Source organism: Desmodus rotundus, chromosome 5, assembly GCF_022682495.2.
Source record: "Desmodus rotundus isolate HL8 chromosome 5, HLdesRot8A.1, whole genome shotgun sequence".
Classification (NCBI taxonomy): Eukaryota; Metazoa; Chordata; class Mammalia; order Chiroptera; family Phyllostomidae; genus Desmodus; species Desmodus rotundus.
The window spans coordinates 135,757,653-135,829,741 of NC_071391.1; the positions used below are offsets into that span (position 1 = coordinate 135,757,653).

At 42.9% G+C, this 72,089-nt stretch overlaps 1 long non-coding RNA gene across 2 annotated transcripts; it reads right to left on the reverse strand.

Moving 5' to 3' along the window:
• Positions 1 to 946: 946 nt before the first annotated feature.
• Positions 947 to 38,755, reverse strand: LOC123478942 (uncharacterized). Of its 2 annotated transcripts, none has more exons than XR_008426971.1 (3): positions 38,565 to 38,755; positions 19,708 to 19,789; positions 947 to 5,352 (listed from the first exon to the last, which is right to left on the reverse strand). It is a non-coding gene; the product is annotated as an uncharacterized lncRNA (long non-coding RNA). The 2 variants fall into 2 exon arrangements; XR_008426970.1 differs by having other exon boundaries at positions 947 to 5,384.
• Positions 38,756 to 72,089: the final 33,334 nt, after the last annotated feature.

A 72,089-nucleotide genomic window follows, 5' to 3' on the forward strand; every position in this document is an offset into this window, starting at 1 on the left:
TACACAGAAATTGGTCTAACCACTGTTTTATGAAAAACACAGGATTTCCATATCTTTAGAGAGACTTCTAGAAGAAATTTGAATTAGGAAACAAAGTAATTGAATTTTTCTGTCTTTCTTGGCATTTTTAGCTACTGATTAATGTAGAGTCCTGGGTGTTGGAAAGACTGAGGGGGATCAATAATAATATTAACCCTTGTGAAAAGGTTTGCTGTGAGAAGGGATGGTAGCTCAGGTCAGGGTCTTTGATGGAAAACAGTCAAAGGTTATATAGTTCACGGGAGCCATCTCCATTGGCAGGGGGTGGGGGTCAGGCAAACTCTATTGCTGCTGTCACCTTTAACATTTCCGCAGAACCCTAGCTCTCTCCTTGTCTGAGGGACATAGGAATCCCCTCCTGTAACATGTTGAGATTGGGAGGGGAGAAGAAAGAGTAGGGCTGGCAGCCACAGGCAGGCGACAATATCGGGTATAAACGGCGCCCCCCGCCCCCCACCCCGTCACCCTCCCAGCCAGGCAGATCGTCAGCCCCCCAGCTCTGTCCTATTAAGAACGTCCCTTGTCTCTCAGGACACAGTCAGTCATGAGGATTAACCCCTCCCACACCCTCACCCCCAACCCTGGCATTCTCCCTCCTTCCAACAGCGCTTTGGGCAGACATGACTGACAAGAGTACCACAGGCGATGATGTCACAAAGAGAGGGGGCAGTGTGCCCTCTTAGACCATCTTTCACTCCAGTGGACTCGCCTTCACAGACAAATTGATTTGCAAAGGTTCAGGCTGCCAGCCCGGCCTGCTTTGCATACAGAACGCTCCCTGGTGACACAATAAAAAGTGGCCAGGCTAACAGAGGAGCCCAGCGGGGTCTGGCCGGTTCAAAGTCCAAACTCCACACCCCCTCACCTCAGTCTGGTTTGAAAGGTCACTGTGTGTCTGGGAAAGTAGTCGCAGGATACAATCCTTTATTAAAGGTCACTATTTTTCAACAGCATTTAACACATACACACAAATTGAGACTGGAGGGCGGGGGGAGCTGGGGGCTGCATAGTATTGTATATTGTACTTGCAAGATTTATGTCTTGTGGTCACCAGCAATAAACACGCACTGCTTCAGTATTAAAGTTCACATTAATCCACTGCTTCTCCCTCCCCTGGAAATCAGCCTCTTCTTTGCCAGGCAGACGAGGGCAACTGAGACTTTTGTGCATCTCTTTTGTCCCTTCCCCATCTTTTCCTTCCCTGGTTGCAAGTTCTTCTGGTTTGGTTTTGGTTTTTGAATTACGGTAGGGGGTGTTGTTGATGTGCGGCCACAGAACTTCACTCGGGGCAGGTCCTCCTGCGCAGTGCATGACGTGCGCTTAGCACTTGGACCCAAGACCCTCCGTACTCACCACTCCCGAGACGTGAAGTGTGCGTCTGTGAGTCTGTATGTGCCACAGATAGAGAAGCCAAAGTCAAGTTCTTTTCTGTGCTGCTTGTGAAAATCCAGCGGAGCCCCGTAGCCAAGCCAGTGGCCATAAAGCCATCAAGGAGACTGCCCGGCCCGCTTATCCACCGTGTTGTATATTATATTTGAGTAAATACTTCTAATATGAGCAAAAATAGCAATTGTGTTTTCCTCCAGTGACAGCCAGTTCATGTCTGGTTCCCAAAGAATGTTAACAATAGCAACCCCTGCATTAATAACAAAAGGGATTACCAGAGAAGTCAGCCCAAGCTATTAGATTAATTTAGGCAAGAATTGCAGATGAAAAATATTTGGGGGAATTCTATGAATTTCAAATAGCCAGCCAAATATATAATGGTGAGGATTCCACTCTGCTCTGCCGCACATTCTTGCAAAGCTTTTGCCAGTAATAGATTTATGAACTATCAAAAGTACATTATTTTTTTTTCCGATTAAAACAGCTGTGAAAATATACAAGTGTAACTGTGAAAAATCCGGGGCTTATTGTAATACTTTAAGCAAAACAAGGATAAAAGATTTTTAAATACGAACTTGCCAAAAGTGAAATATCTAACACGGGAAGAACTAATTTTGCGTGGGCTTCCAATATTTTGGCATAAATAGTTTAATCCTCTTGTCCATCCCATTGGCGCCTCGTCCGCAGCTGACTTGTTAAGGGCTAGTTCCTTGGTCATGTGGTCAGCACCTCTCCATAGTTATTGACTGCACTCTCGCTGAAACAGCAAGATCACAAACTGGCAGAAGTGAGAAGAGGTGGGGAGGAAGCTGGCTCCTCACGCCAAAGGTATTCAGAAAGGCAAAAGAACCTAAAGGAGAAATGAGAAAACATGACAGAAGCGAAACTGCCTGAGAAGGAGGAGGGAGGAGAAAAGAGACGGGGCGGGGGGAGGAGGAGGAAGGAGAAGAAAGATGAGAAGAAGGCTTCTGGAGGTGGGGCTGAAGTCTGACTATTCTGTTTTCATGTATCTGTTTATGATAAAAATACACAAGGAAATCACAAAGTCCAAGTTCAAGTTGCTTATCATTTTTACCCAGTTATGCCATCACATGGCACATGAATGAAACACATACACACATTCACACCACAGATGGCTTGTCTTCTCAAAAATAATTTTTTTTGGAGGAAGAGGTCAACTTCCCTTGGTTGCACCCCTGATTTGGGCTTGGCTGGTAACGACCTCACTGTGGACCTAGACTCTTCATTCCTTAACCTACTGCCTTGAAACGGGAGGCTTCGTGAATAAAGTCATTGTGTGATTCAAAATCGTGGGATGGGGGCAGTGCATAACCAAAACAAGATGTTTTTGAGGAAAACCACCCAAAATTCAGCCCCCCAAACACTGAAGACAGCATGAAGATTGAAAACAAGAAAAAAAGAGAAAAGAAACCCTCTTGCCTCTCCCCCGGGCTGCAGATGGAAACTTGGGGTTTTGAAGTGCTCCCCTGACCTCCACGACTCCCATTCAGACAGTTCTGGGGTCAGGGCTCCAGGGTCAGACAGTGAGGTTGCCAAGTGCTACCATTCCTAACAGAGAGCCCCTGCCTCCAAGAAAATGGTCACAAAGACCACAGCCCCTCAAAGTGGTTAGGAGAGAACTCTGGTCCCACCATAAATGTAAGCATACGGGGTTCCATTCTAGAGCCCCCAGAGTGTTCAAAGACAGCACACTAATGCGTAAGATGTCAGGGCTCAGCCAAGGAATCACATCAGTCTCCGCAAATGAGGTTTTTAGGGCAGCAGTGGGTAAGAAGTTTGGGGATCCCCCAGCCAGGATTGTCCCTCTCTCCCCTTTTCTAGATTCTCTCTCCCTCCCAGCCTTTGCCACCCCACCAATCTCCTCAGCCAGGCAATTAATTCCAGGCTCCAAGAGAGTCTCTAAAAGGAGCCACATTCACTGCAGTGACACCCAGTGCTAAAGGAGAGAGGAACAAGCAGAGGCTCTTCTGTTGCCAGATGTGGCCAAAAGCCAGTGAGTGTCCTTTGGCTAGGAGGAGTGTGCCCTGGTCCCTGGGCAACTGGGCACTCTGCCTTGCTCAGGCTGTGCACAGTCCAGGGCTTTAAAGATGCCCTGCATGTCAGAAGGGCTCCCAGAGCCTTTTGCACAGCACCGTGCCAGCCCACAAGCCCTGTCCTCTTCTTCTGCATCCTGGTTCAGCCTCCTGTCCGGGACCACACCATGCACCCATTACTGCATTTCTTCCCACTCTCCCCACTCTATCCCAGGACACCGGTGGTCAGGTACCTGCAGGCACTGCCCATCCAAGTACCTTCCAGGGAAATGTCCCCTGTCACTTACTGTAAGATGTGTTTGGACTTTCCCAGGCACAACAAGCCCTGGAGATTGTCCTTTTGAATGGAGAGAGTCAGGCTAATGCAAAGGCCTTCCATGGCACAGTGGGCCTTCAGGGCTGAAAAACTAGCATCACTTTTCTTCAAGGCTCCAGGGTTTGGGGCATTTTAGTTTTTCCTATTTTTGCAGGTTGCAAAGAGAAGTGTCCCCAGTCTCTTGTTGGCCTTGCATTATTTAAACCTATCATAATTATACGGCAGTGTGTGCATGTTTGTGTGTTTGTGCAAATCACACTGGGGAAATGCCGATGCCATCATCCTCTGGTCACCGGGAGGTCTCAGTTGCTCAAAACTCCGAAGACACACAGCTTGTGTCAATGTGTCTAGACTGCCAGCTCCATGAGGACAGGGACTTTTGTCTCTTTTGTCTACTGCTCAGCCCCAGCACCTAGCATAGTGCTGGCTCACCAGGCCACGCTCAATGAATATTGTTTGAAAATTTTCACATGCTGCAGAATGAAAGTGCGTGACTCAATGCTTTCTGGCATTTCTTTTCTTTTTCACTGATTAGAAGAAAAATTACCTGAGTAGGGGATCAACAAGCTCCTTTTCACTCACTGGGCCTTTCCTTCAAGGGGAAGACAAGGCAAGTGAATACATGCATCTGTGTGCGTGCACATGTGTTGGGGGCAGTTAATACTATATGTGTTTGTCTTTTCCCATGTGTCTAGTCCAATCCCTCTACTTCTTTGCTGCCTGGGTCATGCACCTGAGCTCTGTTATAGTAGTAATTACAATGGTTTTGACAGCCTTATGAGTACGATTCAGAAAGGAGCTGTCACAGAAATTAGCAAGTTTTGCCAACAGCTCAGCTCAGAGGTGAAGGGAGCCCAGGCTGGGATAGCAAGAGTTAATCGAGATGAGTGGGGTGTTATGCAAAGCACCAAATCCCTAAACTCCTGCAAAGATCTTTGATGGCCATGATCAATAGATTCTCAGACCACGCTGACATAACCTTGTCATGCCTCAGCAAGGGTACTGTGGCTAAAAAGGCATGGGGAGGTACAGAGGTAGGAGGAGGTGGTGGGGAGAGAGAAGAGTGGAGGAGATAAAGATATCACAGGCCTTCCCCTCTCCTGCCCCCAGCACCCCTCCTTTCCACACCCACCCCCTCTTCAACAGGCATCACACAGCAAGTGACTGGTAATGGTTCTTTGGCCTTGTATAGCTTTTAAAATCCTTCAGCTGAAGCATCTCAGCTCCAATCGCCAGCAAAGCTTGAGCACCCTTGAGACCCTGGTGCAGATAATCATCATCCACTCAGTGACAAGAAGCTGAGCGCCGCTTCGGTACCAAGGAGACGGAATGTGGCAGGGCACCAAGGTGCCATCTTAGACGCATGCAAGCAGCCACAGCAGCAGCACATGGGAACATGTCTGTGTGTGCAAGTTCTTTTTCTTCCTTTTCTTCTTCTTCTTCTTCATCTTCTTCTTCATCTTCTCCCCCTTTCCTCGCCCCCTCCTCGGAGAATCCTTTCTCAAGAGGGATGCTGTTAACACAGCTGCTCTTAGCAGGCTTCCCGTTACCCAGCACCTGCTGGACCAAATTGAATCCTGTAGTCAATACTGTTGGAAAGGAAAATGACATTAATTTGTGTAAAAGTGTAATCAAAAGGTGGTTGGGTGATTTTTCTTGCTTTCAGAGAAATTCGGGTTTGAGTTTATGATTATATAAAAGAGAGCCAGCCGGTCAGCAGCTTCCTGCCTTCCTCCCAGCACCTCCCAGCGCTCTTTCTGCCGTGTGACAGCATTACAGCTAATGGTGTTGCATTATGTATACAGTACGCTGTGGATGGTTCAGCTGGCTGGGATGGTCCTGCAGACCGGGGTGCTGATGGGTATTTACATGCCAGCTGAAAGGTGGAAGAGAGAATATCAAGAAATAAAGGAAGAGCCATTTCTAACATACACAGAACTCAAACCCCCCAGCATCTTGGAACAACGGGTAAATTTCCAGATTGCAAGGGCCCCTGCGTTTATATTCCCTTTCCACCTTAGGCCTTTGGCTCACATTTTCCATTCACAGAGCTCCCTGGCAAATTGAAGATGGTCTAAACAAGGAATGCCACATCCCTTGCACGTATTAAAAATAGCTCTCCAAACAGCCTGAAATATTTTCATTCTATTGTCAACTTTCCATCTCTCACCTTAACAAGGCACAGTCCTCAGAGAGGGACAGCTCCGGGCAATTGTCCTTTGCAGACATGACTATAAGACCAAGTCACCAGGCCTGAACCCTGTCTCCAGAAGCAGATCAAGGGAGGTGCAGGGAGAGGCAGGTAAGGGAGAGGCAGGCACTGGAGGTGTGCAAAAGGGAAGACACTGTTCCATTCCGACTCCGTGAGGACAGCGGTGGGCACATGCAGCGATGCTCTCCCCTGGGGGCGAATGAGTGCTAGGCGCTGACCACTGTGCTAGGAGAGGTCACAGTAATGAAGCTGGGGGCCTGGGAGAGTGGGAAAGAAAACCATCCTTGTCCTGAGTACGGAAAGTTTGCCTGGAACCAAAGCAGAGGATTTTAGGGTCCCAGAGAGCCTAACGAAAAAAAGCTACATCTTTAAAAAGTTATGGCAGGACTGACCTTATGCGGGGGGCCGAGGAGGTGGGAGCCTGTATGAGAAACTCCAGAGTCAGCAAGAGCAGTCTCAGTGCCTCTCTATCCGCACCCCCCACACAAAGAAAGCTGTCTAATGTGTTGCCCAAAATCTGGATTTGCATAGTTGATTCAGTCATTCAATAAAATGTAGTGACCATCTACCATAGGCCAGGCATTGTGCTAGGTGCTGGCGATACAATGGTGAATGAAACTGACAAAATTATCTGTCCCCATGGAACTCACATTATATCCTTCCATGAAGGATGAAGCCTTTCATAAGAGAATGGGAGCTGCAGACAGCTAACTAAGATATGACTGAGATTGTTGTTTTCCACAGAATTTTTAGTGAGAGGAGGAAAGGAGCACAGGACCCCTAGCTGAGAGGGAATGAGGAAATGAGGGGCTGGGCGAGGAAGGAGAGGACAGTTTGAAGCTGAAGGCACTGAAGCAAGACTCACCTGCTTTGCAATTTTTCTGAGGATTCTCACTGGCAATGAAGAGGTGATCACGCAAGTATCTCTGGAGTTAAATGTTACGGTTCTGAGTTACTATTATATTTATATGAGGCATGAAGCTCAGCTCAGCTGCCTGTAAGTCTGCATGCTAGGGCCAGGTCTAAAGGCAAAACTCCAGGGCTCTCCAATATTCAGACCACTACAGAAACTTGTCCCTGAGCTCTAGACCAGAGGGCCTCTCCTTCTTCCCCCAGGTTGCCCACAAATCTCTGTGATGCCTAGGAGCCCAACATTGGCAACCTACTCACTAAAAAAGATCCATCTAGGTGTAAATAATAACTCCCTAAATTTCTGGTGTGCTGTTTAAACTTATTGAAAAACTTGACCTTCATCTTCAATGATTGCAGTACCCAGAAAGCCACAGACTTCCACTCAAGCCACATGCCATGCTTTGCCCTGGTGTTCAGATTCACAGAGTCCTCAGTCATAGAAAAGCCTGCTTTATGTCTGAATCATCCTGGAGCTTTTGTCCAGCGACCTCCTTGCCCTCATGCTATTTCTAGGCCTCACACGGAGGTGCCGTCCCTTCACTCAGCCCTGATTCTTTCGGCGATCTACCTGCATTATGACACACTACGGGCACTAAGCGCTGTCTGGAAAGGTCTTTTCCTCAGTAGCTCAAATCAATGCCAATCTCCTTCTCTGACAAAAAGAAAAAAAACTTTAAAATTACTTCATGGGAATCAAATAGCATCCCCAAAATAAATAAGCCCCTTTGCAGCATCGTGTGTGTGTGCACACATACACGGACACACACACTCACTCGATCACATGCAAACATCCCAAAACTGTTGGCCTGAAAACACGGCTATGCCACAGATGCCCCTTCGACATCGCTGCGTGAAAGGAGGTCAGGTCTCGGTCTGCAGCCTGAGCTCCGTCTGTGGTCTGCCCAGGGTCACTAAAATAAAAGATTATCCAAAGAGCTGAAAGAACCAAAGTTACTCAGCGTGCACACCACCCAGGGGTGCTGAAACAAGGTTGAAAATACAACCCAGTGGGCGACGGCTGTGTGGGATGTTAGACGGTGGCTGGCCCAGGGAGCTGAAGGGCACGCTGATCTATTAGGCACAGTTTGGTTATACAGAGAAATGAGCTGAAGAGAAAGGCCCAAATACACACACACACACACAGATGGGGAGAGAGATCTCAAATGAGACCCAGTGATCGGGAGAGACAGAATGAGTGACAATGGGACAAAGAGGCGGGGGAAGACAAAGGAGGTGCCTTCTTTTCCTCACTGCTCCCAGAGATTAGAAATGAAATCAAAATGAATAAATCGCCACCCTTGCTGGTAATATTGGAAACTTTTTATTTTCCTTGAGGAGTGGGAAACCAAATGATATCTTCTCTTTATCCAACTTGTAAATAGTCTGCAGGGAGCTGGGGGACAGAGGGAGGCAGACCAGACAAACAGCAACAGGAGGAAGAACAGACGGTGAAAGCGCTGGGAACTGACTGGGAAAGCTGTGTGGCCGTCCAATGGTTGTGGTTTTATGACTCTGAAGTCTCCTTGACAATATTTTTGTCTTTTCTCCCCCAAACTTGTTCCCTAAGGCCCTGCTTTATGGAACCCCACACAATAGTGACCTCTACATAGACAAAACCATCCAGGCAGCTTCAGCCTGAGGCAGGACACCAGCACGCCAAGGGCAAAGGTTTTACCCCAAGAGAAATTTCTCATGGGGTCGGATCACATTGCCTGGGCAGAGGGACTTTTTTTTCCCTCCTGATATTGTTTTCTCTCCTCAAGTGACTGATTTTCCCAGCCAAGTCTTTAACTCCCGTGCAAGAGGAGTGATGTTTGCCTCCTCTGGCTTTGGGGGTAGATACTGGTCTCCTGCCACTTCCCATTAAGGCCATGATAATTTTTAAGCTGTCACTTCTCCAAGTCTCATCCTGGTGGCCTGGGCAATGCAGGTAGGGCCAGACTGCCCCAGCTCCCACCTCCTACCCCTCACCCCTCGCCCTGTGCCCCCTCAGGGACCCCAGCATCTCAGCTGGTTATTTGTGGGTCAATGGGAAAGCATTTGTTAGTTGCAAATGTTCAAATTAATACTTGTTCCTGTCTCTTGAGTCTGCAGGGAAAACCAAGGGTGACTACTAGCTTTTGGGGGTAAAAATAAATGGGAACATGGCAAGCGGGGGCCTTGAGGCAGAAGAAAAATGTCTTCATTTGGTTGCAGCATTTGATATTTGAGGGCCAAGAGCTGTAGAGAGGACCCTGGGTCAGGAAGCAGCCTTACCCCACTCCCTCAGGGAGAGGCACAGCATCTTCAGATACATCCTGGGCATCAGAGACCCAGGACTGCCTCACTCATCTTTGTCAGTTTTTTGATAGTGGCAGAGTTGGGGCGGAAGCTGTCCAAGGGGTCAGTGGAAGATCAGTGAAAGGTACAAGGGCACCGTCGTGGCTGCAGAACACAGCTGGTCCTTTTTTGCCCTCTAAGCCCCGAATTCCCTCCACTGTACCAGGCCTAGCAGAATATTCCAGACTTGCTGCCACCACCTGTGAAGAGTTTTCAGACTACTCCAGCACCCTTGCAATCTCTTCATTTTCTTGAAGTACTTTTTCCACCCCTTTCTGTCAATGTGACTTCTTTGTAGAGTTGACTAAAGTTCAGTTACACTGCTCAGCCCTAATAAGATTTTCAATCTGGGAAATATTAATACTATCTTTAGTCTTGGGAAATTCTCAGCTATTACACCCTCAAATATTGCTTCTGCATGTTTTTTTTCTATTTTCTCTTCTTGGGACCCCTCTATGCTGAAGATTTTTGATCTATCCTCCAGATTTCTTAACTTTCTTTTCATGCTCTCCATCCCATTATCTCTTCTGCCTCATTTTGGGACACTTCCTTAGCTCAGTCTTCCACTTTTATACCCTCATTTGTTATTGTGGGCAATATGCTATTTGGTCTATTGTGTGGCTTAAGACACACCTGCAAATACTGATAGTCCTTCCTCCATGAGGGGGCATCTAGCTCCTCTCCCCTTGAGTTAGGGCTAGTTTTAATGACTCTCATCTAATGCACAGAATATGGTGAAAGTAACAGTGTGTACCTTCCAAGATTTGGTCACAAAAAGCATTGTGGTTTCCTTATTCCGTGTTGTATAATCACTTTCTCTAGGGGATGCCAGCTGCCAAGTTATGAAGACACATCAAGATACACTTTGGAGAAGCCCACGTGAGGAGGAACAGAGGTCGTCTGCCACCTTCCCTATGTGGGAGTCACCTTAGAAGCATGTCCTCCAGCCCCAGACATGCCTTCTGAGTTCCTGACACAAAGAAACTATGAGATAATAAATGTTTATTATTGTAAGCTACTAATATTTTGCAGGATTTGTTAACTAATACACCCATAGACTCCATTTTATTTTGCATTCCAGTAGCTATTTGTTCATTTCTGACATTTCTAATTTTTTCTAAACACCTGTTTTTTTCATTGCCTTCTGTTCACATTTCATTGTTTCTATTCTCCCTTTATCTTTGAAAACATTTAAATTATTTCTTTTCAAGCTTTTTTTTTATTGTTCTAATATCTCTTTTCCTTGGATGTTGGTTCATCCTTTTGCTGAATGTGTTATTTGTCTTCTGTGATGTTTGACTTCCTGGGTGCTTTGTAATTTTTTTATGTGTGAAATTATCTTTTATGAAAATGTCCTCCTATAAATACCCAGAAAACCCAGGGAAGTCGTAAGGAGGCCTTGATACTCAGTTCAAGCTTCTTACATCAAAATAATCTGGTTCCTGACCCGGGCCTTAAGCATGTAGCATGGTCCTGAGATCCTGAGTGGAGCTTCATAGCAGCTCAGCCACAGCCCCGGGCAGGAAAGCAGGGTTTTACTGCTGCCGTTCCAACATTTAATAAGGAGAGTATGTTTCCAGGCCTTAGCTTTATATAAGCTGCACATAACTTTAAGCCCCAGCTTTCAGAGTAATGGGGTCCCAGCCCGAGTACATTGATTCGCCACTTCTATTCCTAGGACTCACAAGTCTAACAGCTAAGGCCTCCAAATTTCAGTGTGGCCCATGTGTTAAATTATTTTATGGAAATCAGTCCATGTATAACTGCTAGAAATTTCCTGTCTTAAGCACAACTGTGTGCTTGTCAAATGTGTGTCCCCATCAAGGGAACGGGGAAGCATCAGCCTGTGGCCAATGTGTTCTCCATGTACCAGAAATCTTATTTGCTAACTTTCCACATTTATTTTTCCTCTCTCCCCAGTCACACCATAAGCTTCTAAAAGTCAGAGACAGGATCATGCCCTTTTTATTTCTCTTCATTGGGGGAGCAGAACACCTTCAACATGGGAGCTGCTCTATAAATATTTGATTGACTGACAGGTGAGGAGATGATGTGATGAAGAAGTCTGGGAGAAAAAGGAAATAAAACTTCCGTATTTCATCAGGATTTCTAATCAGATGCACTCTGCAGAATATATATATATATATATATATATATATATATATATACACACACACGCACACAATACACACACAGAGACACAAAATTCTGTGTTCAATTTCAGAGAAATAAGTAAATTTAAAAATTAATCCTAAAATATAAAAATGTTCCTTCTTTGTGCCCCTTAATAAAATTTATTTTGGTGTTGTGAGGGGTTTTTTGGGTTTTGGGGTTGTTGGGTTTTGGGAGGAAATTTTTTTGCCACTTACCAAGATCTTGTTTTTAAAAGCAAACTAATTATTTTTTTCTTTCTTTCTATTTTGCTTTTTGAAAGAAGGGAAGGGAGCGAGAAAGAGATGTAGAAAAACATTGATGTGCGAGAAAAACATTGATCAGTTGCCTCTCACATGTCCCCAACTAGGGACCTGGCCCATAACCCAATATGTGCCCTGACAGGGAATCAAAATGGCAACCTTTGGGTTTGTGGGACAATGCCCAACCCACTGAGCCACATCATTCAGGGCCAAAGACCTGTTTCTTAGTCACTAGAAATAATCTTGTCCAGTGTCCTCTGTTGACAGACGTGGAAATTGAGATCTGAGGGCCTATGTGACTTGCCCAAGCAAACCACGGTCTGATCTCTGGCTAGATGCAACTCCAGGACCAGATGTTCTCCACTACCTAGACTGCTTCTCCTCATAATTTGGGGTCAAGGTATACTCTTACTAGTAGCACCACAGAAGAGTTAGGATTAACTCTAATCCTGTCAATAAATGACACTAAATTTTTACCAATATGGAACCCATACTTCACCTTGCTTTACAAATACCACCTTGTTCCTGGCCTTTTGCTGTGGGTCAGTAAAATCAACTGATACATCTAAATGTGGAACCTTTAATCTCAGCCCCCTTGGCCAATTGAGTGTACATTATGCTCCCATCTTTCATTCAAGATCATTTCAGTCAACATTTATTGATGCCTGGTGTTTACCAGGCACTGCTCTCAACAAAGAAAATACAGAAACAACCAAGGTTGCCCAGGGCTCATTAGTTAATTGAATGATAGACATGTGGACACATAACTATAATAAAATTTCTGTGCTGAATTAGGGATATCAAAGTGGAAGACCCTTCTAAGAAGAAAATTACAAATAATTTGGAAAAATGGGGCTTCCAGCCAAGATGGAAGTGTAGGTAGATACTCTTTGTTTCCTCACAAAATCAAAAGAAGGACAACAACCAATGTAAAAACAAAAAACAACCAGAACTCATGGAAAATTGAACTGTATGGAAGTCCAACAACCAAGGAGTTAAAGAAGAAACATTCATCCAGACTGGCAGAAGGGGCAGAGACAGGCAGCCATGATGGGAAGGATGTGCAACAAAGTGGCAGCTGGCAGACTGGGCAGACAAGGCAGTGGCTGGTGGACCGGATGGTCCCACATTTACATGTGGATAAACTGGGAGGAACAACTGTGGAGTGAGACAGACTGCACAACTCAGGGTTCCAGTGTGGGGAAATAAAGCCTCAAAACCTTTGACTAAAAAAACCTGTGGGGGTTGCAGCAGTAGGAGAAACTCCTTGTCCCACAGGAGAATCCACTAGAGAGACCCACAGGGTCCCAGAATGTACACAAACCCACCCACCCAGGAATCCACACCAGAAGAGCGCAATTTACTTGTGGGTAGTGGGGGAAGTGACTGAAAGCAGTCAAGACTGAGCAAGTGGCATTGTTTTCTCTCTGACCCCTCCCCCACATACAGTGCCACAATGCAGTGAAGTTGGTTGCCCCACCCTGGCAAATACTTAAGGCTCCATCCCTTACAATGTAACAGGGGCATCCAGACAAAGAAATATGGCCCAAATAAAAGAACAGATGAAAACTCCAGAAAAAGAACCAAGCAATGAGGAAATGGCCAACCTATCAGATGCAGAGTTCAAAACACTGGTAATCAGCATGCTCACAGAAATGATTGAGTACAGATGCAAAAGAGAAGAAGTGAAGGCTAATCAAAGTGAAATAAAGAAAGATATATAGGGAACCAACAGTGAAGGGAAGGAAACTGGGACACAAATCAACAATTTGGAACAGAAGGAAAAAATAAACATTCAACCAGAACAGAATGAAGAAATAAAAATTCCAAAAAATGAGGAGAGGCTTAGGAACTTCTGGGACAACTTTAAATGTTCCAATATCTGATTCATAGGGGTGCCAGAAGGAGAAGAAGGAGAAGGAGCAAGAAATTGAAAACTTATTTAAACAAATAGTGAAGGAAAATTTCCCCAATCTGGCAAAGAAAATGGACATGCAAGTCCAGGAAGCTCAGAGAGTCCCAAAGAAGTTGGACCCAAAGGGGAACACATGAAGGCACATCATCATTACATTACCCAAGATTAAATATAAGGAAATAATCTTAAAAGCAGCAAGATAAAAGGAGACAGTTAACTACAAAGGAGTTCTCATAAAGCTATCAGCTGATTTCTAAAAAAAAAAAAAAAAAAAAAAAACCCTTACAAGCAAGAAGGGGCTAGAAAGAAGTATTTAAAGTCATGAAAGTCAAAGACCTACATCCAAGATTATTACTCTATCCAGCAAAGCCATCATTTAGAATGGAAGGGCAGATAAAGTGCTTTCCAGATAAGGTCAAGTTAAAGGAGTTCATCGTCATCAAGCCCTTATTATATGAAATGTTAAAGGGACTTATCTAAGAAAAAGAAGATCAAAACTGAACAGTAAAATGACAACAAACTCACAACTATCAACAACTGAACCAAAAAAGCAAAAACAAAAGCAAACTAAGCAAACAACTAGAACAGGAACAGAATCACAGAAATGAAGATCACATAGAGGGTTATCAGCAGGGAGGAGGAGAGGGGAGAATGGGAGAAAAGGTACAGGGAATAAGAAACATAATTGGTAGGTACAGGGGGAGGTTAAGAATAGTATAGGAAATGGAGAAGCCAAAGAACTTATATGTACGACCCATGGACATGAGCTAAGGTGGGGGATACAGGGTGGAGGTGGATAAAGGGGAAGAAAAAATGGGACAACTGTAATAGCATAATCAATAAAATGTACTTCAAACAGAAATTGTTTAAAGCACACTCTCTCTTCACACTCTCTGTTCACCATAAAACAGATATAGAAATTATTAACAAAAGTGATAACCCCCCCAAAAAAAATACACTCAGCTCTTTGAAATTTTTTAAGTTTACTCATAAATAATTTTGGTTAAAGAGGGAAAAACAGTACATTTCAGAACTATACAGAAAATTATATACATGAGCTTCCGAGATGCTCTCAAATCTATAGCTTCCACCTCATCCACCGCCATCTTGGATCTGCTCTTTCAAATCTATAGTCAGAGGGCAACTATATGACCTTAAATGTTTTCATCAGGAATTTTTAAGAAGATAAAAAGAACTAAAATTTCAAATCAAATTATTTTTAAAAGGTAAAAATAAATCATTTTAAAAAGTAAAACAAATTTATGTGTTTTTAAAGGCTGCACTTATAAATATAGCTAAAAGAATAAAATATAAATCTTCAAAATCAGGAGTAAAAAAGAATATAATCCACTGACACAAAATACTTTTCGTTATAAAAGAATTTCATGTACCACACCACAACAAAAAAAGTTCTGCAAAATAGATAATTTCCTAGGAATATGCAGATTACCAGAATGTTATCCAAAAAAAAGTAGAAAATTTGAACAAACAAATGCTGTGGAAGAAATTGGAAAAGTCTGCCAAGGGATTAGATCCAGATGGTTTTATGGGCAAATTCTTTCAAACTTTCAAGAAATCAACTATTCTATTGCCATGTAAAATGTTCCAGACCATATAATTTTTTTTGAAAGCTCCCTTGTTTAATTTGTGAAGTTAGCATAATGCCTATACAAAAATCTGACAAAGACTAAAACAGCACAATAAACACTCTAAAAAAACTTTGGCCCATCTCACATTAGTATAAGTAAAAGATCAAAATATATCAAGGGTAGGTTAAGTATGCTCCTTATTCCCATGGCAGTTATTTTTTTTAAGACAGTTAGCCAACACAGTAAGACAAGATGAAATAAGAAATGCCAACATTGAAAAGGAGACCAAATTAACATTATTTACATAACTGATAGTTACCAACCCCAAAAATTCAAGGTAGTAAACCACTGAAACTAATTACCCAGTAAACTAGACAATTAAAAAATAAATATATATATAAAATAATATCTTCTTAAAATAGCAGCAATAACTACCCAGGACATATAATGCATAAAGGATTTCATTTTCAATAGCAACAAAAATACAAAGATCTTGGAATAAATTTAACCAGAAGTGTGCAGGACCCTTATAAAGAAAATGACACACTTTACAAAGATCCGTGAAGAATACTTGAGAATAGAAGTATACACATACATACATACATATGTATCGTCTGAAAGGTAAGATTTAATATCGCAAAGCTGTACATTCTTCCCGAGTTAATGGACTTTCCTTTGAATTAAAAATGGGAGTTTTAGGAGCCTGAAAAAAATGGTTTTGAATTTCAAAAATTGTCTTTGAAAAATCGAGAATAATGAAAAGAAGTCATACTTCAGCTGCCAAAACAAATTATAAACCTAGTAAATAAAATAATTCAGAACAGAAAGCACTAAAACAAGATCAAGCACATAAGAATTTATCCAGGCTAGGAAAAGTATGACATTTCAAATGTACAGGAAGAGATGAAATTTTTAAGAAGTGGTTCTAGGACAACTGAGTAACTATTTGAAATAAAATGTAAATTCAATTCTTACCAATTCAATTCTTGCCAAAATTTCAAATGGATTTTACAAATCAGGTGTTCAAAAAATAATAAAAGAACAAAAATGTAGATAAATACTGATCTCATGGTTAGTATAGAAAACTCTTCTATGAATAAAATTAGGAAGGAAGGGCCCTGGCTGGTGTGGCTCAGTTGGTTGGAGCATTGTTCCATAACCAAAAGGTTGTGGGGTTTGATTCCCAGTCAGGGCACATACCTAGGTTGCAGGTTCAATCCCCATTCCAGGCACGAATGATCCTGGTCCACATGCATAGGGAAAGCAACCAATCGGTGCTTCTCTTTCACATCAATGTTTCTCTCCCTTCCTCTCTCTCTAAAAGCAATGAAAAAGTGTCCCCAGGTAAGGATAAAAAAAAAATTAAGAAGGAAGGAAATACTAATATATTTAATGACAGTTAAGTTACTTCTAGAAATAAAAGATATTAACAAACACTGAATGCAAATATTAACTTGATAGAAATGTCTGCAACATGTAAAAGATAAAGAATTAAGATTCTTACAATAAGTTCTTATAAATCTATAAGAAAAATAAAATATTGTTAAAAATGAGCAAATGACATGAACAAGCAATTCAAAAAATGAAACACAGATAACATAGAAGTGTTTAAAATGTTTAACTTCACTAATAACCAAAGAAATTCAAGGTAAAACAAAGCACCACATTTTATTTAATTTCAAAAATTGAAATATTCCAGGCTAGTGAGGATGTAGGGGAATGGTTTTCTAGATGTTCTGTTGACAGAGCTGTAAGTCAATAGACTTCTGAGCAGCGATTTAGTATATGCATCAAATAACCACTCACATATTCACCACTTTCGCCCAGCCTTTCCACCTCTCAGATTTTACCCTAAGAAAATGATCAAAGCTGCTTACAGAGATATGCATATAAGAATATTATTTGCAGTTTTACTTCATTTGAGAAGAGTTTGCAATCTCTAAAATCTCTAATATCTGCCCTGATTAAATGACTTAGAGTATATCCACATGCAAACTCATTAAACTTTACCTATAGATTATCTAATGACACAAGAAAATGTCCAGGAGATATTGCTAAAGAAAATGTCACAAAACAGTACGTGAAATATAACCTTAACTGTATTTTAATTTTTTAATCATGAAATTTGTTATATAACATCTGTCCTGTTCACTCTCGTTCTTCTAGAATGTTCTCATCCTCGGCTGAACATTAGAATAGTATGGAACATTTATACAAAATGCTCCTGCCTTGGCCCCAACTCCCATCCCCCAGATTAAAACAGCATCTCTGTCAGTGGGTCGCTATCACATAGTTGTTTTTCAAATTTATCCAAGTGATTCTAATATGCAGCCAGTGTTAAAACATAAAACAAAACAAAACAAAAAAACTATTGCTGTGTAGAGCAGTGATGCCAAGAACTGGGCAATTTCGCCCCAGGGGACATTTGGCAATATCCGGAGACACTTTTGGTTGTCATCCAAACTTGGAGTGAGGAACACTTCCAATGTCTTGTGGGTGGGGTCCAGGTTTTCTGGACTGAATTTGTCCCTCCAAAATTTGTATGGTGAAGTCCCAAACTCCCAAACCTCAGGATGTAGCAGTAGTTGGAGGTAAGTTCATCAGGAAGTAATTAAGTTAAAATGAGGCTTTAGGGTGGGGCCCAAATCCAATGTAACCAATGACCTTATAAGAAGAAGAGAGACGTGAGGACACAGGGAGGAGGTGGCTATCTGTAAACCAAGGGGAGAGACCTCAGGAGAGACCAACCTTGATGTCACCTTGATGTTGGACTTCTACCTGCCAGAACTGTGAGAAAATCAGTTTCTGTTGTGTAAGCGCCGTCCCCCACCCCCACCCATGTGTGGCATTTTGTTACGGTGGCCCTGCTGAACGGGGATGTCACTAAATACTGTTGACCACTAATACCTTCATCAATGCACTGGACAGTCCCCACAACAAAGAGTTATGTGGCCCAAAATGTCAATAGTGCCAAGGCTGAGAAACTTTGCTCTGGAGTCTAGCTTGGTGCTATGTGTAGATAATCAATAAATATTTTCTTGACTAGGTGAATGAGACATTAGTAGGTAAAAATCAGCAGGAGTTAGTCACCTATTAAATGTACACACAGAGGGAGAGGGAAGAGTCAAGAATGATGACCAGATTTCTAGATGGGCTAAGCAGATGAATGGGGAAAGCAGGATTCAGTAGGGTGAACAGGTTGGAGAGTGAATTAGCTGGAAGCTGAGGGGGCACCCAATGAAGGTATTAATGGTCAATCAGAAACAGTCCTCTGGAAATACAAACAAGGCTATTACTGGTATGTAAGGAGAGACTCAGCCATTACATGGAGATAAGACTGTACCAGAGGAGAACTTAGAATCAGCAAGGTACCAACCATGGAACCTTGGAGATCCCCAATATTTAAAGAGCAGGCACATCAAATGAAGGATGAAGAAAAACCCTGAATGAGAAGTTTCCAAGGGCAGCCAAGGAAGCTGTGATGGTTACTCACTGTAGACTGGGCTAGTCTATAGTAGCCAATTATTCCGCCAAACCCTTATCTAAGTGTTGTGGCGGTACTCTGTAGATATGGGTAACATTCACAATCAGTTAACATTAAGGAAAGGATAATGTGAGTGGGCCTCGTCCAGTCAGTTGCAAGGCCTTAAGAGCAAAACTGAAGAAGTCCTGCCACCAGCAGCGTCAGCTCCTGCCTCAGCTTCCAGCCGGCCAACCAGCCCTACAGGTTGCAGACTTGGCAGTGCCCACAATTGCCTCAGTTTACACCTTCTGTTCCTCTAAAGACCCCTGACTGGCACAGAAGCTGAGGAGGGATGGGGAGAAGTCAGTTGACTGCTCCATTCTGCCCCCTTGCGCACTGGCTGTGGCATAGAGGAGTAGAAAAAAAAGAGAGGTTACTCCACACCCATGGCAAGAACTCAGGGGAGGAAAAAAGAGAAGAGAAAGGGGGCACAGGAAGATTTCAAAAATGTGTGCCTGCCTGTGGAAATGAGGAGGGGACAAGATAGAGGAACAGGGACAGATCAAGTGGAAACACAGGCGCCTGGGCTGTCCCACCAGAACCCTGCCATCATGTGCTGAGTGCTCCTCACACCTGAGTGCTGCTTCCATCTGTTTATTTTACAGAAGGAGCAACTGGCCCTGAGAGACACTAAGTAATTACACTAGGTGCTCCCCTAGTATGCAGGGGAGCCCAGACCCAAACACAGGCCTCTGCTTCCACACTCCTGCTTCACCCGCTTGATGGAAACGTCAGGAGTGGGGAAATGGAGTTCTAACACTGACTCTATCTCTATGGGCTACAGGGCTCTACAGGCAGGGGCTGAGGGGTGGGAGTTGTCTGCCGTGACAGAACAAACGGCCCAGGCTCTGGACTCAGACACCTGGTCTGGACCTCAAGTCTACCATTTACTGGTTGGGTGGCTTTGGGCACGTTTCTTACTTGCTCCTGATTCAGCCTTCCCATCTTTAAAACAGATAAATGATACCTACCTTCAAAAGACTAGATTTTCTGAGACAGCATACATAAAGCACATAAAAAGTACTCACGAAACGGGAGTTCCAGTGCCTTCTCAATCTCTCTCTGGTCTTCAGTTTTACTCCCCATTCCACCTCCTACAGGAGTGCTGGGCTGGGCCAATGAGACAGTACATGCAAATATCCTTAATAAATTCAGGGCGTCATTCTTATGGGAGGAGGATGCACATACTGCCCTTGATGCAAAATTCAGCCACCAGTTGTACAACCCTGGATAAGTCAAGTAAACACCCTGTGCCTGAGTTTCCCCTTCTGTAATGTATCTAGTGATAACTGTTCCACCTTCCTTTATACATAGTGTTCTGGGGACAAATGAGCATAATTTGTAATTATTGTCAATTGAATTTTAGGCCATATGGTTTTGTTGGACTTCTAAACAGCCAGATGACATCCCCAGGCCCCTTCGCAATACACACGCGTCCCACATCCTATAATGAAAGATCATCCCTCTCACATAAGCTCCTTTGTCTCCCCAAGGACACACTAGCTCTAACTTCATAGAATTTTCTTTTGTTCTTTCAACTCCTGACTCAACACACATCTCATGCCTTGCTCTCCCTGTCATCTTCTCTCCCAGAGTTGACATATGGCTGAACTGATATCCTTCCTCTGTTTCCTTTCTTGTTACTACATGTCCAGTAGTATTGCATAAAAGTGCTCAATGGGAAGGGTCAAGCTCAGTTTCAAGCCTGAGGTCTGGGATTACATCAAATCCGTAACGTTTATCTGCCCTCACCATCAGCCAAATACTTCCCAATTTAGGTCTCACTCACATCAAGAGAAGACTGAATCGTCTGGGCTCCAGCGTGCCCTGCTCTCGCCTCCATTTCTCTTATTTAATTCCAAGGGTACAGCTCCCAAACCCATTCAAGCCTGTGTGATGGTCGCAGACAGCGTGGCTATTCCGAGGCAGGCAGCATTTCTACCTAAAGTGACTGCAGGGCTCTCGTCAAAGTGAACAGACCACCATGGTTGGACTGGAGAGGGGAAGGCCCACACAAAGAGCTTTCTGTTTCAATTGAAAAAATAAGTCAACTTGAGCCCCAGTTCCAAAGCGCCTCGCTTTCCACATGCCTTACAGGGTACAGGGGGAATATTATTATTATATGATGGAACTGCCCCATGACACCATGCTTAGCCCTAACTTGGGAGGATATTGGCTCATCCGAACACTAGCATTTTTGTGGGATTTCACCTTAGGAGTTGTCTCCTGCCAGCAGATGGGGTGTGCCTCTCTGTCCTCTTTTATGCATAAATTCATTTTACTGCCATTAATGATTTACAATGAATCACTGGGTGCATCCCCAGCGTCTCAGGCAGTGTCTGACACCCAGGAAGCACTTTATAAATACTGGTGTGGTAAATAAACAAATGAATGATGCACAGATAAAAAGTTTCAGTGGGGGTTAGAAGGGAAAAGAGAGTTTGGGGTTTGGTTTTTGTTTGGTTTGGTTTTGTATTTAAATGAAAGAGGAGAAGACAGAACTGTTCATTTAGGTTCCAAATTAGAAGGCAACAAAGCCCAGGAAAAAGTAAGTCATTTGTTTGACCATTTGAGGGTATAGTGGTCCGCCAGCAGGTATCTGCTGGGGACAGCTCCAGGCACAGCTCTAGAAATCTTTCGGGTCCACGAGGTTTCATCCATCAGACTTAGGGGCGTCTCCCTTGCAGCCTCTGCTCCCCAATTCTGCCTTCTTTTGCTCATCCTGAATGCACACACCTGAATGAGGTTACTTAACCCTGACAGCTTTCTCTGGGGAGCAGTTAGAGCCTTTAAAACCATAACTCGGCTTCACAGAAGTTCTTCTCATTAAAGTTACTTAAAATGTTCCCAGGACCTAAAACATTCAGGTTTTAAGGAAACAATTGACTGCATTTTTCCACGCCAAATCAGCTCATTGTTTAACATGGTGAGAGCTACCACTGAGGTTACTGAAGGAGAAAATGGGGTCATATGTTGCTGGAGAACAGAAACTTAGCAGGGAAATTAAAACCAAGAGTGGCTCAGGGACCAAACTACTCAGTGTTATGTCTTTAGGAGTCAGGCTTTGTAGGGGTCCTGCAGCCCAAAGGTCACACTGAAACTGGCTTCTGGCTTCTGGCTCCGTTCTGCATCCCATCTCATAAAATAGTAAGACTGGAGCTGCTGGAAAGATGCAGTCAGGAAGGGAAGGCTTCGTGGAGGAGTAGGCTCATGGCCTGCCTTGAAGGATGGCAAGCTGGGCAGGGGTACCAGCAGAAAACAGGTCTGCACCCTGGTGGTGTGAACAAGGGGTGGGGGGAGAGACAACAGGGTGCAGCAGAGGCTGGAAGCTTGTTTTGAAGCAGGAGATGTTCTTTCTGACCATGCCCCACCCTGCCGAGAGAATGTCACCCTTCATGGGAAAGTGCTTTGCAGAACATCAAAGTCCTCTGCATCTGAGTTGTGTGGGTAGTGCATACTGAGTCATCTCGGAGTTCTGACTTGTGCATTGAAGTGTAAGATAGGGGTTCCAATTTATTCAAAAGTTATTCAAAATGCTATCTGATCAGATTAGAAAAATGGAAATGGATGTCATCTCCTTCAAAGCTGAAGTTTATTAACCCAGGACAGGAAGCAACCTTCTAAGTGGGCAGGGAATGATGAACACATCTGTTTGGTGTCCAGCTCAGGACAAATGGAAAACATCCCTGGGTTCCTCTAAGCATTTATGGGCTTCTGTTTACCAGAACTTTCTAAATAAAAAATCACTTCTGAGCTGTGAGTTTATGCAGGCATTGGTATAACTCAGTAATTAAGTCCCCACACAAACCAAACTCAGACGATTTATTTTTTTGCTTTCCCTGTCATTTCCCACAAAGGCATTGTTCTCTTTGCAGGGTGAGGTACTATCAGAAAGACCAAGCCCACATAAGCTTTCCTGGTCTCCTTCCATTCCCTGTGGCTGTTTGCATGCCTGCAAGGGCCCCATACCCAGCATGCCCCTCTGCCACACCTCATTGGACCTTGTGGTCCTGGGTGCCAGGGCCAAAAAAGTAATCTGGGCCTTTTGTTCTAAGATTTTAAATTTCAAAAAAGGACTTCTGTAGACATTGCCTATAGACAACACTGGTAATATCTTTACCAATCCTGTCTGTACTTGGGGAAACTCTCATGATATCAGTCCTGCTTTCTCATTGCAGTCACAGCTCAAACTCCTAGCTTCTTTTGCAACTAAGAAGCAGAGCTGTGACCTAGCTCTGTTATTATACACGCCCACCTACAATTTTGTCCTGGAAATGAGGAAATGAGCAACATGAGGAATCAGGCTCTGCCAAAGGAATCCATTTGGTTGGCCCTAGCAGCAGCAAAGGCATCAGGCCTTGGGGGACCAGTTCCAGCTCCAGACATAGAAGTGGGCCTCATGCTAGAGGCAGCAGTGCATGTGAGAGAGAGGATGTGTTCCTGGCCTTGAATTTCAGCTACAAGGGTGGTGTCATCTTCAGACCACTTCTACAGTGTGGTCGAAGTGTTTTTCCTAGAAACTCAGCCTTCAACCTTCTCCCCCAACTCCCAATGATTCTGAAGGGAACGCAATATCATTTAATAATTCCATTTCATCTTCACGTAGTCAGAGTAGTTTCTGTTGCTTGCAGTGAAAAATGCTGACAATGGGCATTTTGCAAGCAGAGGGGTCAGGAGCCTAGGGGCACAGAGCCCTTTGACACTTGTCTATGTTCTAGGGGCTCTCTCCTTCACTGCTGTTTAGTGACAGGGTAGGGGAGGGGTCATCTCTTCCTGGGATATAGGGAACTCATTCTTTCAATGCAAGACAATCTCATAAGTTATGAGCAATCCTTTCTTTGAAGCAATGATGCCTGTACATATAAGTTCCTTTGACACCCACCTAATGCTACAACACACAAGAGCTTCAGAATGTGACTTAAGCCAGGGTTAAGCTTCCATGATCTCCCTTTGCCCTCTCTTTCCTGGCCCTGGCTCCCCAATTTCTGGAAACCTAGTTACCTCCTGTCTCAAACCCTTCTCTCCTACTAACCTCAGTCAAACTTGCAACCAGCTCCTTTAAGGGATAATAACTAAAAATAGCTTAGAAGGTGATCCTTTGCCAGAAGTACTTTGATGAAGCAGGAATCGAAGCCTTGGTGAAATTCCAAGTCAATAAAGGAAATTCCTGTTTGATTCACCTCAATTTTTTTTTTAATTGTTTGTTTTTGGCAGTGAGGACTTCCTAGGGTGACTACAAAGCCATCGTATAGGAAGGAAGTACTCTAACATTTATTGAACAGTACTGTGTATTTTCCAACATTGTTACACTTATCCCTTGCCCTCATTGCTTCAGACACACCAACCACCTGGCTGTTCCTCCAACATATTACACATGCTCCAGCCTCAGGCCTTCGCATTTTCCAGTCCCTCTGCATAAAGTGCTCTCTGCCAAAATACCTTCATGGCTCATTCTCTTACTTACTTACCTCCAGGCCTATGTTCAAATATTCTTAAAGACACTTTCCCTGACCACCTGACCACTTGCCACTGACCCTTAACTCCTGGAATTTTCATTCTCCCTTACTGCTTTACTAGCTCTCCATGTGACTAATCACCATATGATATACTTATTTACTAATTCACTGTCCAGTCCTCTTGCCCACCACACCCCCCCATCACAAAATGTTCTATAAGGTCAGGGATTTTATCTCTGTTCCCATCTAGAGCAATCATCAGCATGCATGTAGTCAGTGCTCAATAAAATCTGTTGAATGAATTAAATTCATACAAAATGCTGTAAATATCACTGTCATTTTCAGGAAAGGAGTAATACTGAGGAAAATTAAATAAACCATCCAAGATGTCCCAGCTGATCTATGGTGAAGCTGCCACCCAAACCTGAATTTATGCAACAACAAAGACCAAGCTTGCTCACCCCTGCCACTCCAGGCAAGTTAATCATGGAGAGTATTAGAGCCAATTCCCTTACTGCCTCAGTCACCTTCCAGATGATAATACTTGTATTGTTTAAGGTAACATAAACCTGAACTCTAGGTCTAGGAGGTTCACCACTGATAAACCTTCAACTGGATTAACACAATAAAGGAGGCTGAGACAGGTGTTTTTGCTGGCAATGTTCTCCTCCAAATGGTGAGTGAGGGAGCCAGGCACTTTCTAATTTGTGGACCCACCATCTTTGACACGTGACTCACAAATTGCCTTGGGAACCACTTCCACTTCAGTCAGCCTGAAGTGGAAAAGAGCATGGAGATCACATTTATGTGTATGTGTGTGTAAAGGATAGGGGGTGTTAGTTCTGCTCACACTACAATGACTAGCATTCAGACACATAACTAACCCAATTGCAAAGGAGTCTGGGAAATATACTGTGGCTGTGAACCCAGGGAAAAGAGAAGAGACATGGTGATCAATAACCAGCCTTGAGAAGATCCGGATGTCGTCTCTAGTAGTAACTCAGGCTTTGGAGTGCCCCGACCCTTGAGTGGGAAGGCATCATGCAATGTGGTGAACCACCTAGACCTAGAATTCAGGCAGTCTTAGGTTCAAATTCCAGGCCCATCACCTATTACTTGCTTGACCTTAATCAAGTTTCTTACCTCCCTAAGTCTTAAATTTCTCAACTATAAAATAAGGACAGTAATAATATCTACTTCTCAGGTTGTAGAGAGGAAAACCTGAGATAATGCCAGTTGAATATGTAGCATAGTCCTGACATATGACTCTTATTAGGAAGAAGATATTCTGAAGAGGGGTCCCCAGCTTCTTCTCCTGGCACTCTTTCTTCCAAGCTGCCTAGTGGTCCAGAGAGTCACTCTGGATCTCAAAGCTTAAATAAGACAAGCTTTGTCCCCACTTAACAAGTGACCTATGAGTCCTCTCTGTTGCATCCTATTGATGGTTTCTGACAAATTCCCCAGTATCGGTTTGCATAAGTAAGTTTGAAGTGCCCCTTCCATTAACAGAGGAGCTCTGCTATTAACTAATTACACTTTGGCTTTTCCTGCGTTAGCTGCTGTGCCAGGGAGAGGAGGCTGAGTATGAGGTGGCCTCCGGCATGGAGAGAAGGCTTGTGGGGACTGGGGTGGGTGGGGAGCTGGGGTGGACATGGGGGTTGTTGTTTTCTCTCTTGTTTTTTCTTCAAATCCAGTAAATTGGAGAGAGGCTCATGAAGAAGCTGCTCCCAATTTCCCACAGGAATGTTTTCAAAGGATTTGGGCACCTCAGATTTTTTTCAGAAAAATAATGATATTCATTTTTTAAACAATTCAGTGAACTGCTCAAAGTCACTCAGCAAATACATGGTTTGATTATGGTAGGGTCCTGCTGAGGAGAGCTCTGGTCTCAGAAACTAGAGCCCCCACTGCTGGTGCCAACCCAATTGCCATCATATCTACAGGGTCAGCACCAGACCACACTGGCAAGCAGTGGTCTCCCCACTCCCATCTTCTGCTATACCTTCCTCTGAATTGGTCAGAAAAGAAATAAAATCCTTGGTTTTGGAGTGGGTCAGCTGAGAGTTCAAAGCCCAGCTCTGCTGCTTAGGCAAGTTATACAACCTCTCTGAGTCTTAGCTTCCTTACGTGTAAAGTGAGAAGATCCATCTCAAGGAGCTACCACAAGCATTAACTGTGAAAAGGGGTGACTCAAAGAAGATACTGTAAATGTTAGCAAGTAGGAGTTTCTTACTCCCTCCCCTTCTCTGAGACCTCTGCCATTACTTTTTTTAATACTTTTTTAAAAGATCTTATTTATTTCTCTTTAGAGAGAGGGAAAGAGAGGGAAAGAAACATCAGTGTGTGAGAGAAACATAGATCCGTTCGTTGCCTCTCACTCGCCCCCACCTGGGGACCTGGCCCTGCAACCCAGGCATGTGCCCTGACAGAGAATTAAACTGGTGACTTTTCAGTTTTCGTTTGATGCCAAAACCACTGAGCTACACCAGTCAGGTCCTCTACCATTTCTGCAGGCCTTGATGTCACCTAACAGAAAATTTTCTTAAGGTATGGCCCTCTTTGAGGTATTGTCATTTTAATGTGACACATTGTATAGCATTACTGTGATGTGATGTGTTATGAATAGGGAGATGCAGATATCTTTGTGATACTGATGGGGTGGGCCTAACAGAAACCCACTTAATGGGGTCTGAAGAGCCTCTTGGGGGACATCTCCTCCTGAGAGAAGGAGTCAGAAATTATGAGCTTCATCCTATAGAAAGTCTTTGGCACGGAAAGGGTAGGGGTTTTGAGTTGGAATCACTTAAACCTATCTCTATCCCAGCCACAGGGATAGGGGTCTAGATGCTGGACATAAAAAGTTAGTAAAAACAGAAAGAACTGAGTTCCACCTCCAGTTAGAATGCAAAACAATTTCAAGAAACTGTTGCTTCCACCTTAACAATAATAACAAGCCAAATAAGCTGCAAAATCACAATCGCAAAGAAGTAAAAATAAACTAAATTTCAAAAAATGATAATTCCTTCCTGGCAAGAAGAGACCAATGACACCTTCATTTCTGGCGAAGAGTAGAGAAAGAGGAATCTGCCTTGCATGGGGGTAAGCTGAAGGCTGCCAAACTTTGACAAACTGATAGCAGTGTGTGGGTTACCAGGACAGATTAGGACATGAGGAGCCCCAGCCAGACTGTGAATCTGCACCTACCCACCAACTCATTCCCATAGTTATCATCTAGGCCAGAGGTAGTATGCTGAGGGTTGGAGGTAGGGCAAGAGCACTTGGACAGATTCCCCTGAGGTGCCCAAGGCCTTCTTCAAGTGCAAGGCTGAGCTGGAAGTGGGGCAGGAGATATGAGAGAAATTACCCAGAGGCACTCTTGGCTTCCACCAAGTGCACTGCAGCCATTCTCCAAAAGATGTGGGCAGGACATCTGGAGACAGAGCAAACTCTCAAGATGTAGAAAGCAGAGGGAAATGTTGAAGAGCAAAGAGAATACTCTCCAGCATGTGCGTATGAGGGGGTGGGAAGTTGGCAGTCAGATTAACTATAAAGCATAAAGAATTTTCTACAATCTCACCAGTGCTCAGATCTCAAACCCAGGTAAAGGGAATCTTGATTTTTTTTTTCTTCTCAAATTGTTTTAAGCCAATGGCAAAATAAATCTAATTTAAATTACAATCAAGCCCATATTCAGCTGAGCTACAGATTGGCTCAATGCTCCCACACATGTCCTCAAACAAAAAGATGATTCCCCTTTTCTGGGCATGACTGTTATTCACTTAGTCTCTACTGGTATTCTACACAAAATGCCCCCATATATTGAGATATATGAAAGGTTAAAAAAAATCAAGAAAATCTTATCCATGGTCAAAAGAGGAAACAGTCAGTTGAATCAGACCCAGACATGGCCCAGGTAGGGACTTTAAAGTAACAACAATATATATTTAAATATTTTACAGAATATAATTGAAAAATATGCATGAACAGATTAGTAACTCAAGGAGAGAGAAGAAAACTATAAGAAAAGGCCCCAATGAAAACAACAGAAATTAAACATATAATTTAAAAAGTTTATTTAATAGATTTAACACCAAACTAGATACCGCACAGGAGCAGATCCATGAACTTGAAGACAAATCAATAGAAATTACCCAAACCAAAAAAAAAAAAAAGTAAACTAAGGAGAAAAAGAAAATAGAACTGTAGAATAATGTCAAATGGTCTAGAAAACAATGTAATTGGAATTCCAGAAAGAAAACAGGAAGATAACAGAAAAAATATGGTCTTTCTTTCTTTCTTTATCTTCCTTCCTGCCTTCCTTCCTTCCTTTCTTTCTTTCTTTCTTTCGACACAACAGACAAATACTTTCCAAAACTAACCCATAGATCCAAGAAGCTCAGTGAAACTTAGTAGAATGAATAGAAGACCACACCTAGAGCTGTCACAAACTGCTAAGACACAAAGATAAAGAGAAAATTTATAAAAATAGCCAGAGGGGAAAAAACATTATCTACAGGAGACAATAGTAAGAATGAGGCCAGAAAACTGGAACAATGTCTTTATAGTGCTAAAAAGAAAAAAATTCTCTACTTAATGTTTTATATTCTGTAAAATAGGGGCAATATACAAACATTTTCAGATAGACAAAAACAGAGAATTTGTCTCTAGAATTCTAGTACTACAAGAAATGTTTCCAGGTGTATATACACATTTAAGATTGGTCTTCCTAATGAACTGGCCCTTTTATAATTAGAAAATGCTCTCTTTATCTCTGGTAATATGTTTGTCTCAAAGTCCACTTTGTCTGACTTTAATATAGCACACCCATGTTTTATGCTTAGGGGTTATATAGAATATTGTTTTCAACATTTTTCCTTTTAACCTCTCTATGACTTATACTCAAAATATGTTTCTTTTTTATTATTATTTTCTATGTTGACACTATTACAAACAACCTCCATTTCCCCCCATGCCACTTTGCTGCCCTCCACCCAGCCCTTACCCCCCACCCTCAGCCTTCACCACATTGTTGTCTATGTTCATGGGTTATGCACACATGAATATATGTTCTTTGGCTAATCTCTTCCAGTCTCCTCCACCCCCGTCCCTTCTGAGATCTGTCAGTTTGTTACATGTATCCACGCCTCTGGTTTTATTTTGTTCATCAGTTTATTTTGTTCATTTGATTCCACATATGATTGAGAGCATACTGTATTTGTCTTTCTCTGACAGGCTTATTTCACTTAGCATAACAATCTCCAGGTTCATCTGTGCTGTCGTAAAAGGTAAGAGTTCCTTCTTTGTTGTAGTCATGTAGTATTCCATTTGTAAATGTATCACAGCTTTTTTATCTACTCATCTACTGTTGGACACTTGGGCTATTTCCAGATCTTGGCTATTGTAAATAATGCTTTTAAATAATACATAGGTAAATTTTACTTTTTAAATCCAGTCTGACAATTTCTGCCTTACCATTGGTATTTTTTATCTATTTGCATTTAATATAACTAAGTCTATGTTGGGTTTAAATGTAAATTTTTGCATTTCCCCATCCATTCTTTGCTCCTTTTTTTCCTGTATTCTTTCAGATGATTCAAGTAGTCTTTGGCATTCTGTTTTGTCTTCTCTATTGATGTTGTAGCTATACTTTTTGTGTTACTTTTAAAACATTTGTTCTTTAGAAATTAAATCATGTATCTTTAAATGATCAAAATCTACCTTCAAGTATGTTCATATTATTTTACGAACAATGTAAGAACCTTATAGCCATGATTTCATGTACCTGCCTTTTGCCCTTTGTGCTCATGTTTTCATATACTTTACTTCTATTTATACTATACACACAGTAATATATTATTATTATTTTAGTTATAAAAAGTCAGCAGTTTTTATGGTAACATGTGAATATATGAAAAAGTTCAGCTATTGTTAATATGACAAGAACAGTTTGTACAACATCAATGTAACCTGACAGCTGAGGAGAGTAGACTAGAATGTGCATGTGTGAACAATGATGACTTCACTGTACTAGGCAGTGGGGGCAGTAGATGCTGTTGAATGAGCATGTGTACTGTGTGGCCATCATATTCAAAATGACTGAGCAAATCTGCATCAAATTTTGCATTAAGCTTGAACATTCCTTTGCAGAAACTATCTGGGTGACTCAGAAGGCCACAGCTATTGGCAACTGGTATGATTGGCAGCTTCATCATGACAACACACCCACTCACGCATCATATCTCATGAAGAGTTTTTTGGTGAAACAGCAAATCACCCAGGTGACTCAGCACCCCTACAGCCCAGATTTGGCACCCTGCAACTTCTGGCTTTTCCCAAAACTAAAATCACCTTTGAAAGGGAACAAATTTCAGACCGTCGATGAGATTCAGAAAAATACAACAGGGCAGCTGATGACAATTGGGACATCTGTGTGTGGTCTCAAGGTGCCTACTTTGAGGTGTCATTGTCCTATGCATAATGTTTCTTGTATCTTGTATCTCCTTCAATAAAAGTATCTTTTTTTTCATATTACATGGATGGATACTTTCTAGACAGACCTGTACACTCATAAGTATTACAAAGTTCACAAAGCAGACATTGACAAAACTAAAGAGAAATCTACATCCATACTTGTATATTTTAACGCTTTTCTCCCAGCAACTGATATAACTAACACACAAAAAATCTGTAAGGCTATAAGAGTTGAATATCATTCTTAAGAAGCTTAACATACTTGACATTTACAAAATACTACTCTCAAAACCTGCAAATACTCATTAATTTCAAATGTACCTAAAACACTCACCATAAGAGACTACTTGCTGGGCCATAGAATAAATCTGAAAAAATTGTGTCAAGGCTCAAAATCATACCGAAGTATCAAAATAATATTATCTGATCACAATAGAATTAAGTTAGATATCAATTACAAAAAAGACACCTAGAAAATAACCCATATATCAAAGAAGAAATCACTAGAGAAATTAGAAAATATCTCTAACTGAATAATAAAGAAAATTTAACATAACAAAATTTTACAAGATATAGATAAAGCTGAACTTAGAGAAAAATTTAGAACTTTCAGTGCCTATATTAAAAAAGAAATGAGTAAATCAAAGACCTAAATTTCTTCTTAAAGAAGCAAGAAAAAAGAGCAAATTAAAACCAACATTAAGTAGAATAAAGCAAGTAATAAAATTAATAGTAGCAATAAATAAAATAGAAGATGGACAAGGAAATAAAAAATTAAAAGTTGAATATTTGAAAAAATTAATAAAACTCATAAGTCCTTAGGAAAACTTATCAAGAAAAAAAGACAACACAAATGACCAAGGAATGAAAGGAGAAAATATCGTTGTAGATCTACAGACTAGTAAAGGGATGTTGTATACAAAGAATACCAAAATATCAGCAATGTAAATGAAAAGGAAAATTCCTTGAAAAATAAAACTTAACAGAACTGAAATGAGAAGAAATAAAAAATGTAAATGGTCTTCTGTCTACTAAAGAAATTAAACTCATAATAAATACCTACCAACAAAGAAACCTACTGGTCCAGATGGCTTTACCAATTAATTATGTAAACATTTAGGGAAGAATTAATTCCACTCTTACACAAGCACTTTCAGAAATTAAAAGGAACATTTTCCCATGTGTTATCTGAGGTTTATATAACTCTGATATCAAAACCTGATAAAGACATAACAAGAAAAAAATACAAATACTCTTCATGAACATAAATGAAAAATTCTTAACCAAATACTAGCAAAACAAATGTATATATGTATAAATAGATCATTTCAATGAAGTTGATCCAGGAATGCATGATTGGTTTAACATGTGAAAATTGTTCCATGTAATTAACAGCAAAAAATTACATAATCATCTCATTAACTACAGAAAAAGCAATTGACAAAATTTAACACCCATTCATTAAAAAAACAACAAACAAAACAAAAGCAAAAGAACAAGAACCCTCTCAGCAAACTAAGAAGATAAGAAGACAGGGGAACTTCCTTAAACTGATGAAGTAATTATAAGAAATCTACTGATATGGTACTTATATCCACCCTCACCATGTCTATTCAGTATTGCACTAGAAGTCCTAGCTAGCACATTAAGGCAAGAAAAAGAAATAGAAATAGAAATATTAGAAAAGAAGTAAAACCATATTTATTTGCAGACAATTTGATTGCATAGGTAGAAAATCTTATGGATTTCATAAACAAAGCAGTAGAACTAATACATGACTTTAGCCAGGTCACAGGATTCAAGGCCATGATACCAAAAGCAATTTAATTTCTATATAATACCAATGAGTAATTGGAAAATAATCTTTAAAATTTTATTTACTATGTCATCAAAAATATTAACTACCTAAAAATAAACATACTGGAAAATGTGCAAGGCACAAAAATTTTTTTCAGAGAGAAATTCAAGTTGTAAATAAATGGAGCATATATCATGCTCATGAATTGGAAGACAAAATGTTGTTAGATGTCCATACTGTCTAAATAGATTTACAGATTCGATGACACTCCAATTACAATTACAACAGGCCTTTTTGAAAAATTCACAAGCTGAGTGTAAAAGTTAAATGGGCATAGAATATCTAAAACATTTGAAAAAGACTAGGATTTGGAAGCCTGCTACATACGCTAAGCCTTATCATAAAGTTATAGTTTGATATTGATGTAAGCATAGACAAATAGATCAATTGAACAAGGTACAGAAACCATAAATCAAAATACATATGTGGTCAATTGATTTTATTTTTTTGTTAAAATGTAAAGTGTTTCTAACATATGGTGCTCTACTCAGTCATTCAAAATGACTGGAAAATAATTCTTAAAATTTTATTTGGTACAGCTGGATATCTGTAAGATAAACAAACAGGAACGTCAACAGCTACTTCATTCCTTACAGAACAATTAATTCAGGAAAGATGGATCACAGGCCTGAATATAAAAGGTAGAACTATATAGCATCTGGAAAAAAACATAAAGGATATCTTTGCAATTTTGTGGTAGCCAAAGATCTTTTAGACCTAACCGGTCTAACTGATAAAGAATCAACTGACATATTAGCATTAATCTAAGGAAGATTGTATTTTTCAATAACGACTATAGCAATATTTCCAATACCACATGCTCTTCCAAAACTTTGCCACTCCCCAACCAAGAAGTGGAGTCAATGAACCCTCCTCTGGAACCAGGGTGAGCTTGTAACTGCTCCAAGCCTTAGGTTAAGGCAGAAGTCATGAAGCTAGGTCAGAAAAGGAAATCAGCTCCCATCTGATTCTCTTTTCTTTTGAGATGCTCTCACCCTCAGAACCTAGCCACATGGAGAGGTCATGTTACATATTCTGGTTAACAGCCCAGCATAAGGCCTGAGATGACAGTATCAATGGCCAGACACGTGAGTGATCAAGCCTCCAGATGATTTCAGCCCCTAACCTTTAAGCCACCCCTTTTGACACCAAAGGGAACAGAGACAAGCTACCCCTACCGAGCCCTACCAAGATTATAGATGTGTTAGCAAAATAAATGTCATTATTTTAAATTTTAAAAAGTTGGGGATAGTTTGTTATATAGTCAGAGTATCTGGAGCATTGTCAAAATAAATATTTAAAAGACACCATTATGAAAATGTATGTGCTATCCACAGACTAGGAAAGAATATTTACCACACACATACCTGACAAAGGACACGTATCCTGCACATACAAAGAATACCTAAAACTCAGCAGCCCCATTTTTTTAAACAAAAGATACCTCACAAAATATATGCAATTAAACAAAAAACATTCCCCAATATCATCTTGAAGTGCAAATTAAAACCATAATTTCAGACCTACTAGCTTGGTGCAAGCGTAGTATGGTACAAGTACTTTGGAAAACTCTTTGGCTGTTTCTTATAAAGTTAAGTATATATCTACCCTATGACCCAGCAATTTCAATACTAGGTATTTATACAAGAGAAATGAAAACGGCTTCCACAAAGAGAAATGAGAAGCTTCCACAAAAAGACTTGTATAAGAATGTTAATGGCAGCTTTATTCATAATAATCAAAAACTGGAAACAATGCAAATATTCATTTATAGGAGAATAGAAAAACAAACTGTGGCACATCCACACAATGGGATATAGCTCAACTGTATAAAGAATGAAATATTGCTACATGAAGCAACATGGATGAATCTTGAAAACATTCTTTTAAGTGGAAGAAGCAGACAAAAAGGAGTACATATTGTATGATTCCATTTAGATGAAATTAAAATTGATCTAAGATTAAAACTGATCTTAATTGATTGAAATTAATTGATCTAGAATTTCAACCGGTGTGACACAGCACACCAAGAAGTTTTAAAACATGCAACTACTCAGGGAAAAGAGGGCCACCAGCCTCTTTTTCCTTAGCAATCAGTTTGTGTGTGCCATGAGGAAAAAAGGTTGAAAATCACTGATCTAAGGTGATAAATTAGAAAGTGGTTGCCTCTGGAGAGACAAGGGACTACTTCTAAGGGGATACAAGAGAAACTTCTGGGATGTTCATGGGGTTTTTTTGGATTACGCAGGGATATACAATGGTCAACACTCATTGAACTGAACACTAATAATCTGTGCATTGTCTTGAATATAAATTATACTCAATTAAAAAGTAGAAAGAGATGTTTTTCTAAATTCTACAACACACTGATGCTCAAGCAGCCCTTCTGTGGGACCCTCTCTAACAAATGCCTCTGACAAAGAAGACTAAGGTATTGTCTTGTCCCACCTTCCCCCGACTCTTCCACAGTACAGCCGTGTAGTGATGACAGAGGCACTGAGCAGCACACCGGCCACAGCGGCAAGACCACATGACAAATATACAGGGCCCATCGCAGGTACAAACTTGTTGACGCACAATGCTTCTCAGAGTGTCCCAGGGGCCCTAATGTAAGTAGGAACTTGTACAAGGGCCCTAGGTCATGAGCTATGCAGGTGGGAGTAAAGAGGCAATCAAATGTGTGACTATTTATACCCACAGGCTGGTGAGCCCAGTTACATCAGACACCTGAAAAGCTTTAAAAACTCCCTCCAACGAGACTTCTCACCTCACTGTATTTCCCAAGCCGCCACCTTCCCCCACGTCACCAATTACCGTCTCTACCCAACTGATGAGTTCTCAAACTCTTTCCCACCATGCCTTGCATATACACATACTCTTATTTTCTAAATGTGTATTTTCTAAAATATATGTAGACACTAATTATTCAAATACGAATTCACTTAAAGGCATTACTGATTTCACTATATCTTGTCAAACAGTAAATGTAAAATAGAACTTCTATGGAGGGCACCAATAATTTTTAATAAATAATTTTTAGAGCAGGTTTAAACTTGGACAGATACTTGACAGATATGTATTTAAATTCTGACTTCACAACTTTGGGGAAACTATTTCTTGTCTCTGACCTTCAGTTTCTCATGTGAAGAGAGAGACATGATGACGTAGGGTCACTGGGGGAATTAAATGATGCTATCAAATCTTTAACACAGTACATGACACATAGTACATGCTTAGTAAATATTAGCATTATTCAACAGAAACTACATTATGCTAAAAAAAAATGTCCAGGCTTGGAGTTAAAAGACTTAGTCCTGCTTCTGTGCCCCCACTTCTCTTTGTGATTTGAGAATGTTCTTTAACCTTCTGGACCTCTGTTTCCTGACATGGAAAGTGAGAAGGTTGAGTCTAATTGTACTGGTGACTTTACTGACCACCTTCTCCTCTAGCCTGGCAAAAAATGCCCAAGGAAGGAAAGGTTTATCCTACCATCAATACAATCCAAATGCAATCCAGATTGCAGCAAAATGTCAAAGAAAAGCAGGTCTGGGGTGACCATGACTGCTATTCCCTGCCAGTGTCACAGACAGTGGAGAAATGACCCAAGAAATATCTGGTCAACAGAGAACTTGAAAGTGTTGAGCTAAGAATGGTCTTTTCCCTCAGGACTCACAAATGACTTAAGTTTCCTTCCTTCCTTCCTTCCTTCCTTCCTTCCTTCCTTCCTTCCTTCCTTCCTTCCTTCTTTCCTTCCTTCTTTCCTTCCTTCTTTCCTTCCTTTAAATCCAAGCAAAAAGGACTTTGGAGATGGGAGACAAATGGGTCTTTCCAGTGGGTCTGCCTCTTCCATTCCCATTACTGCCACCTAAGTCAGGCGTACAGGGTCTTGCCTTGGGACTACATCTCCTCATCCATCATGATGCCTCAGGCAATCCTCCTTCCATTCTATCCTAAATAGCACAGAAGAGGTGTCCTTCCAATGCACAGCATTGACATGCTTTCTCATGCTCAAAATCTTTCAGCAGTGCCCACCAATACTGGATTTATGCTCTTCCATTCACCAAGAATGCTTTCTAAATTCTAGTGATCCTTGAAGGCCCAGTTTAATTCCTACTGCTTCCAGGACGCTTCTCTTCATGTGTACTTGGATAAAGGGGAGAGTGCTCACTCACTGGAAAATCTCAAGAAGAATAACTCAAGCACATGCCCATAAATTGTTGTTGATTCCTCATTTTCTTTTGACTGAAAAAAATCATAAAATACTTTCAGGCTGGCATTCAGCATAGTTCACAACATGATTACACCAAAATTTCCATCCCACAATTCCATCATACCTGACCTAATCTCCACCCCATCCTATGAGAGTGATTTCAAGTGCTATCTTAACTCTGCTGCTTTCCCTAATTTTACTCTCCTTCCAAAGCCCCTGAGCATGTTGTTTTTACCCTGGGACTCAAAATCTCCTTGGCATTCCAGTTAAAGGTACATTCAGAGAACATAAAGCTGTTGAGGATGGAGATTGACCTCCTTGTGCATTGTGGTCCCGGGATCAGCACCGTCCATGCATGTCATGGGGCTTAGGAATTCTTGGGTGATGGACACTGGAAGGCCCATGTCTGGGCAGTTGTATAAGACATGTCACCCCTAGGTAGGAAATTAGATGAAATGGCACCTTGAGTGCCTTCCAGTTGTAATCGTCCAGGATCCTGAGAAGGCTCTAAGAGATCCCCTGAACTCTACATTTTCTGAATTGCTTTGCCCACTAGTCACCCAATTCAGTATGTGATTGATTGGTGGTGGTGTTGTTATTGTTTATATTTAATGGTTTGCGAAGATAATACATTCACGTAGTTCAAAATGGGGTTTTTGTAACTAAAAGGTACAAAGGACAATTAATCTTACCCTTACTCCTGTCACATCACTGCTCACCTAACCACTTTTATTACCTTTTTGTATCTTTCTAGTTTTTTTTATACAAATGTAAATATATGTTGTTCTATTTTATTACACAAACAGGGGCTTAAATTTAGTTCTTTTGGGGAGTTAAATTTACCTCGCCAGATGCAGTAAGAGTGTCTTAAAGCTTCTTTATGCCCTACTACACCTAGTTCAAGGCTAGACACACAGAAATGCTTCACTTAGTGCTTCTTGGTTGGCTGCCCTTCCACAACTTTCTCTGCCTGGCCTGGAGCTGAGAGCACGTGCCCCACCTACAACTCTAATGCGTGAAGAGAGGCTCTGCATTCTCACTTCCTCTGACTCATTTTTAGAGAATGATCTGAGCCCCAGGGGGATCAGTGCAAGTTTTAATCTGTGGTACATCAAGCCTCCTGCCACCTTTCAATTTGGTGGAACAGAAAGCACGATGAACTGGGAGTCAGCAGACTTAGAGTTAGCTTCAGCTGTGTGCCCACGTGGCTGTGCAACCCCAGACAAGTCATCTGTCCTCTCCAGGCCTCATTCTTCTAAGGACTTTCCTTCCAGGATCAGTGCCACCTCTATCAGGGTCTTCCAGCCTCAGCTCTGCGGACATCATGTGCTGTGGGCATGAGGGCATGTTTGTACCCAGGCGTCTGTGGGAGGCACTGGAGGCACTTCCCCTGGACCTGTGTCTGCCGCCCTGCTGATCCTGGTCACGATGACACAGCCCTTACTGCAGTCACAAGACACTGTGTGAGCATCTAAGGGCCATAGTTCCCTCCCCAGGACCCCCAGGCAGCTGTCTGTACAAAGCAAGACTAAACTTCTAGTTAATCAAGAGAGGCCTAAGTAAGGGCTCCACAACTGCCCAGGACCCCAAGGTACCTATGGGCATGTCTGGGGAGGCCAAGCTAGCCAGCCATGCAGGCTTCAAGACCAGCACCCTCCTCACCTGCACCCTCTGAACAGGTGGCACCAGAATGGGGAACTGTGTGGTTCCAGACAGCCTCTGCTGGGGAATTCCTCTCAATTCCTCTCTGCTCCACTGCCCTCCCCACCTGCCTCCATCTGCCTTTATGGACAGAAGAGAGCTGACCTGGAAGGGATTTCCAAGGCCATCTGGTCAACCCTCTCAGTCTACAGATTCAGAAACTGAGTCCAAAGAGAGGAAGTCACTCACCTGGAGCACACAACTGCCTAATAGGTAACAGTCTTCAATGACGAACCACCCAACAGGTCTCAGAAAAGCCAGCCAGGGCTCTCTCCTGCCTTCCGATGGCCTTGTCCGCACATCTACAGCAAGGCAGGTGTCATGCCAAGGTGCTCCTCTCGGGGAACAGGGTGGGAAGGTGTCTCAGAGGAGGCAGCCAGGCAGACACTTCTCACAGTTTCCTGTTCTGGAGGAACCCCGGTTGGCTGATTTGGTTCTCTTCACCAGTGGCAAGGGCTGCCTGCCTGCCTCTGGGGGCGTGATGTTGGTTATAAACTTATCACAACTGTCATGAGCAGGGCAGGCAGGGAGGAGAGCAGGGGAGCAAGGTGACAGTTTTGTCGTCAGCTGACCAGCCTTCAGGATAAAATTGGGAGTCAGGCCTGAACTCAGACCAAAAAAAGCTACTGCTAGAGCCCTGTTCTCTACAGGTCTGGAGATTGTCAGGGTTTATAGCATTTCCTCCCTCAATTGACTTATTCCTTCCTCCCTCTGCCTGTCTAAATCTTCCCTCTCCTTTGAAAAGCAGCTCTGGGCTGCCTCTTCCAGGAAGCCTTCCCTGACTACAACCATTTACCCTATGAGGCCCCCATGATGTGTCCTGGGCCACTCCTTAGAATGTGTGTGTGTCTGCAATCATGACCAAAGGCTGGGAGTCTTCAAGAGAAGGCCTAAACTGTAGTGTCCTCCACAGCCCCTAGCCTAACAGAACACACAAAGGGCATACAACTTGCTGGTCAAGTCCTTCCCGGTGGAGGAAAGTGAAACCAACCACACTATCCTTGAAATGCTTGCTTCCCTGTCAGACAGCCTGTGTGCCCCATGCCAGCACCCTAGGAGGTTCTGTGGAGAGAGGAGTGCATGGGGGTAAGTTGTCTACAGGGTATGAGGGCCTGGGGTCAGCCTTGAACCCCATTTCGGCAGGCTCCACACTGCCCCATGGAGCTGGTGCAGAGAAGCAGACCAGAACCCGTAAGTCCCACCTTCCACCCTCCCTCTGTCATCACAACACACACACATGCACACACACGCCGTCCTTGTTTTCCCTCCTTTGCTGCCCCACAGTTTCCTTTCACCCAACTCCCCCTTGATGGATAAGTTGGGACAGGTGTGACTTATCCCAGGGCCCATATGGACGGGAGCCAAAGTCATGCCCCAGGCTGCATGCATTCTCTCTCTCCCAAGGAGTCCCTCCAGCTCTGGGAAAAGCCTGAGGAGGGAGCACTCCACACCCTTCCTCAGAGGGATCAGAGCAAGTCAGACCAGAAAAAGAAGAACAGCAGCAATAAAAGCAAATGCCACCACGTCACTGGGCCTCACGGAGGCCCCTGCCGATATTTAGAAAGACCCTAAAATTAATCATTAATAACCTGGGGACAACTTTAATAGTTAATTTTTCTTTCCCCATGATTTGTGGCTGATGGACCTCAGGATCCTTGAGTTCAAAACAGTGCCTTTGCTCATTAGGCAAAGCTGCAGGCCCCAGCGAGGGTGCGGGTGCGTCTCTCCAGCCTGCCCCTGCCTGGCCCCAGCCTGACGTGGAGGAAACCCCCTTGGTGAAAGCAAAGGTTCTCACAGTGACATTAATCCAGCCACTTCACACGTGCAATGTTCCTGAGTAGTGGTTAAGCTTGTAAATCCATACTTTATGATGCAGAATTGCCTGTGAAAGGCGACGTGGTTATGTTAGCACCGCCAGGAGAAACTTAACTTTTGAATGCTCTTGTTTAGAGAGGTACAAATTTTTCAACTTCAGCATATGTCACCAAACTTTTCCCACATAGCTTACTTTCGTACGTCATTCAAAGCGGCTAGTTATATTTAAATACAGAATTCCCCTACCTGATTAAACTAAACAAATTAAAAATGGCTCAGTTATTTGCATCCAAGTTCTGGGTTTCTTACCCTCACCTTCGCTTCCCTATTGCTGCACTGAAATCAGACCTTAATGTGCCTGCAAAACAAAAACACGGAGGCCATTTTCATTGCAGAACAGAAAGTCATACGCAGGCACCTGCGTTTCTTTCTTTGTTGGCTGGGGTGGGTGAGGAGGGAGGAGAAAGAGGAATACTTCCATGTCTACAGGTCAACTCCGAGTCAGAGCTGGGGGTTCCAGCTTCTGTGGGTCCGGGGCACCCACTTGCCTTCTCTGGGCCCTGATGGTGTTGCCATGGCAAACAGTTATACTACTAGCATGCCTCCACATTGGCAGGAGAGAAAAACTAATCAAGGCCATCACAGCAGGTATCCTGGGTTATCACAAGCCCCACCCACTTCCTGAATTGTGCTGATCTGGAAAGGTAATTCACTACCTTCCAGGCCCATGTTCTTCAGAGTTGAGAATTCTGTGCAAACCTATTTCAGATAGTTACGAAAATTCATGTATCAAGGCAGAAAAATAGAACATATTTTAGCTTTTGTAATAGTAAATTAAAAGGTGATTTATAACTTTTAAAACTCCAGACATCAGATAGGTAGGCTTCCTTTTCTACTCTTACCTACTCCTCTTGGCGGTGGGCTGGCTGGCCATTGCCTAAGGGGCCACCGCAATCCCACTGACCCACTGGCTCATCTATAAACAACACCACCCCTCCCCCCGCTCTGTTCTTCTCTGCCCCACACCAGGACTGCCCCCTGCCCATCCTCTCTGAATCCTTCCATCCTCCCAAGCCTCACACAGCCCACCTCCTCTCTGCAACCTTTCCCAATATCTCTGCCCCTCCCTAACCTCCCTTCTCTGCCCTCCTGCACTGCATCTAGCTATACCACCAACATTGTATAAATACTGGTTCACTCACGGGGTGACTTGTACCAGCTTGTCCCTCCACCCTTGGATGGCTCTGGTAGGGCCCCTGTCTTATGGGCCTGTGCATTCCAAATAATGCCTAACAGCCTTGAGTTGAAAGTTTACAATAAATACCCCCTTTGGAGGAAAAGTTGGCAGTTGCAATAAAAATTTTAAATGCACTTGGTCTCTCCCCTGGCAACCCCCTTCCAGACTCCTAACCTGTAGAAATACTTGCTTACTTACACAAAAATGCGTGTTTAAATGAGTTCCTACATGGAGAGAACTTAGAATGGGGACCCTGCCCATAGTAAGCATACTATTCAGGGTGAAGGGTAGCTATTGGTGCTGCTATGGCTGTTAGGATGTTTCCTGCACCATCGTTCATAATAGCAAAAATCTGGAAAGAGCACACGTGGCCAGCAATAGGAGAATCATTAAATAAGAGATGGTACATCAGCACAATTCTATGCAGATTTTTAAAATAATAAAGTAGATTTATATTTATTGACACAGAAAAATATCCACATGTTCTTGTTTACCGAAAAAAAGAAAATTATGAAACCACAGGTATAATGTGATTTTCTTTTTTAAGAACTAAATATCATTATCTTATACACATTGGTGCAAGTAGCATAAAGTCATAATTAAGAACACAGATTCAAGACTCAACTGCTTTGGTGTCAGTCCCAGCTTCATCTCCTACTACCTGTGTGATCTCAAGCAAATTTCTTAACTTCTCAGTGCCTGGGTTTCCTCCTTTTCCAAATGAAGAAAATCAAAATACCTGCCTCCCAGGACTGATCTACTGACTAAGTGAGTTCACATTTAAAGCACTTAGAAGAGTCTCTGGCACACAGAGCGCCCCCAATAAAAGTTACTTGTTGTCAATATTATTATCTGCAAAGAGAAAAAGATAACAGATAAACACCAAACTGTTATCAATTGTTTGCTCTGGAGAGAGAAATTAGAGTCAAGGAAACTTTCTTTCTTTCTTTTTTTTTTTTCTTCCTTTTTTTTTTCTTTGCCACAAGCAGGTATAACTTACATAATATAAAGATGCAACCTACTTGCCAACAGGTTGCAGGTTTGACTCTTAAGGACAACTGCTACCTGAGATGTAGTGTGAGATGTCAGGATACAGGACCACAAGCCACAGCTTCCCCATTTCTAAATCCTGACTCTAACTCCAACCCACAGCCAGAAAATAAAAGATGTTATTGCCAGCTGCTGCCCCCCACATGCTCGGCAACCTCACAATGTACTAAAAAATTGAGAACATCTGTTTGGAGAAAAAAAAAAGCATCAATTACTATTTTGAATGGGAAGAAAAGGAACAGGAAGTAAATTTGGCGGCCAGTGTATTTTTATTCACACATCTTGACTGCCAAGGTAGGATCTAGTGCTGCTTTAATAATCATCTTTCTGTGGCAGAAGATGAATCCAAGGATTCTTAAGTACTATTCCCTCCACCTCGAAAAGCCCTCCTCTTCCTAGACACCTGTCTAGTCAACACGAGTCCATAGCATTGTCCACCTCTCCCTGCTCAGAGAAAATTGGCCTCTGGCCTCTAGGAAGCCATCATTCCGGTGACTCACATTGTGATTTAACATGTGCTCTACTGGAGGCCCTGAAACATTGAGAGCAGGAGCCTCTCCGCATTGGGCTTCACTAGTCTCCATCACTTCTTGGCACAATTTCATCCCACTGGCTACAGCACAAAATCCCAGCTCCTTAGCCTCAACTTCCAGGCCTCTCCCAGACTCGCCCACACTCCTTTTCCAGCCCATCCCTCCTATTCCCCTACCTCATCCCCTGTTTCTGGGGATGAGTCAGAATGGTCAAGTTCCTGCCCTCCAACTCTACCTTTGGCTTTCCATTTCTTACTTCCGCAGTGGCTATGTCCCTTACATTCACCATCTCTGTGCTGTTGTCAGCGTTACCTCCCTTCAGGCCCACTGACCCCACATCCTGGTCCTTGACCCATGTGTGCGTAATGATCTCGGCCCTCTCTTCTCTGCACCCCTCCTCCTGTGCTCTGCAAATAACTCAAATCACGGGGGTTACCCTCTGAACGGGGCGAGCTTCTCTCTTGATTCGGATTGCAAATTCATGGAAGTCCGGGTCCACCTGTCAAGGTCCTTTCCCTTTTTTTATATTGGATAAGGGAAACTTTGGTTAGAGCAGAGATAGGGAATTGAGAGAAGAGTTGGAAATCTTCTCCCAAAAAGCTAAAGTGGAGTTTTATTTAGTAGTGAAATTTTTATTGACAGCTTGCTAACTTCTTATGGCAGCATTTCTTATTTGTCTTTTTGTTCATTTTTCTAGCTAGGAAAGGGGAAATTTTGTTAAAAATTAAATCCAAATCTTTCAGCTCTGATAAGATGAGTTTTCTTAAATGCCAATAATTCCACATGGCTCATCTAAAATTAGAGAGAGAGAGAGAGAGAGAGAAGTGACCAGGACTTTTAATAGATTGGCTTTCATAGTAGATGCAAGATAGTCAAAATCTATTTAAATGACTTGCTTAGGGAATTGGAGCAGCAGGCAATGCATCAGATGCCAGAAGTCCATTTAAATATTATACTAAGGGAAGGGAATTCATTTGGTCAAGCTGCTAAAGTGAACAGGCAGGGACAGAAATGCCCTGGAGAAGTGCTGGGTGTTTCATCTTGAATCCATTTGTAAAATAAACACATTTATTTACCACGTTTAGTACTTCAACCATTTCCTGGAATCAGTATTTGCACAAATCTAGGCTGGGGTGGCCAACTTGGAATTAAAAAATGACCAAGACTACAAAATTAATTTGACGCTCCTCAATTTTCTGGTTTAGAAACACAAAACAAAATCCTAATCACATTGGAAGTTTATACAGTATTTCAGTCTGCAGCTTGAAAATCGTCACAGTGCACTGGCAAACAGCAGCCCTCAGTGCCTCCGGCCCCAATGTGCTTGCAATGATGGTTCAGGCTGCAGCTGTTTATGAGCTTAAAATGCAAAAATACTAACTCCTTTCTTCTGCTGGAAGAACTTGCATTCCCACTGACACCTACTGCTGTCTTACAGATGGGCCTAGCACTGAGATTTCAAACCTTCTACAGGAAACACACAGACACACACACCATGCTCAGGCCCCACGTCACCCAGACACTTTTAAAATTGCTTTTCCAGTAGGATCCCAGAAAAAGGTTCTGTTTAACTACCGCCTGCACATGGCCAGGATATGACCAGCTTGACAACATATAGCCTCTCCAGTCCTGCAGGGGTCCTTGAGGTAACTCGGCCCCCCGCCTGGTTAATGACCCCTTCTGGGCTTTGGATTGGGTGTTTGGTATCCTGAGTTTCCTGTGGACAGCAGAGGCAGGAAGACCACACAGTATCAGACATAACATCCCACAAGATGAGGTGTGGCACAACAGACCTACTGTGCTGACAACTGGGGCTGGCTGCTGAGGATGTCATTTAATGAATGGCTCAGCAACTCACCGGCTGGTTTCATTATGGAACACCTCCCACCCCCCTCCTGCAGGCAGGCCTGCCTCTTCCCCGTAGCTCCCAAAGGTTACAGAAGCCCCTTCTGCCCTTGCAAACTCTTTCAACAACAGCCTGCCCCGTTCTGCCCATATTGTCAACAGTTCATAGCTGAAGCCTCAGTGGAATATCCCATCCAATTTCCCATAAAATGGGACATGAAAATAAACACACATATTGTATGTTGGTTTACATTTCCTGCGCAGACCCAGCAGGGGTGACAGGAAAGACATTAAGGAAACTATTTCTAAAGCAATGGGCTACATTTTAGCAAGAATACTCTCACTGACCCTAAAAAGAACGCCATTCAGGTGGCTAAAATCCCATATAATTCTTCGGAAACATTCTTGAACATTCCCATTTTAATTTCCCAAATCAATATGGCTTGCTAGTGCCCCATGCTCAATGACAACAATTCATATTGATGGGGAGGGAGGTATGAACATTTTTCTATTGAATGGAAAATTTGGTTATTTTTAAGGACATTATTCCAAGAGAGGAAAAGGTCTTAAGTCCACCTCACCTGACAGAGTATTGTTTTGTTCCTAGAAGGCTGGTTTCTCTTGACATCTCTGCCCTCATTAAAAAAGCATATCACAGTTGTTACCTTTATGTTTTCAGTCATGTGGTTTCCAGCCCCAAAACAGAATGTTGTTATTTATTTTTCTTGTGAAGAAAAGTGCTCACATGCACTCCCAATGCTAAACTCCACGAGAACGCTCCGGCACACCTTGGAGGACCTGCAAGTCTGAGTTAGTGAGATGTCTGAAATAGACAGGAGTACAGGCCACTTTATTTCTTTCAAGTAAATTCACTAACTAGATAATAATCACTTGCCATTCACACATTAAAATTGTATGTAAGTGGTGCTAGGAAAGTGCTAGAAAACAGTGTGTTCTCATGCACGTAAAGGGCCCCTCCTGCAGTCTTGTTCATGCTGTTAACCTGCTCAGCAAACCCTTCCCTAGTGGCTCCTGGATCCGGCAAATGTCAGTCCCAGGCAACATGCCAGGGGAGTACACATGCAATGCAGCAACACCTTGAGACAATGCATCTTCCTCCACAATGGAGCCATCTTCCCACCCCTAAGAACCTGCAAAACAACCAGGAGGCCTTGCAGGTAGTATCATTGCATCTTCCTTTTGTGGGGACAATATGTTAGTCCCACATTGCAACCAGCAGGAGAAACCTGATAGCCCTCCCTGGAAACATCCCTGCACACCCTTCTGCACCCCAGCCCGCCTTGCTGCCCCGCGTCCTCCCTTCTCTCACTCCCAAGTCTCCCCCTGGGATGAGAGAAGGGCGAAGAAGTGTGGAGTGCCTGAATCTGGTGCTCTCTCCGGTTTTATCTATCCCCACTTCTCTTTCTGAGCACCCCCATGTCACTGAGGGGCAACATGAGCTTAGAACCGTTACCTTTGTGGATTGGCAAAGGAAGACATTTTAGATCAACTCTGCTCCAGCCTTAAATGGAAATTCCCTCTTTGTCAGCTCTGCCTTGAGGGCGTGCACTTTCTCTCATCTGAAAAGGCAATATTTAAGGGACCAAGCTCAGAGTGGGGGACTAGGGGACTAAGAGGATCACTAGACTGCATCTGGGCCAGGCCTTTGGCCAGGAGGGCTAGATGAGCCCTTGTGCCCAGTGCAGCAGATCTCAGCAGGAACAGGGGTTTCACACCACAGCCTGGAGCCAAAGGCCTACAGAAATCAATAGGAAGCATTTGCCAAGAGTGCCCACCCTCCGTGTCTCCCCTGAGCCCAATCTAAGATTTGATGTTTGGGATCCTGCTTTCCAACTCATCACAACTAACCTAATGAGTGAAGAAAACCCCAGAAGCAGATAAGTAGAAATGTGGAACATAAGCTGAACTAATCCATACACAAATGACAAGTCCCCAAATGACTATGGGTTGACCGTATGCACATCCAGACATTTTCATAAACCAAGAAGAGTTCATACCGACTAAAGTGTTTTGTCCTTCCTACACTTGCACTACTGCTGATATGTAGCATCATTATAGGGTGAATGAATTTGATGTTATATATAATACTATCCACACCCCACAGATGTTAAGTTTCACTGTCAGATGAATCAATCTTTCTCGGATAAGAAACTCTGGAGGTTAATGGTCCAAAGGTCATGGAGCTGCTCACGTCTCATGCAGACAGAAGTGAAATCGCACTTTCTGGGGCCCTGAGACGGAGGCTGAAGTAGAGAGTTCCAAGCAGAAGTTTCCTGCTTTTATTTAAAATTAGTACAAATGTTGTATTTGGCACTATAATGTAATAATAATCTTTCCACTAATTAACATTTCTTCAAAAATTCTGAAGTAAAATAAATGCCCCAAGAAAATGCCCATGTTTACCCAACAGCCCCGAGATGTCCCAGCACACCACCATCTCACTCACACCCCCAGCCGTAGAAGGAAAGCTACAAGGGAACCAAAGCTGAATTCTGAATCTTGGAAAGAACAGCACAAACAATGCTTACCAAAGTAGAGGGAGACCAAAAAGGGATACTGATTATATTTTTTCCAGAACCATCTTCCATAGCCACTGCTAGAAAATGATTAAACTATTATGCTGACTTGTCATGAGGTTTCACACTGAACTGTGTTCATTTGGCATGTGAAAAGGTTTCTCCCCTAGGGACCATCAGAACTTGGCTTAGGAACAGGCTCTGAGAACACCTTGAGAACTTCATATATTTAAGTCAAACTCCTTGATCCCTTAATACACCTAAATTCTGATGGAGTCACTGAAGGTGTCAGAGCAAGGTACAAAATCCTCAGGAGACTATCATCAACTTAGCGTTTCCAGTTCACATGGAGATGTTAATTCCACTTATCGAAGAGAAGCACAGAAAGGCACTCACTATGAAAAACAGAAACCCCAGATGAATAATATGGGTTGGTTTCAGCTGGGTTTCCCTGAATTTATTACCTGAGAAAGTTCAACACAGGTTTCTACCCTAGATGGTAGCTAGTAGGGAGTGGCATCTGGGAGCAAATCACCAGGGTCATAGTGGCATCCTCACTGGGTCAGAGCTGTGCAAACCCACCACCACAAATAAAGAAAGAGTAGTCATTTTGGGAAGTAGCTTAAGGAAATCATATATGTAAAGACCATTTTAAATTTTAATATTATTCTTAGGTAATTTGATATACAATGGGATGAGGCCAGGAGGAAAACATGGGGAGACATGAGAGGAAGAGGAAGTAAGGAGATCAGGGAGGAGGTGGAGTAGGGAGGAGTAGGAAGGATGCAAAGACCAGGAGACAGAGAACGGGAAGTGCAGGAAGAGGCCAGATGGTGGGAATGGAGAAAAGCACCCACCAAAATCATTTACTTGGGAGGCATACTTATGCCATTCAGAGGAATAACTTTAATTTGCTTTGGTTTTTTTCTTCCTGTTTCAGAACATCTCACTTTCAACTCACATAACAAATTTGGTTCTGACTTTAAAAGTTAATCAATTTGATGGAAAAGTTAGTATAAGCCTGAAGCTTCAGAAGATGGACCTTATATTTAATTTTCAGTTCTGTCCATCTTCTTGAAACAAAACAGTAACTATATTTTCATGGTCACATATTCTGTCATGATTTCATTTGTGGGAAGAGTCTACAAAGGGATGATCATCCCTAAGGAAAGTTATGGGTAACAGGTTTACTTAAGTTTAACTGAAAGTTAAACATAACAGGTTAACAGGTTAGAAGCATCATTTTCTCTATTTCACCCCAAAGTCAGACACTGATGGACATCAATATCTCCCTTCCTCTTCCCTCCCTCCCTCCCAACCCTCCCCCTCTCTCACACATACATACACACACCAACACACTTGAGCTCAGACACACTCCACCTCACCCTCTCTCACTCCATATATCCGTGTTGACAGAAAATTCCGAAATCTCTTGCTCCACCATTTTTTCCCTTATAATCATAGAGCCACGTGTGCAAGGTATCAATTCACGTCTCACTTATTAGTCAGGTCAAGAAGAGGGCCAATACATAGGTTTAATTGAAAGAGTTCCTGGGTTGTCAGACTCTTAGGATTCAAAACTAAATTTGACTTAGAGGGTCCCCCCCTTTCACTTCCTGGTGAGGATACAATGAAATGACCACATGACAGGTAGACTATGAGGCAAACTGTGTGGCAAAGCACAGGGAAATCCACTGCTCGTGAGTAATTGAAGGCAAACTGTTTTATGAACTCTTTACAGTTTGAGTGGGTTCCCTGAAAAGATCTACACACTGGTCAGAGAATCCCAAATTACAAGGGGAGGAGCCCCTTGCAAGTAGGGCTCAATGAGAAATTCCCATCTATATAAACTGTAAAGACACCAGAGAAACATGAACATCTGCCCGCTGGTCCGGCTGTCGTTCACTTGAGCCGATTACCTGCATGTGCTTGGATGCAGAAAATAAAAATGGTCCTGTAGTCCCTTGAAAAACTTTCCTTAATCTTGATGTTACTTTAAAGACATCATAAATCACACAACCTGCCAATCTTGCCACGTGTTATAAACTGTGGGGAGAGGTAGAGCATTTCTGGCCCAACGATCTCCCAGTAACAGATGCCAGTTGGAATGCTGCGGTATTTCCTCAGTACCACTCGACCTCTTAAACAAGGCTCTAAAATATATTGACTGTCATATTCTCATTACAATGGGAAACGATATCCTGTTAGGACTACTCAATGGAGCCGAGGGCAGCCACTGTCTGGAGACTGGAAAAACACCCAGTTGTGGTGGACAAGGCTTTCTTGCCAGCCAGTTACCACCCCTAACATGTTACGGGTTCCCTGTTTCCTACAAGATCCCCCCAGGTCGCACCCCACTGGCTCACCAGGTTCCTGCTCAATTCCAGCCTGCCTGTGCAACTCATTGCCCTCTGAATGGGTGCCAAAACCAAGCCCTGCAGGGGGACACTCGGCCTAGCCTCCAGGATCAATCGAAAAGGCTGAACCCAGGCAAGCCCAGGGCCTGGCTTGCCTTCAGGAAATTCCAGGCTGTCTGCAGCAGCTGTGGTTCGAGTAGTACAACAAATTCACTTACTGAATGACAACAGCTTTATTGGCAAGCCAATTCAATTAAAGCCCCTGCATCCAACAAAGTCTCCGGCAGCCCTCTCTGCATAAAGAACATGGACTCATGCCTACATTTCCCTGAGTGCCCTCAGCCCTAGCTGTCCCTCTACATGAGAGGGAGAGGGATGAATGAATTAGACGCGGATGATGGTAATTAATGGCTGGCTGTCAGAGAGTCATTTTGGAGGCTCAGCCGTTGAAGGATCCATATTAAAGACCGAATCCCAGCACAAAGTGACCAGAACTCTCTTTCTAAATGGTAGGCGTGTCACGGGCACCTGGGGCAAGAAGGGAGGGGGGAGCAGGGGAAGGAGAAAGAGGGTTGGAGGGGAAATAGAGACGCAAAACATCAGGCTGCTTGCATTGATCAATGCTTTTCACACTATTGATATATAAATAATATGTTCATTTTTCATTTTTACAAAATATGTCCTTTAGGCTACCACTATGGCAACCTTACTTCAGAGCTCTGACATGAGCTTATTAGGAGGGAAAAGGGAGGGCTGACTATAGAGCTATAAACAAAACACATTTTCTTATAAAATATACATAGCACATCATTTTGCCTTCAGTAACAAATATCAAATCAAGCGTTTTTCAGAACCCAGGCACAATCTTTCACCAATCGTTGGGCACTTGGAGAGAAGAGGGGAATCAGAGCGGCCACTGAAGGGAAAGAAAATGGTTAACAAATAAGTTCCAACTGGCTCATCAACGTGGAAATGGGCAGCTCTCCCTTTGCTTGTCGCCAAAGCCAACGGAGCCAAGTGCAGGTTAACTACCTAGCAGGAGATAACTTGGGTAGATTGGGCTTAATTATTGCTGATAGTAACAGGTTACCATATGCACTGTTTGGAACATAAACAGAAGCCAGGTACTGAGGGGCCAAAATGATCCTTCTCCAACAATTCAAGTCGGCGAAAAGCCAGGCTCCTGGCTTGTTCCATCTGTTTACTCCTAGTCTTAGAGGTCACAGGGCCTGAGCTGTCACCCATGAAGTGTGGGAAATCTGTGCCTGTAGTACAATGACTGTCTTATCTCATTATCATCAAGAGGAGAGAATTTCAGGTGGGAAGTTCCATTTAGGAAATCTGTTTCTCTGCCCATGGCTATCCTCACAAATGTTTGTCTGGAACCTGACTTTCAAATTCCAAGTTAGGAGAAAATGCCATCTCCTCCTGAAAGCTTTCCTGGATTCTCTTCATAAAACTAAATTATTCCCTTTGCTATACTGAAGAACTCTGTGTGTGCCTCTATCATGGTCTTTAATTTATTCCCCTTTATGCGGTAGTCAACTGTCCCCTTGGCTTCTTTCCCCAGTAGACACGGGCTTCTGAGGGCTAGAGCCTGGGCTTTATGTATAACTGGCACTCAAAAATCCAAGTGGAACTGAATTGAATAACCCATGGGAAACAGATATAATTTGGCAAAGCCCCAGTCTTGAAGAGTTATGTAGGGCCTTGTTATGACCCTACAACCATCAAGATTTCACTACTGTTTTCCTCATGACAGCCACCAGTTTGGTTGACCACTTTAATTAGAACAGAGGCCAGATGTCCGACCAGCTCTGCTAGAACCAGAAAAGCTAGGAAGCTTACGGGGTTTTCCCAGCTGGGGGCTCAAGAGGCTGGCTTTCTGTGGTTGGGTCACCTTCCCTTGCATACTTCCTTTCCTCTTGCTTGACTCCCCTCCCCCCCACCACCACCTCACTATCCTGAGGGCAGCTGTCCCTTTTATCAGCAAAAGCCCTTCCCTGACAACACATCTGTCCAGCACAATGTTTCACCCTGTCCAGCGATTTGGTTACCCAAAGCATTTGCCTCCTCGATCACTGCAAGGGCGTGAGATATTTGTGTCCGAGAAGAGCCAGCAGAGGCAGAATATCTCCTTTCAGAAGTCTACCATCCACTAAGTAATGAAATCTAATATTTAAAGGGCATGACACCTCGTTCATACGAGATTTCATTAATCAATATTTTCATGGAAAGGATAAATCCTTTATGCATGCCTTTTTCCTGATTTTTCCCCCATTTAAAAAACGCAATGCTTCTTTTTCTTCCCTCCTGTTAGCTCACAAAGACTCACTACAGTGTGCCCTCATTCCTTCCCTCCCAAAAGTCACCCAAAACTTTCACATTTATAATGAGGGAATGAAGTCCAGTCAAGAAAGAGAAATAAGTCCAGGTAGAAAGAGAAATAAGAAAGTATTCTACTTAGTCTTAAGTATGTTTCATTAAATAAAAGCTTCACAATTTTGAAAAAAAAGACAGAAAGTCACTGTAATTACAAGGCTAGTATTAAGTAAGGGATCACAGCCTTCATTTGGACACTAAGGACCATATTACCGACTTTGAACATGACAAGGATGGCATTGCTATTACAACCACAAAACCTGCACCTTTAGGTGAAGCTCAGACAAATAGGATATCACTGATATCCTTCCTGAAGGATGTTGGCCAGAGAATATGCCGATTTTTTTCACCCTTGCACATAGCTTCCTATGTATGTGCATGTGGCATTGAAATGTAATCAAGCAATGAAGACCAGCACCAAAGTACATAATCATGCTGCTCAGGATAGAAGAGTCCCAACAACACCTCAAGACCTCTGAATGAATCAGTGGTCCTTTTATGGTGTCCAGACACCTAGGATTGTGCTAATACCTTAATGCTGCATGTTCCCTCAATTTATGGAATAGTGAAAACCCAATAAATTGTTAAATAATGTCCCATTTCCACTGTAATTATTAAATAATGCCCTGTTTTCCACTGTAATTATTAAATAAAGCCCCCATTTCCCCATTATCTTCAAATGTAATTCCCAATGTTGAGTAAATATCTTGGTTACTGAATGGGACTTTTTTTAAAATGCAGCAGATAACACAAATATGAGAAGACAATATGCTCAAAGATGCCCATCACAATATACTTTATAACAGTGGAAAATGGAAAGCAATCAAAATAATAACAATAGGTAAATGGTTAAGTAAATTATGACACACTACAATGGACCATCACGCAGCCATTAGGAGGAGGAAGACCATATAGCAACATGGAAAAATGCAAGTGACACATGCTAAGTGGGAAAGGGACTGGAAATTGTACTGCACGGTGGTTACAACTAGATAAAAGCATACTTATAAAAAGAAGACTGGAGAGGGAAAAACAAAGATAATAATTGTTAGGGATTATGAGTGATTATTTCCCCTTATCTTTACTGCTCAAACTATCAGTAATGCTATGTCTTTTGTAATTTAAAAAAATAAATGGAAAACCCAGCAACTTTTTAAGAACTATTATCTTTTAAGTAGCTATAATTCTGAAATAAAAAAACAGTAATATGCAAAATATTCTAACTATATTAAGCCCAAATTAAGATGTTCCACTTGGAAAGAGCGACCCTGGCAGGCAAAGTGTCACCCCGCACTGCAGTTTCCTTCGCTAACGCATATCTCAGAGAGCTTTTCCTTCCGTAGACTTTTCCATTGACTCAGATTTACAGGCCTCTTTCTAGATATTTTCATTTCACCTGGACAGTTTATTTCAGTATAATCACTGGATGGGGAAAAACACCAGCAGCTGAAACTGAGGGCTGGAATGTCAAAAGTCTGTTTCACCACAAATGCTGGTGTCCAGCTGGCTGGCTCTTGGGTTGTTGGCTGCAATGAAGCTGCTCACGGGTGGACACTGGAATAGCCACACAGGAGAAATAAAGGGCTGGGAATAATGAGCCTAGCAATTTAAAATAAACTCGAGTCTCCTTGGCTCTGTTAAATAAGATCCCAGGATACTGAAGCAACTTGTAGCTTTGGCCTCCGTTGCACTCTGCATGATCTTTGAAGAATAAAGAAGAATGAGAATAAATGCATCAGAACAGTGGCAGGGGCCAATTTATTTCCTTGTTCTTAATGGAACCTCTCATTGTCCTAGTGGATCATGGCTATTTTGTGACCACAATCTTCTCCCAAACTATTGCCTTCTGGACCCCACAGAAAACAATGTATCTAAAATTTATTTCATGGGCAGCTGGTAATAAACTATAGGCATTATATAAACAGTAAATACATTTCTAAATTATACATGAAGACTTTGGATCACCATAAACTTATCCAGCAAGATATCCCACTCACTTGGCTACACTCTGTACTTTATATTAAATCATACACAATTTCTGTATCACCTTTTCTGTAGTCTTGGGTGATTAAAACTTATGTTCCTATGTAAGCTATAAATGCTAATCATTTTTAAGACAATGGCTTCCCTTTAGGATTTGGCTTCTGGCCATGACACTTTTGATGACTTTATCATCCCCAGTGTATTAAAATATCAAAATTCAAGCTCAGAAGCATAAACTATTGAACATTGGTCCATGAGCCTACTCCTAAGACTAGCCCTTTAAGACATTACAGCTACTTTTATATGCAACCTGGGTATAAAACAATATCATATTCAATTTGGAAGCCAGAACTTATAAAGTGTAAAAATCTTTTAACACACCATAGGAGTACACAAAACAATTATAATAAGTATTGCACACATTTTAACATGTGACTCTTTTGCTGGCCCTCTTCCTCATCTCAGTGCTTCTGGTCTCATTTCTTTAGTCAACACAGTGTTTCTGCCATGTTCTTCCAAAGGAAATGAAAGGGAAAATTCAGCTTTTCCTCTGGGTACAAGCTCTAGACAGCACCTCAATGAAGAGGGCTAGGCAGAGGAGAGCAAGAAGAGGCATCTCCCCATAAAGGTGATTTATAAGAGGCAAGACAGTTCTCACACTTTTGCTTGGCATGTGCAGAGTTTAAGAACTTACATCAGTTCCTGACCAGCACATATGTTGTCTTCTCACAACACATACTGGTCTGTACCACCTGCTCAGTAACTTCCCCCTTAGACTCTCAGATTTTTGCAAGTCTTTACCTGAAATAGCCTCTTAAATCTACAGTTAAATCAAGTGCCACTGCCTCCCTCCAGAAACCTCAGCCCACCCATGGTCAAGGCTGAAAGGGGTTATTGCTGAAAGCAGGAATTGAGTTGGAAGGGCACCTGGGGACTCTTTAGTCTAGTGGTGGCCACCAAATCACCTGAAGATCCTGTGATCCAGCCCCAGAGACTCTGGTGCAGTGGGACTGGAAGCCACCCAAGAACACACACACACACACACACACACACACACACACACACACAACTCTGTCACAGGTGGTCAAGCATGCATTTAAAGAAACAATGAAGTAGCCCAACATTCTGTGAGGCTCAAAGAAGTTGTCCAAGACACATAACCAGTTAGCAGCAGAGTTAGGAGTGGTATTCAAATGTGTACACTTGCCACATCCTGCTGCCCAGGGCACTAGAGGAAAAGCAATTACAGCTGGAAGCTGGTCAGGAGTGGGGCGCACCACTCTCCCCAGTGGATACCAACATGTGCTGTGGAGTTTGGAGCCCAGAGCAGGCACTTGGTGGAGTTGCTGAGGGGTTTTAATTCCACCTTCAATGATGCCTATGACTTACCCTCCCCACAGAAGCCACAGAAACAAACCTCTTTTCTAGGCACCTGCATTTGATCCACCAGCTAGACAGAACTGGGCATTTGGGGCTGGTTTAGCAATGTTAGAAAATACAATGCCAGCTTCCCCAAGTGCCAGCTGTGTGTCCACGAGCAAGTCACTCACCATCTCTTAGGCTTCTGTTTGCGCACCTAAAAAATGAGCCTAAAGCTTCCCCTCCCTATTTTTCTGAATTATTATAAGGACCAAATGAGATCATGGGGTGTTCTTAGAAAGTAAAACCCTCTGGAAGCATAAGGTTCTAACTCCTATGGATCTTGTGCAAAGATAGAATGAATGGACCCTCTTCTAAGACAAGAGTTAGATGACACAGAGTTTCTCAAAATGACCAGAACTGTTCATATTTTCTAGAGAGCCTGTAGCCATTTTACACAGTGTCAACAGAGACCTGTGCTCAGCAGAACAGAAATAATGAAGCCATTAGAAGGCACTTGGGGTGCATTCAAACTTGGACCCCATGGCTCTCTTGACTTTGAACAGCCAGGACCCACAGGCACAGGACTCGGGTTTATGTGGTTCACTGAGCCCTGGTCAGAGCCAACAGTCCTGATGATTCCAGGGTCCTTTCCTGGCCTTCATCCACAGCTATCTAAGCACGTGGTGCTGAAGGCCCTTCCTGTGCCTCCTCTACCAGCACCCGCAAAAGCCTTCCATGCAGGATTCCAAATAATCAATTTTCTGCCTGCATTTGCATGTTTAAAATGAGGAAAATATTTTGGACCTCTGCTTTTTTATTCCAGATGGAATCCGTAAAAACCCAGAGTTCCCTTCAGGGGCCACTGAGGGGTGGAGGAAGGGGAGGGGTGGGGCTTCTGGGAAGGCTTCAGGGCCCCAGGTTGTTGTTCATGTAGAGCAGCTATATGTCTACCTAACTGGGCTTCCACGGAAGCTTCATTTTTCTAGCACATGGAAAAAAAGACATGAAAACAAATCATCTCATCTAATCCCCTGGTTTATTGGTGAGGAGATCACATTGGAGAAAGGATAACTGCCTTCTTTAGCCACTTGCCTAGGAAGAAAAAAGAGAGGAAATTCTGCTTCCAGTGGAAGGAGTTACCACCAGGGTCCTGCTACCTGTGGCAGCAGCTGGAGTGGCTTCTCCTATCCTGTCCCCACACCTGGCAGCTCTCAGCAGTGGCTGCCTCCAATTCGACCTCATCAGTGCCTCCCTAGGCCCTTTCCTGGGGTGTGCCAGTTCAAGTCTGGGCCTCCATCCCCAGGGTCCCTCACCTCCTCAGCCAGCTCATTCGGCCCTCTGGTTTCTGGGTAGCACCACCTTTACATATTCAGCTCCACCCTAGGAGCTCTTTCAAAGGACAGTTCTCAAGAGAAACCTATTAATGACTCTGAAATGAGTCCAGGGAAGAGGAGAGCAAGCCCACATAAGGCACCCTGGTTGTCACACTTCGTTGCCCCTTTCAGGGCCCAAGCTTGCTGACTCTTCTTGGCTCAGGATGTGCTCTCAAGTCTCCAAACTCTCCTCCCAGGGGTTGGCCTTTCTGGAAAATATGCAAACTCATAGCTGAGGACATTGACAAAGCTCCAGGTTGTTCTTCAAGAGTTCCCACCATAAGGCCCCAAGACTGACTCTGTAGCTCTCCAAACACAAGATTCTGAAGCTGTAAGAGATGACACTGGGTTGGACCTTAAATAATGGCTTAGCCCCTATCACAGAAGGGGAGTGTTTGGATATGGAAAACTTCCAGAAACTTCTTCTTCCTTTACTATAGGCTATCTCTCCAGTTTACTCTCCCCTCCCCTCACTCCCCCAACCACTGGAGGAATAGACAAGACAAGGTTAAGGGGTGTGCAGGCCAAGCTTTATTCCATGGAGCAAATTGCACCTGTCTAATACTTGGGGAAGTGTCTCCAGGTGTTATGGGCATCCGTGGCTTCCCTGGTACTTGAGTACCAGCCCAAGGACTTGACTCACAAAGAAGAGAATGGCACAAGGATGCAGACTAAACAGGATGGTGGTCACCCTATAGAGTGCTATGTTCTGACACCCGCCAGATGTTAATAGGTGTTTTCTTTTTGTATAAGGTCCTTGAACTAGGATTCCTTGGGGGAAATGGCTGATTCTAGGTCTGAGACTACTAGTACAACGTGACCGTGGAATATCTTGATCCAGAAAGTGAGAAAGTGCTCAAAGATTAATGACAAAAGGACAGAGCTGCTGAGAGAGGGGGAGAAAAAGAGAGGGAAGGAGAGAGAAAGGGAAACAAGAAGGGAAAGGAAAGAGAAAGAGAGGGAAGGGGAAGGGAGAGGTGGGAAAGTTTACAAAGAACCTTTTTGATGACAATAGGGGAAATGCGAATGTGATATGGAATGTATGTGAGATAATATTTTATCTAAGTTACATCTATTGAGCAAGGTAATCATATTGCAGTTATGAAGGAATGTGGCCTTGTTCCTAGGAGATACAGTCTGAAGTGTGTGTGTGTGCACAAGTGTGTTTAATGGGGAAGGTGGAGAGGTAGAAATTGAGAAAGAGAGAGGTAAAGCAAATGTAGCAAAACATTAATTAGTGAATCTTGGTGAGTGGTATACAAGTGTTTACTGTAGTCGTCTTTCAACTTTTCCTTGGGTTTGAAATGTCTTTCCAAATAAATACTTGGGAGTGGGAAAAAGGGTCTAACACAGAGGCCTTGAAGTGAATGAAGTGAAAATTTACCTTGAAGCGAATGAAGCTTAAGTGTCAGGGCCCCTCACTAGATAGATGGGGCCCTTCCCAGACCTTCCAAGGTTAATGAAGGTCATCAATGTAAAGACTAGGTAAAAAGAGTTGCTACACCAGAAAACTTGAAACATCCTAAATGTTTACAGCTCACATAAGAAAGAAACCTGAGCCCTGGTTGGTGTGGCTCAGAGAATTGAGCACCGGTTTGTGAACCAAAGGGTCACTGGTTCAATTCCCGGTCAGGGCACATGCCTGGGTTGTGGGTGGGTTGCAGGCCAGGTCCCCAGTGAGGGGCATATGAGGGGCAACCACACATTGATGCTTCTCTCCCTCTCTTTCTCCCTCCCTTTCCCTCTGTCTAAATATAAATAAATAAAATCTTTTAAAAAAACTGCTAAATTTTTAAAACTGTTTAAAAAAAAAAGAAAGAAAGAAACCTGATAGAGCTTATCCCAAATTGGACAACAACCTAAACATCTATATGATGTTACCCATAACAAGTGGCAAAGCTGACATTTTCTTAATTATCAATAATAAAAGAGAAATTTCCATCAAATACGTTAGAGAAAGACTAGATTATCTTTCTCTTCTCTCGAGAGAAAACATTACAATGTTGTTGTATGAAGAGGTAAATGAAGAATGTGTAGCCATAAAATATATAAGGACAATGATAACAGAACTATGTCAACTAATTAATGAATAAAATGAACATTATTATTAATGAACATTAGTGTTCTAGATTTTGTCATGTTTGTGGAATTTGTCAGCATTTAACAATGGCATAATTTATTATTTTCTTCTTCTATATATAAGCTTACCTTTTACCCTTCCTTCTGCCAAATTTGTGTGCGTGTGTGCAAGATGTTGATCACACAAATAAATACATATGTGCACACACAGAAATGCGAACACGCAGCTACATGTAGTCTTTTCTCGAAGAACCACGTTTTGTGCTCAGGGCTCCTCAGAATACCTTTGGAAAACAGTGCCCTGGAGCAGTGCCCTCTTTGTATCCACATCTCTCTATCATGGCAATGCTGCACCGCGTATCTGACCCCCAGGAAGGCATTATTTGAAGAGCTTATTTAAACCAAATAAACCATATTTTTAATTGATGGCTACCTTACATTTACATACATGCTACTTCATGCAGCCACATTCATTAACCCAGTTAAGACCCAAACAGCACTGGACAGGAGGCCAGACAGGTAATAAGGATTTGTCCCAGGCCCCACTTGGCAAACATCCACCCCCGTCGCTCCAGCCTCTGTTTGGCAACTTCACTGTCCCACATGAGTAAACTAAGGCAAGGAGGTGAGGGTAAATTTTCTTAGAACCACAAGGTGTAGGATCTGGGCTTTCATTTGGGGGGATTACTGGTGAATTGATAGTATTTTAACAGGCTCAACTTCTGTGGTATGCTTGCTCTTTGACATCTGGTGCTCAGTGCCACCTGGAATAGAGAGACAGAAGACTGGGGCTATTGCAGGGGACAGGGAGGGAGGAGTCTGAGGCTTTGTCCTTCTTCCCCCTCCCCAAAGTGGGAACAATTTGTCCCTGACCAATGGAAAGGGATCACCTTTGACACCTTACATTGCACATAAGGTGGCCCTAAACACTAAAGGACACTTCCAGGGAGAAGGCTAGCTCTCTGGAGTCCCCCCTCTTTACCGTCCCCCGTGAAGGAACTAGAGAGACAGAGCCCCATCATAGTGTGCCTTTGGCACTGAATTCTCCTGCTTCTATGAGGAATTCCAGGGGCAGGAAGGGAAACTATTCTGGCAAAAGTTCTACAGCTGATGTCTTGCACTGAAATCTAGTCACAACAACATGACAATAATGATGATGATAAAACAATTGTCACCGATTAAGCATTTTCCCAGCCATGCTAGATGCTTTCTATGAGTTGTCTCATTTGCTGCAACAAACAACAAATACTTCCTCAAACAGTGAGGGAGGGAACTCCACCAATTCACTGTGGTAAAGGGTGTAGAGCCTTGCTCTGCTTTGACCCATCCCACTAAGCAAGTAGAGGAAGCTGACCCTGTGGTGGGGAGTTATCCCCACTTTCCACCTCTCACCCCTCCACGGCCACGCTACTCAACACCCAGAGGACCAGTGATGGGAGGTGGCAAGGAAGGAAGGAGGAAGAGGGGTGGTGAACACACGGACAGGGGTGATGTTCATCCTCAAAGACAACTAATGAGTAAGAAATAAAAACAATTATACAGATGATACATCAATGCATTTCTATTTCAATATTTAGGCAACATTGATGTTTATGTAGTTGAAATAGAAATTTACTTTTTGTTTCTCACCTATAATAACTGTTAACAGCTCAGTAGGTGTCCTTCCAGATTTTCCACATATAAGCATGTAAACAATATTGACCTAGACAGGTTCAGAAGTCCCTGCCTTCTGATTGTGGTAGGGAAAAAAAGATTGTGGTAGAAAAAACTGACTATTTTTTAAAAATATTTCTTGAAAAGACAGAAAAAGTCAGAGACCTTTACCACCACTTATTCCTAATCATGGTTCCAAGGGACCTACCCCAGATTACATTCCCTGGAAACAACTATGTGCTAGAGATTTGGGTTCAGAGCAGGATGGGGAGCAATCTTGGGGAAAACATCCACAAGAGGGCAGGGAAAGCAGAAATGGACAGGTGGGGGAGCTGAACTGTGGCACAGCTATAACAAAGGCTTTGGCCAGTCCTATCAAAAGCTCTGGGGCTGGGATGCCCCTCTGAATTGTCCCAATTAAAGTGAGACACCCAGACTTTCCTATTCTTAACTCAAGTGATAGCTGGATGCAGGATGCCCTGGGGAAAGGGAGCAAGATTGGGCAAGGCAGCTTCCTTCCTCCAGGGCTGGTCCAGAGAAAAGTACAGCTATGAATCATCAGCAGCCAGTACTTTCTTGGTTGCAAAGGAGGCATTCTACCTTCACATTTTCAACCAGATCTTCAGATATTCTAGAACATTCTCTTCTAAAAAGAATACGGAATAAATGGGAGAAAATTTAACTTGTTAAATAAACAGATAAGAGAATGCCACAGCCCATATGTTAACAGCTCCTGGATTTAAAATGCCAAGGCTCGTATCTAATATTCCCACAACTTCCAAGAATGATACGTTATGTCATACTCTGGACAAAGACATACACCAGACCTCAACTACACTTGCCAACAAGAAATAACGAGGATGATATTTCCTTTCCCCTTTGGCCCAGAGCATTGAATTCCACTGGCCAAATTTCATGTATGTTTGGAAATTTTTTTTAAAAAAACTTTTTTTAATGAACCATAATAAAAGAAACTCTAGGAGGGGGGGTGGGTAGAGCAATACACAGCTTTCCTGGAACCCTCATTGCTGCACCAGGAGCAAACCTCCCGGGGTGCACGCCCACAGTCCCGTCCCACCTGAGCAGCCCTTCTGCACACACAGACCCAGAGCTCCTGGTAATCCTGCTCACCTGGTTCTGTTTTTTTTCCTTCTAGGCTCATCAAGGATGCTGAATCCTCCTAAGAACAAGCCCAGCTCCAGCACACAGCTGGGACCCTAGGTATTTGAACAGTGTTTTCAATCCAACACTGGTATTTTTATTCAGTTCTACATTGGTATTTTGGGGGTGTTGCTGTGTCAGAAGTGTTGTATTGATTGAATTTTCCTGCAAAAAATCATAAAGAATAACAACTGACCCTCCCTAAACCACACATAGACCAGCATGTTTTCCTATGAAACCTTCAAAATTCCTTCAAGTAGGATGTCTATCCAGCAAGAAGTTTCCAACATTGACCCAACTAATCTCAAAATAACACAACCATTATCAGTACTCCTGGCAAAGATGGCCAGTAGATGTACCTCTGGGCCTTAGGCTCCCAGTCTCTAAAATGGGAAACTGCCTGTCTGCAATGAACAGATCAGAGAACAGGCAGCACCCCTTTCAGTGCTAAGAAAGACAGAATTTGTGAACAGAAAGCAGAACCAACCGACCAATCTTATAGCATGATCTTGTCCTTTGGTTCTGGGACGTAAGAAGAGATTTCAATTGTGATGGTTCAGCTACTACTGAACAAATCATTGTATGCATTAATTGGGCCATTAAACTTTCCCCTCCAAGTTTATATAGATACAAATCTTTTAAAGTTCTATGAAGGTAGTCAGGGAAGAGTCAATATTTATAAATTATCCTTAAACATTTTTTTCCACATTTTCACAAAGGTTGGCAGGGCACTTGGCCAACTGTCCCCTTCTCAGTGATTCATGGGGCAGTGCTACAGAAAAATGAGAACCAAGTGTCCAAGACACCCCTGTGCTGATCTCTCACACAGGAATCTGACCTTCACAGGAGACATGGAAGACAGTCCCTACTCTACAGTACTTGCAGGGCACCCACTGGGGCCAGACACTGCAAGAAGCTCTTTACGTTATTAAGTCTTTAATCCTCACAATGACCCCAATTTACCATTGTTATCCCCCATTTACAGATGAGAAAACTGAGGCCCTGAAAAGTTAAGTGAGCTGGCAGTCAGTGTCAGAGCTGTGATTCAGACACAGGCATCAGACCCAGGAGTCTGCACACTTAATCCCGGTGCTGTCCTGCCTCCACATTGGAGGTGTCTTCCAAGGAGTGCTTGTACACTCAATCCTTCAGTTGTCTTCATTTCCAAATTCCCTTTGACACAGGCAGAGCCAGGGCCACCCATGTCATGAAGACACCAGACCTACATGATTTCACTGAGTCACAAAATTAATTAGCAATTGGACACAAAATGGAACCTAATCCAACATATGCACAGATCCTTACAGTTCAACCAAGCAGACAAAACAACCCACAGACTGAAGTCTGTTCCTAAGCAGCAGACTTTTGGACCCACATGTTGAAAAAGTGTGGGAGGCGATTGCTAAACTCAGCCCAATTGTAGCCCTAAGGCATATCGCATCCTCCTTCTAATTCATCTTGGGCAACACACTGAACCCGGCTGTGCCTCCTTCTAGGAGCAATGACATGAGTCAATATATTTCAAGGATAAAACAATAACAAACATTTGCATTATCCTTAATTATTTCCAAACATTTCAAACACATCAAATCATTTAGTTCTCCTAACAGCACTGTGACGGAAGTTTTCTCATTCATTTTAGAGATGAAAAAAACTGAGGCTCACAAAAGTTATTAATCTAGTCCCATAGCAGTCTTGATGTTTGACCCCAAACCCTCTCCACTATGCTCTTTCAACTGTATTCTAGTTCAAGTTTCAGCAGTTAAGGGTCAAGGTCAAAGAAAAGGCTGGGGAAATCTGGACCTAAACCATGCACTTGATGGTTGTTCATCTCCAGCTCCTCAACATATCACTACCAAGTGCAAGAGAACATTTGTTTCCATTACAGTTGGCCCATTGAACAACACAGATTTGAACTGCACAGATCCACATATACACAGATTTTTTTCAATAAGTATATACAGTGCTATAAATATATTTTCTCTTCCTTAAGATTTTCTTAACATTTTTTCTCTAGCTTACTTTATTATAAAAATGCAGTGTATAACATATATAACATACAAAATATGTGTTAATCAATTGCTTATGTTATTGGTAAGGCTTCAGTAGGCTATTAGTAGTGAAGTCTGGGGGGAGTCAACAGTTATATATAAATTTTCAACTACACAGGGAATGGGGGTTGGCTCCCTTAACCCCCATGTTATCCAAGGGTCAACTGTATTTAACCAAATAAGATCCATGCCATGCACATTCCAATTTCTAATCAGATTTGATGAATCACAAAAGGATATTGTTTTTCCAAATTTTTAATCTGTTCTGCTTTACTCCCAACCCACTGGTTAAGACTTTGAGGGACCCCAAGATGCCAGTGGTCAACTTGTGTAATTCAAGTACGTCACGATCAAGAGACTGAACACCCCAGTATGGTATCTTTATTTGTTTGGGGGTTTTTTAAAGATTTTATTTATTTATTTTTTAGAGAGGGGAAAGGAGGGAGAAAGAGAGGGAGAGGAACATCAATGTGTGGTTGCCTCTCATGCAGCCCCCACTGGGGACCTGGCCTGCAACCCAGGCATGTGCCCTGACTGGAAATTGAACCAGTGACCCTTTGGTTCACAGGCCAGCACTCAACCACTGAGCCACACCAGCCATGGCTGTTTGGGTTTTTTATTGAAACACCACTAGCCACCAAAATTTAATGATTCTTTATATTAGTAGGCCATTTATTCCTCTCAGCAACCCCATGAGGTAAATATTATCATTATCCCCATATTATAGACAAGAGAACTGAAGAACAGAGAGGCCAAGTAGCCTGCTAGTTGACATCAGAGCTGTGATTCAGGATTTGGCTCCAACCTGTGCACTCTGGAATGCCAGTTAGAACTTCTTCTATGGGAGTTCTACTCTAGGATTTGATTTGAGGGTTTGGGGATAAGAATGTTTTGTTTTGTTTTAAGTTTCACTATCTATTTATCAATAGACTTTATCACATCTTATCACTATAGTTATATTCTTTTGGTTCATATAGAAAAAGAAATCTTCTTGGACAAAGTCTTGAACTTTTATCAGTTAACTTTTTAGTTATCAAGTGTTACGTTAGGAGACAATAAGATAAATGAGAACAAATATAGCCTCTGGAGAGACGCAATGCCTGGAGGTGACAAAAGAAGAGGAAGAATAGGTAACAGAAGTTTTCTAAAAACAAATGTCACTTATTCTCTCTCCTAATTCTTTACAGCATAGTACATACCTCTATTGATGAACATATCAAATAGAAAAATATGGACTATATAAGGATGAATTAACTAATACCCTACACTCCTTGATCTACACTACACCTGGGCAGGCTTTGGTTAAAGGAGTTGATTTATTTCTTTGTCTTCTCCAGAATGCCTGGCATGTTGCTGTTGTCAAGAGTTCAACCAACTACCAAGTTCGAGGGAGGGTACTGTATGACTGCCCTCACTTCAGACACCAGCTGCAAGTTCTTGTGTATCTAGGACCACCCTCACTTCAGGCTGTCTTCCTACTTGTGGGGGTTCCCACAAACACCCTCAGATTCAATAATTCACTAGAATGACTCACAGAATAAATGCCACATAAATGTAGCATTTATGATTGCAGGTTTAGCACAGTGAAATAATACAAATTTGTATCAACTGAGGGGAGAGATGCATCCAACAGCGTCCAGGAGGGTCTAGATGCAAAGTTGGTGGTTTTCCTCTCCTGGTGGGAGTCATGGCTGGTTTTATATCCTCCTGGCCACAATGCGTGGCAATAAACAGAGTATTGACAACCGGGGGAGCTCACCCAAGCCTTTAGTGTCCACAGTTTTTATTAGGGCCCACCCATATCGCTGACTTTTAGCCTCCAACCTTCCCCAGAGCTTCAGCATACCTTTAGTCTCTAGTTCTTCTGGAGGTCAGAACTGATATGGTGTGCCCCAAAGCCCCACCATAAACGGCACTGTTAGACTTTCTAGTCACCAAAGCCCTAAGACAAAGACATTCCTGTCAGGCAAGAGGTTCCAGGGGCCAAGATCACTGCCCACTAGCGAAGGGCAAAGGCCAGAGCTCTCTTTAGGTAAGCTTAATTCTTTACTATACAGCCATGCATACTATACCAAAGTACCTTGACAAAGATAATGGTAGAAAAGATGATAGATGATAGATAGATAGATAGATAGATAGAATAAGATAAGACAAGATAAAATCTACAATTTCAGTTTTAGAGTCAAAATAACCTTGAAAAGAGCACATTGCCTAGTCCCTGGGTTTAGGTAGGTAACTTGCAGCACCTCTCATACGAGTGGGGTCTAGAGAGGCTTACTGCCTTGCCCAAGTTCTCATGGTGGTATAGACAGAAATAGAGCCCAAATCCTCTGAGTTCTAAATTCACTCTTTCCCCTCTACCATGAGGCCATATATACTCTCCTCCAAACCCCATTGTTCTACCTGACATTTCCAGCAGTGGCCTCAGGGGTAACACTCATGTCTGTCAATAGACAACATACTTAAAAGTACCTTCCCTTCCCATGCCCCTCTGAAGGCTCTGGAAAGGAACCCCTAGTGACCCATTCCCATCCAGACCTTCAGCTGCTGCAACCTGCAGGCTCGTGCATGTCAAGAGCTCTGGGAATTCATGCCCACCCGAGAGCATATGGGAAAGAGCCCTCTGCTCCAGGATTCCAGGTGTGGTCACAGGAGGTATTCTCTGCTAAGACACGCACCATCCCTGCCAGTAGCACCATGTGGGGCCATGACCACACCACGGACAAGAAGAAGGCTCAAGTTTCTACTTTCCCCAAAAGCCTTTTCAGATCTCAGGGATTTTCTTTTACTTTCTGTAAAAGGAAGAGTTTAGCTTAGAATCTGGCCACTCCAAGTGTAGTCCAACAACCAGGGCCTTTACCAGGGCATTCCCAGGGAGCTTTTTAGAAATGCAGACTTCCCAGCCCTATCCCAGAACCGCTGTATTCAAATCTACATCTTTAACAAGATCTCCAGGTGATTTGTTGAAAGGTTAAGGTTTGAGATACATCAGCTTAGAACACCTCCAGGTCCTTCCCAAGATCTGAATTTTGTGATTCTCAAAAACCAGCTCCTGGCTCAATTTCCAGACATCAGGGTTGAGATGCCTCTTGGAACTAGGGGAATCCAAGCTTTTAATCAGGAGTGGTCAGAAAGAGGAGTCACGGAAGGCGTCTGTGAAACCCAAAGCCCTTGGCCAAGCAATGCTGGGACCAAGTAGCAGAAGGAGGGGGCCCGTTCATTTTTTCCATAGGCATGCTGTGTGTGCCAGCTGAGGTCTTTAATGTAAACCCTCCTGTGCTCCGACCTAAACAGTGAGCATAATTATGGGCTCGCTTACCCCCTTCAGATGCAGGGCTCGAGGTCGGCCCTCCACAGGGTCCTGCAGGAGGTCTCATTTCTGAGTCAGGGGGGGCCTCTGGTTAACCAAAGGAGGCCCGACTCTGAGGGGCAAAGTTGACATACCAGCATAATTACACGTGGGTTGACCATATTTACTGCAACTCTGTTGTTCTAGAATTTCAAACAAAGGCTGAACCCTAGGAAAACACACCACTAAAGAGAAGCAGATTGTCCTGAGTGATTTATTGAAGAACAAAAGCAAGAGGAAGAAAGAGAAGAGAATTATCAGAGACTCACATATACTTCCCTTTCCCCTGCTTGGTCTAAGGAGAACACACAGTGACCACCGCGTTTCACCCTCACCAACGGAAAGGCCTCAAAACACTGACATTTTGCTTTCTCTGAGGCATGTTTTCCTGTGGCCACATCAAATCCCATAAACCCATTTAGACTCATCAGAAGAAAGCAGGCTGTAGTACTGAAGGGGAAGTGCGCTCTCTTCTCTTCCCTTCTGACTCATTTTGCTCACATACCCTTCCACGTGCCATCTACCTACATCTCAGACAGACATATTTCAAAAGAATAGGAATCAACCAAGGCTGGAATTTGGCTTTAGAGAAGCCAGAACAACAGGTCAGGCATGTTACTGACCTTTACCTTCAAGAGGTGACTGGTAGAAAGGTTTTGAAAAATTGCCAGAACTGGTTGGCCTCAGCCCTGTCCCATGTAAATGAATGACTGTGATGGGAAGCAGTCATATTTCCAATGCACAGTTCGGAGCTTGCAGTGACCTGGCAAAGACTGGAGCTGGAAAACTGCACAATTAGGAAACAGCACCTCCCCCAAGAATTAAAACCTATATACATGCAACGTAGGTGTCCCCAGCAGATCAGAGATGCAACTATCTTAAACTACTTACTTGTAGTGGTCACCCTGCTATACACTCACTGAATTGGTGTATGTTGAAACCCTAACTCCCAATGTGACTATTTTTGGAGATACAGCCTTTAGGGAGGTAATTAAGGTTAAATGAGGTCATAAGGATGGGGCCCTAATCCAATAGAACTGGTGTCCTTATAAAAAGGAGAAGAGACATCAGAGATCTCTTTATCTCCCCACCTGCACAGAGAAGAGGCTATGTAAAGATACAGAGAAGTGGCCATCCACAAGCCAGAAAGAGTGGACTTACCAGAAAGCAACCTTGATGGCACCTTAATCTTGGACTTCCAGCCTCCAGAACAGGAAAAAATAAATGTCCCTTGTTTAAGCCACCCAGTCTGTAGTATTTTTTTATGGCAGCCCTAAGGAACTAATAAACTCCCGCATCCCAAAACTCACACACACAATCACAACTCCTCCATCAAGAAAGAGTTATCAAGCACTTGCCACATCCCTGACAAAAGAAATATTAGATAGGTCTCTTGTCCTCAGACAGCTTATGACAGCTTTAGAGACAAGACCAACTGTGAAAAACAAGTTGGAACAATGCAAGAGGGGATTTGGCCAAAGCTCTAACTGCTTCATGGGTGAAGCAGAGCAGCTGATAGACCATTGTGTGAGAGAGTCAACAGGTAGGAAACAGAGAGGGAATCATGTATTATAAAGGTGCCCGGTGGTTCCCAGATGTTTGTTTGTTTTCTAAGTTGGTTTTAAAAATATTTGGTTGCTTTTTAAAATGTTTTGCTTAGAAAGTCCCAAGCCTTCATCCTTTCCCACCAAGAAGAAGGAGTGGGTTTCCTTGCCAGAGCTTCAGGGCAGGGTCTTGAAATCTCCCATTCCAAATTCTGTCAAGGTGGTTGCTTGCCCTTCTCATTGCTTGGGGTTCGAAAGGGGGGACATGGTCCCAGGCCAAGTGGTGTCACACAGATGAAGAAAGTGCAAAGGATTAGCTAAGTACCCTATGTACACATACTCATAAAGTTGTGAAACAACCTTTTGCAAAACAACAAATGTTGTTACTACTCAAATATCAGAAAAAGAACACAGAATCAGAGTAAGATTCTGGTCCTACCAGCTGTTCACAGAAGTAGAGACCTGCTGAATGGAAAATTCCAAACTTGGCCATTTAGAATCTCTATGGGCTTAAATCTCCTTTTCCAATCCTGCACAGCTCCTAGGGATACAACTTGAAATCTCAAAGCCTGAACAAAGGACAGGGTCTGACCTCTGAAGCCCTAAGATAGAAAGAATATAGACACCTACCCCAAAAGACACCACCCCAAGTGGGATAGGGCACCCAGGATTGTTCTGGGCAGAGAAAGAACAAGTGAGGTTCCTCAGAATTTCACCCAAGATCTATTTCACAACTTTGACTTGGGCCAGATAAAGAAGTGAAGCATGGAATAGAAGGAAGCAATAGAAAACAGCCTGGACATTTACCAAATTGTCTATGAGAAGAGCAACTCCTATTTTTGTGGGCCTCTTCCACCCCTACTTTCATTCTCTGGTTCCAGCAGACCATCCTCCTACAAGAAAAGTGAGCTCCTGACTAGGGTTGGTCCAATCAGTATCCCTATCCCTGTGACTGGCCCTAGGATTGGTCTGGGACTGAGCACACCAATCAGGACCCATCCCCATGAAGAAGAAAAATCATTTTCTGTCTGGTCACATGAACCAATAAACATCCCACACCTCCTTTCTTCTTAAGCTATTCCCAGATGTAATTGTTATTTACAACCAGAGGACTCATGACTAATACAGGAAGCATGTGGACTCTCACCAGTTGCCTTCTGGTTTGTATCAGACCCCCTCCCTGTGGCTAAGTCCTAGAGGACACCCTCAGGGACAGGGAGCCTCAGCTCAAGGGTGATGAAATAGGATGGGGGGGGCAGGGATATTCCTGCTAATGGCGACAGGGACACTCTCCAAGGCATCATGGGAAAACAGTTGTGGGGAGCTGTCCCAATGTGCCACCAGCAAGGCTGGTGCTCTAGCTCAAGGACACCCTGTGAACGGAGCCAATGAGACTAGGTTCTCTCCATGAGTCCCTCTCAACTGGAAGCTGCCATATCTCTCCCAGCCACCTACTCACCAGAGAGTTGACAGCAGAAACCATGGCCCTCAACCCTTCAGCACCTTCACCAAATACTGAAAAAGAGTTCCATGTAGTAGGGAAGAGCATGAGGTTTGCATCAGGAAAACCTGCATTTTAATCCCACTCTTTACCAACGGTGAGGCCTTGGTTAAATAACAGAAGCACCTGAACCTCTCTTTACTCATCTCCATAATGGAGATGACAGAATCTAGCTCCTGGGATTGCTGTGAGTGTTAAATGTGACTGTGCATGTAAAGCCCTTAGCACCACCCCAGGCACAGTTGGAATTATCTTCACCACGATTAGGACCGTTATTATTAGGAAATGCTCTGAAAACTGTACTCTGTGAAATAAGTCAGGATCTGACCTTATAAAATCAAAAACTGCATCCTCACTGGGAAATAGCTAGCAGCTCCTTCCAACTGAGAGTGGCAAATTCCAGGCTTGGGTCTATTTCTTGCCTTTATATTCTTTCTCATTTATTTTTTGATTTATGAAAACGCATCCATCATTTTCTAAGGAAAGCCTCCAGACACATGAACAAAAATGATAAAAATGCACACCAAAAACAAATAAAACCATTCAGCATGGCTAACAAGTCAGGCATTTGGCCCCAGTGGGGTAGATAAACCCAGAGCTGGGCTCAGCACTGGGACCCAAAGGTCAATAGGCTGGGACTTTGCTGAAGGAATAAAAGAAAGGAGATTTTGAAGCATCAACTAACAGTCTACCTCAAGTCTACCAAGAGCCACCTAAGAGCAAATTTTCTAGAGGCATCAAATCAGTCTCCAAGAAGCCAGTCCAGAAATGTGTAAGACAGCTGCCCTTCTTGCTCATTCACAGGGCAGGGTGCGGTATTTTCAGAGAAACAGCAGAGCCTTAAACCTATGCCAAGCACCCTTTTTACCTACAATTCCTGTTTCAGTGAGGGAGGGGCCATCTTGGGGAAAAACCCTCAGGATAACTGAGGCTCCCTAGAAAATATGTCCAAGTCACCCCTCTGTCTCCATCTCCTTAGTCCAGAGTCATTGCTGTAAGATGTCCCTCTCTGAAGTTTTTGCTTTGGTGCTCAACATTTCTAGCTGCCAGTATAGTCAGTTTTTGTGCTAAGCTGGGAACTGGGAACATGTGAGACAAAAAGTGAAAGTGGAAGCCCTGCGGAAGCAGAGAGGGGTGCTCTGCTGTGAGGCGGAGACAGAGCCCTCATGGCAGAACACAGTGCCTTCAAATAACCCAGGCAGGGGTCATGATAAGTAGCAGGTTCCCCAGTTATTAGACAGGCTCTGCAAGATGTCTTCCTGCCCAGTCTGAGGGGGTACTCAGTCATGGGTTTCCTGGCCATAAGGGACTGACCAAGGGACTAGTGTAAGAACAGTGCTCAATGTAGGACCACCCAATGCTAGACAATATTTGGCCAAGCCATCAAATCTTCTGCTGAGAGACCTGGCTGTGAAGCATGGGGAGCCGTCACTGACAAGTAATAGTAGGTACAGCAAACAGTGGAGTGTACAATGATGGATACCTAAGTCTGTGGGGTAGAACCCCCCTTAAGAGCAAGTATAAATAACAATGTTATTAACGGAACCACTGTTCACAGCAACCACACTCGTTGAGCATGACTTTCTGTCTGGCACTGTCAGAACCTTACATAGGTGATCTCACTGTACCTTCACAAGGACCCTGTTGTGTCAATGCTATTATTATCATTGTTTTGCAGGTGGGGAAACTGAGGCTAGGGAGGCGACACAGCTGGTAAATAGAGCTGGAATTTGAACTCAGGAATTTTTCTTATGGGATGTAAGATTTCATTTACTAGATTCCACTCCCTCCTGTTGAATCCACATTGCTATGAATGATGTTCCCGCCTGCTCTGTGACCAGTCAGAAGGTTTTCTGTCCTTCCCCACTTCCCTGTGTGCTCTTCCAATAATCCCCACTATCA